This window comes from Gossypium hirsutum, chromosome A10 (assembly GCF_007990345.1).
Source record: "Gossypium hirsutum isolate 1008001.06 chromosome A10, Gossypium_hirsutum_v2.1, whole genome shotgun sequence".
Lineage (NCBI taxonomy): Eukaryota > Viridiplantae > Streptophyta > Magnoliopsida > Malvales > Malvaceae > Gossypium > Gossypium hirsutum.
The window spans coordinates 2,456,940-2,520,345 of NC_053433.1; the positions used below are offsets into that span (position 1 = coordinate 2,456,940).

Genomic DNA, 63,406 nt, shown 5'->3' on the forward strand with positions numbered 1-63,406 from the left:
TCTTTGCTTTATGTTAGCTCTTATTGCTGTTGGTGAAGCAGAAGCATTAGCACCATGGGAAGTGAAGCTAGAGCTTCATGTTTCGTGAGCACCATAGGTTCAAATGTTTGCACAAACTAGGTTCTAATCCTATTTGTCCTTGGGATGCTATTACAGTACCTACTTGTTATTCATAAGAAGATGACTAACTTGTCAATGATATATTCTTTTGAAATTTTAGGAAACTGGTTCACTGCACCCCATAGAAGGCTTAACTTAATGAACAATCATTGCCAGCCCTCAAGGATATGGTCTAGGTTCAAGATGTAGAACCTATTATAAAACAATGTTCAAAGGGCCCATTTTCCTTAAAAATTTCATTTTTAGTTATCCAAATTGTGGTTAAATACAAGCTCAAAGTGGCATGCATTTTTTATTCCCCACAGCCGCTTGTCAAATAAATACAAGCTAAATATACCATTTGCTTTCTCCTTCAATTTCCAACTGCGATTACAACTCAGCTTTTTGATGGAGATGGAAAACTTGGTAATCTAATCTCTCCCTTTTGTTTTCTTATATTATTTTTTCTTTTCTTTTCTCGACTCATTCTGTAATTACTGGTAGTAGTGTTATTTTTCCAAGAAACCAAACAGACTATGTAGCTGCTAAATTATTTTACTCCATTCTTGAACATGGCATCATGTCAAGGACTTATTATTGTCTTTTTGGACGTTAAGGTTTCCTTCTTTGGCATGAAAAACATGCTGGGTTTATGTTATATTTGTAAAAACCACAATTCTTTTTCTGAATCTTTAATAACTTGCTACTTTGATGCTTTCTTGGTAATATTCTTGATTGAGTCTAGTCACATTGATCTTGAACGGTAGTTTAACGGCCAAATCTTGAATATTTTCTTTTTTGTTTTCCTTCTATAGTTGATCTTCATGTCCACTCTAATCAAGCTTTAAACCATGGTCTAATGTTATTTCATTGCAGGCTACAAGATTGAGTTGCAGAACGGAACATGAACCATTCCATCCACCTATATCTCAAAAGATACATTTCCAACCTGACCTCTCATTCAGGCATTTTAGCTACACTACTACATTGATGGGAATTCTTCAAGGCAATTGTGCCTTAGGGAACTGGAGATCACAAAGCTCTATCCTTCCGGTATCCCATGGCAATACCTCATCTATTGTAAAACCTGTGCCTCCAGCTTTTATAGGAGCCCCAATGGAGAACAGTAAAGCTTTTATTATAAAAGATCTGGCTCTATTTGGTGTTTTGAAGACAGCACTTGCTCCATTCGAACGAGTGAAGCTCCTGATGCAGAACCAGAACCACTTAATCAAGTCAAGCCAGTTGCCCAAACCATATAATGGAATACTTGACTGCTTTGCTAGAACTATCAGAAATGAAGGCGTGCTCTCCCTTTGGAGAGGCTATACTGCAATGACCTTGGCAGATGTTTCTCTTAAGGTAACTCCCACCAAGTTTTCCAAAAGGTTGCTTGACATTGGTTAAACCTTAAAATCTTTATGTACTACAGGTAATGCGTTTCGCTATCTTCCGTTATGCCTTGAGCCGTGAAGACTTCCAGTGGACTTACCCTCGGTTGCTAGTGTTAGATTCTGTTGTCATAGTCACAAATCAATTGCTTTTTTATCCGTTTTTATATGCTGGAGCACGCATGGCAAACGATGTCAAGGCTATCGGTAGCATGGGCAATTGGCAGTTTAATGGTATAGTAGATGTCTTCAGGAAAACCCTGAAATCTGATGGCATTGCTGGACTGTACCGTGGATTTAATATCAGACTTGCTGAATTTGGTATGATGGGAGCAGTGTCTGCTGGTTTAAAACCATGGAAACAACATTATTCGAGCCTTTTGCAGGTCAGTTCATTACATGAGACCTCCTTAATAACCTGCAGTGAAGGTTTTTTTCTTTTATAGCTGAACTGATATGGTTTGGTTTTTCCCAGAACAATGTTTTTTGGAGGCATATGGTGGAATTTGGCTTTGGGATATGTGCCAACATGGCTATTTACCCGTTGGATACAGTGAACAAAAGAATGATGATGACCTCGGGGGCGGTTAAGTATAAGAGTACGCGGCAAGCAATTGCACAAATTATGAAAACTGAGGGTTTGAAGTCGTTTTATAGTGGTGCAGGGGCAGAGATCCTTTCATGTGCTGTGTACAAAGGTACTGTGTTGTTAATCATTTACGTAGCAGATGTTATTAGAGCTGCAAAGGAGAAAAACGACTATTGCAGCAGATCCACAATGGAAGGATCACTGAGGCAAATGACAAGGCACTGATGGCAGTAGTCACTTCATTTCATTCAATATTTCCCTTCTTTTTCAGAGCTGAGAAAAAATTTCCTTCATTTTTGTTTTCGGTTAAACGAAGCTGCAAAAGTTGTTGAATTGAAATAAACATTTGATTCCATTGCTCTCAATATGCTAAATTTTGCATTGCTGTAAACTTCCACGATGCTAAATTTCATTTAAGTAAAGAACCCCTTTCCATTCAACAAAAATCTCAAGTGCTGGAGAGTGATGAAATCTAAGGTAATCTTTAGAGACTGATATGAAATGAAAAAGAAGCTATACTGAAAATTCAATAGAGAGAAACTAATCTGAATTTTGAAAAAGAATAATTCTGTATTTGGACTTCTAATCTGCCTCTGTACATCATGACTACAGTATCTATAGAACATATGAGTAACTGTAATCTGTTAACAGCTTATCAACAACTTAACTGCAGCTAACTACTTGAATAACAAACTGCAACTAATAGAATAGGCTAACTCTTAACAGAGAGATACAAAGCTGCTAAATTTCATTTGAGTAAAGAATCCCTTTCCATTCAATAAAAATCACAAGTGCTGGAGAGATACAGAGCTTGCTTGACACTTACACTAGTGAACATATTAATAATGAAAGGAACATTTGGCAGTAGTCCTATTATGCTTAGATATTAATGTCACATCTTCATTGCAATCAGGATTTGCAGATCAATAAAGTTTATATTTAGGGGACTTTAACTTGCCATGAATGTGAGCCAGTTTCAACATAAATGGTAAGTTTCAAGACTGCCATTAGAGAACAAATGAAAATGGGCATTTATGTTTGGGCCAGCAGCTGCAATGTTATGTTTAAGGCAGAATCCTATAGAAACTCTAGGAACTGGTCTTATATGAATAATCTTTGCCGGCCACAAGATATGGTTTGGGTTCAAGAACTAGGCCCTGTCAACACTGTTGCAGGAAAAATAGGGCTCCTCCTTTTTTAATATTTTTTTCATTTACCATGACATAAAGATACTAGGATGGCCTTAATAACTGTTATATCTACTCATTTCAACATGCAATATACACCATTTCCTTTCTCCTTCTATTTCCAACCGTAACTGCAACAGAGCTTTTTGCTGGATATGAAAAACTGGGTAATCTCTCCTATTTTTTCTTTTTTCTTGTTCAACTTCTTCTTTAATTACTGCTAGTAGCTTTCTTTTCCCCCAAGAAACAAAACCCAGTATGTATTTGCTAAATTACTTTACTCCATTCTTCAACTTGGAATCATGTGAAAACTCATTCTTGTATTGGTTTCTTAATTTTCTTTGAATTTCATAGGGGGCACCCATTAGTTTTTTGCAGGTAAAAGTTTCCTTCTTTTGTAGGAGAAATATGCTGTGGCATGTAATCCATGATTGTTGACAAAAAATTATTGGCCTCTCTTCTTTTTCTATTGTTTCTGATGAATTTGTTTAAACATTGATTGCTTTCTATGTATGTAAAAAAGCCAGAATCCTTTTCTGGTCATTAATTTCTTGCTTTTTCAGATAGCTTAGTCTAAGATTCTGGCCAAGCATTACAACTTTTCTTGGAAATTCTTGTCTAGTTCTTGGTCAAATTCATCTTTTGTGTAAGATATTGAGCTTCATGTCCATTTTAGTCAAGCTTTAAACCGTGGCCTAATGCTATTGTTTTTTGTCATATTTGTTTGATTGTTCCATTGCAGGTTACAAGAGTGAGTTGCAGAATGGAGCATGAGCCATTGCATCCACCTATATCACAAAAGATGCATTGGCAGCCTGGCCTCTCATTCAGGCATTTTAACTACACTACGATAATGGAAAATATTCGTTGCAGTGGTGCCTCACTGACCCGGATCTCGCGAAGTCCTGTCCTCCCTGTGATCCAGGGAAGTGCCGTATCTGTTGTAAAACCTTCACCACCGGCTTTTGTTGGAGCCCCAATGGAGAACAGTAAAGCTTCTTCTTTTATAAAAGGATTGGCTTTTCTTGGTGTTATGAGGACAGCAGGTGCTCCATTTGAGCGAGTGAAGCTCTTGATGCAAAACCAGAACGAGATGATCATTTCAGGCCGGCTTCCCAAACGATATAACGGAATATTCGACTGCTTCGCCACAACAATCAGAAATGAAGGCATACTTTCCCTTTGGAGAGGCAACATTGCATTTGTCACTGCATCTTTTTCCTCTGAGGTAACTAGCACCAAATTGCCGTATAGGCTGCTCGACATTGGTTTAACCTTTGTGCCATTTTCGTGCAACAGGTCATAGCTAGGGCCATACACCACTATGTTAACGGTCGTGAAGATATCGAGTGGACTCACACTAGGCTGCAAGTGGCTATTTTCCTTTCTGCAGTTGTGAATCAGTTTCTTGTTTATCCATTAAATTACGCTGGAACACGCATGGCAAACGATGTCATAACAAGCAGTAACTCGAGGGAAAGGCAGTTTAATGGCATATTCGATGTCTACAGAAAAACGCTGAAATCAGATGGCATAGCCGGCGTGTACCGTGGATTTAATGTAATGATTCCTAAAATTGCCGTTTTGAGAGCAGTAACTGCTGTTTCAAAGCCTTGGCAAAAATTTTTGTTGCACCATTTTCAGGTCAGTGGATTAGTTGAGATTTAAGAACCAATCTACTGGTATCTAACAATCTGATAAATGATATGGCTCGGTTTTTCGCAGGGAATTGTTTTAGGCAGGGCTGTTGTAAATACTTTTTATGCTAGTTGTCGCAGCATGGCGATTTACCCGCTGGATACTGTGATCAGGAGGATGATGATGACCAGTGGAGCTGTGAAGTATAGGCATTCACTGCATGCAATTACATGCATTTTCTATAATGAGGGTGTAAAGTCCTTCTATAGTGGTGCAAAAGCACAAATCCTTGCACTTGCAGTCTACCAAGTTTATGGGTTGTGTTTGAGGTACGTAGTTGGTGTTCTTAGAAGGAAGAATACCGGAGATAAATGACCAGGAAAGTGACGGCAGCAGTCTTTTTTTTTTTTTCTGCCTGCAGAACTGGTGTAAATACATTGTTTGTAGGGTATCTAAACAAAGAAACCTATAAAATAGCAGCATCAATCAACTGTCATGCCATAACCCTCTTCAACCTCTTCCTTGATGGATTTGCACATGGAATCGTCTTTCCCTCTTTCTGTAACACACTACATTTTATCAGAGTAAGAAAAAAAAATGAGTCAACAAACAATAAACAATCACAAACAGATAATTCATCCTAATTGAGTCTAAACGGAAAGGAACTTTACTATATTATATGCGGATACGTGCGAAAGGCTGCCTACTTCCCTGGAAGCTGACAACCAATCACTCCAATATGGCTTAAATTAAGCTGTTAAAGAAATGCAGAAAAATGATAGCATTAGCAGCAGCTCTAGGAAAATGTTTTCTCTATATCATATATCTGTTTAGATTATTTTCATTGCAGGCTATAAGAGTGAGTTACAGAGTGCAACACGACCCATTGCATCCACCAATATCTCAAAAGATACATGTGTATTAGTCTACTTTTGATGCGTTTAGATTAACCATATTGAATTTTGGTGATAAAAAAAATAAAATTGAACAATCTGGTAATAAAAATGATAAAATTAAATAATTTGGCGATAAATAGTTTAGTAATTATTTTTTATTTTTTGAAATTTAGTTACTAAAATAAAATGTTATTGATAGTTTAGTGTCGTGTAAATTATTTTTTTTCTTTTTCCAAAATAATATATAAAATTCAACAAGTCCAATTGAACCAACAGAACTGGATCCTAGAATTAGTGAGATGCCAGGGAAAAGCAACATGTGTTGACTTGTTGAACCCACTAAGACCCTAAACAACCGCGCATGTCCAACACGTGGTATAAATATGCTACAATCTGTCGCTCTATTACACTGCCACCTTCCCCTGCTCTGCCTCCATATGGTTTGCATTTTCATGGCTAAGATATAGGAAAAAATACTGAAAATAAAAGCTATTGCTCAAGAAAAAGACACCGCTCAGCAAGAACTAAAAGATCCTCAACAATGGCTGCCTCGTTAATAGCTAAGACCGCCATGTTCCAGCTCTCAAAAGCGTTCCCTCGAACCGTGTCTCTTCGTTCCTCCACCAATGTCTCACGAGTCTGCTTCACCACCACCGCTTCCAAACGCTCTGAGGTAAATAAAACTACCGATTCTTTGCGTTTTCGTGAAGTTTTAAGTGATGGTTTAATGGCTTGATGATTATAAATTGCAGGGGAGAGACACCAAAGCTGGCTTTGCTTACAGGGAAAAAGATATCTCATCAGATGAAGACACCACCGCCGAAGAAGCTATGGAAAGAACAAAAGAATACGCGCATAACGCTAAGGAGAAAACGAAAGGAGCCTTTGATACGGCGGCTGATAGGGCAAAAGATGCAACGAACAGAGCGGCGGAGACCGCACAAAGCGCCAACGAGAAAACAAAACAGAAAGCTAGAGAGTACGCGCAAGGGACCAAGGAGACTGGCCAAAGTGCTAAAGATAAGACCAAAGAAGGGGCTGATAAGGCATCTCAAACTGCGTACGAGTTGAAAGAGAAATCTAAAGAGAGAGTACAAGGGGTGATGGAGAAGTCGGAGGAGATAGCCGGTTCAGTTGCCGATAAGGCGTCGGAGACCATCCAAAATGTTGGAGAGAAGGCAAAGCAAACGGCACAAGGAGCTTGGGATGCTGCAAAGGGAACAACGCAAAAGATAAAGGAAACTATGGTTGGGAAGAGTGAGGAAGAGAAGAGGATGGATGATGATGTTGTGGAATTGAGGAGGCGTGCTCGAAGAGAAAGCGATGAGAGCAAGTATTAAGGAGGAGTTTGATATGGGGGGGAGTTTACGTGTTGTATTTTACAAATAAGTTTGGTTTTTAGTGTAATGGTGGTTGATCTTTACGTTTATTTAAAGAAAATAAATGAAAAAAAAATGAGTTATGCATAATCCTCTTAACAATCCTAAAAGAAAGAAACATGGGTTTCGGCTCGTAATCCCATTTTCAAAGTCCATATGGACGAGTGTAATCAACTTTGAAATTTTGGATTCTCTCAATAAAAATTTTAAAATAATTTTTTTAAATTTAAATATTTTTAAATTTATATTTTTAAAAAATTTATAAACATTTTAAAATATATAAAGAAAAAAATTTAAAATAACAATTTTAAAGACTTAAATAATTTAATTATTTATTTAATTTTATCATATTAAAAAAATTTATACGAGACACGTCAAATAAAAATCCAATTATAAAATATAAAATAGAGAGGGTGAAATTCATTTTGATTAAATATTTTATAATTTAGTGACTGTACTTCGAACCAACAAGAATTTTCTCATTGATCTCTGTTTCTTCACAAAGATTGTGACCTTTCCCCTAAGTTCCAACACTCGGTACACAATTTCTCTTACTTTACCTTTCATGAAAGCAGCTCATGTCAACCCCCTCTTTCTCTACATTCATATATAAAATCTGCCTATCTAAATAAGTACAGAGAAATAAATATATGATGTACATATATAGCATGGGATTTGTCTCCCTTCTGTCTAAGATAAAAAATCTGGGTAGATTTTGTTGGGTTTTTTAAGTGGATATCTTCATAATTTCGCTTCTTTATTACCATTTAAAATACCATTGGGGATGAGCCATGGTTTTCTTATAAGAGATGAAAAAGGAAATATAAGCCTTGGTTTTTACTTTTTGTTTGTAGAGCGGAGATTCTCAAGAAGCAGAAGCAGACACGTAGAGTTTTAACATACAGATACAGCTAGCTCTATACAGAACCAGAAGGGACTGAACAACACATGAAGCAAAACCAACAGCAAGGTCGGAGATTGAAGCCACTAATGGCGGCCGAGCATCATCATCATCGTCATCAACAACAACAACAACAACAGCACACACCACAAAAGTGTCCTCGTTGTGAGTCTCTTAATACAAAGTTTTGTTACTACAATAATTACAGTCTCTCGCAGCCTCGTTATTTCTGCAAGGCATGTAGAAGGTACTGGACTCAAGGTGGAACCCTAAGGAACGTGCCTGTGGGCGGTGGTTGTAGGAAAGGAAAGCGCCCCAAGCTTTCTTCTTCTGGTGATGATGATAATCCAACAAGGCAATCTACTCAACGAAACTTGATATCACCACCAGTACAATTACAAGCCAAAGAGTCTGATAGTTTGGTTTCATCATCTGCTGCTATGGGATCTTATTATCCTGCTAGTGGGTTCTTGTCATCTTTGGCTGCAATTCAACCAATGAACCAACCCCAATGTTTAAAGCAACCTCTAAATCAGGCTCTACGTATTGGTGGTGGTGACTTGGGTAGTAGTACTTCAAATTTGGGTCTTCTGCAGGGATATGGTGTCCCATTTTTGGGGTCACAAAACCATCAGCAGACCCAGTTTCAATGGCCTGCTGCAGGTAACTCTTATTATCAGCAGAATTGGCATCAAAATTTCATCAATGAAGCGGTCACAAGCACCGCTAAAGTCACTAACACCAGTAACAGCAAAACTGCTTCTTCTTTGAGCCCAAATCAATGGCCTGATCTTCCAGCTTATGGTGCTCCATAGGTAAAAAGCTTAATGTTGACTTCTATAAACTGAAGAGCATTAAACCACACTTATATTGAATCATTTTGTTTGTCTGTTTAGCTGCTATTGTTGTGTCTGGTTTTAATCTGGTTTTAATCTGGTTTTAACTTAGGTAATGTTGGGTGTTGCTGTAAATGAAAGAAGAGCTTTGTTTTTAATGCTGTCTAGAATATAGATATAGATTTGAGCTGGATTTGGTTTTGGTATTGATTTTGAACTTTTTAATATTATAAAGGGGGATGTTTTATGTTAGAGCATTTGTTTTGATAGTTTTACTTGTGCTTTACTGCGTAAAAAGATCCTGACATTACTTTGTAGTTAAGTTAGGGTTTTGCGATATCAATATCTCTTAGAGTTAAATTGTAAGAAATTCAATGTCTTTTAAGTAAAATTTCGGGTTCAAATTTTGTGGAGGAAATAGTATTAGGAGAACTTTGTTTCGCTTTATATATTGATTTATATATAGTTTAAGTTAGAACTTGAAATCTTCGTTACTCATAACATGATTTTTTGATACAAATTTTATTATTATTTAAACTTTTAAACCGAAGTATAATACATATTTAAGTACGTTTTATAATTTTATACATATTATAACAATAATAATATTAATTGAACTAAATCTTGATCTAAATTATCTAAAAGGGATATTTGGTGCTCATAATCTAATAAGTCATATTCAATATGGTGGAGAGGTATAGCAGCAACATCTAAACACACTAATTGAAGCAATTAAAACATGTCCAAATTTAGAAGATGGGACACCATATGGGGTTGAATTGAAAAAAGAAAAAGTGGGTCGAATTGGGTATGAAATTTTTTTAGTTAAATTGATGAATCTAATTTTATCAACCAAGGGTAAGAGACATTGGGGCATGGACCCTAAGACTAACTTAGACAAGTTATTTGATAAGTTTGGCAAATTAAATTAATGCACCATATGAAATCAATGAGTAATTTGTTCGCACCACGAAGTTGCAAATATGAGCCAATTCTTTGGATAGGTCCCTCCTTATCTATTTCTATTCGTAGCAAAATGTTTTGATGAGAAAAAAAAAAAGGTTAGATTGAAATACAAAATGAAATTTCGTAAATCCTTTGCAAGATAGTTTTTTAGGGCTTGCTTGGAAATGAAGGGTTACCAACTTTTTTCTATGTGCTTTAAAAGATATATTTTTTTGGTTTTAAACCTTCTGGTATTAAGAAATTACATTAAGTTTCGATTAAAGTTTGAGTCGAATCAAGTTTTCTCAGTACGAGTTTCTCCACTCACAACTTGAATTAGCTGATGTTAATAATGATATATATATGTATGTGAAGAAATGGGAATTAATCCATGGTGAAGGTTGAGAGATAATATTTGATAAATTAAATTATTACTACTCGGTGAAATTTGGAACTTTTTGATTAAGACTGATTTTTGGGGGGTTATTTATTTCCTTTAATAATAATAAAATTTGTGAAGTCTCAATGTCAATGCCAAAATTAGCGTAATGGAGTGAGATCCTTTGTCTAATTGTCTTCTGCTAATTATGTCATAGATAGTGAAGGGTGTGATTGCAACACTCAAGGAAATTTAATTAATTTGTTGCAAACTATTGAGCCACGGAAAAGATGATTGAAGCAAAAGCTAGCTTTTCTTTTGTCCTTTTTCTTCAGCCAAATTGCTCAATGGTCAAAAAGATGAAGATCTTGTTGTTTAATGTGATATTGCAGAAATGTATGTATGTATGTATGTATGTATCAACATAATGGAGTTAGGATTGGCCTAAAAAACATGAAAGCAACTGATATTAGAGTAGAAGGTATATTCACGACTGGGCCTCAAGTACTTAGCTAGCACACAGATTTATGGGCCGGGCTGGGCCTAAGTATTATATTAATAAATTTTATGTTTGTCTAAGTCTGATCCGTCTCGAAATTTAGGCTTAAAATTTTATCTAAACCTGTTCATATTTATAAAATATTAATTCAAGCACATTTTAAGCTCACCCATATTAATTTTTTTTATTTTTTTAAAAAAATATTTATATTATTTTATTTTAATATTGAATAGTTTTATACATAATGAAAATTTTTATGGTCATTTTAACATTTTTTTTAATGTTTACATAATAGTAGTATTATATATTCAGTATATGTTTATTTTTTTAATGTATTCTAAATTACATAATATATAGTATTATAAATTTAAAATAGGTTGAGTTCGGGCATTGAATATTCAAGACTGAGCCCGACCCATATTTTAAATAGGCCTATTTTTTTTGCCAAAACTTATTTTTTGGGCCTAATATTTTTGACCAAATCCTCCTGAATTTCAGGCAGGCCTTCGAATCTGGGTGGGTAGCTCAACCCATAAACAAGTCTAGAAAAATACCAAACTTATACATGAATTTTGTATCATTATATATCAACTTTAATTCGGTGCATTTATATACATCAAACTTTAATTTTGATTCATTTTTCACATTTTATTAACCCTGTTCTGTATGTGACACAATTTTCCATTAAATTATTGTAAATTGTTGTCATGACATTTTATTAGGTTAAAAAATAAATAAATAAATTTAAATTATTTTCACCTAAATTTAAAAATAAATACATTGAAAAAACGCTTTCTTATTTCCCTCATAATTTTTCTTTTATTAATCTAGATGGAAATAATTTAAATTTATTCGTTGATTTTTTAACCTAAGAAAATATCGTGTCACTAATTTACACATGATTTAATGGAAAATTGTGCCATATAGAAAACGGGGTTCAATGAAATGTGAATGTTGAACTAAAATTAAAATTTGATCTATACGAATGCACGAAATTAAAGTTGGATATTTGTGAGTTTTTTTAGTGTAATGTAGTACTTGTATTTAACAAAAATTATATATTTTGATATCCAAAAGTAACAGCGTTAACTTTTTAATGTTTAATTCGAGTTTTAGAGTTGATTTGACTAAAACTAGCTAATTGCTAATATTATTAAATTTAAATTTTCATAATTTTTTAATAAAATAAACAAATAATTATTTCATACATGAGCCGTGGAAAGTTTTTATTCCACAAGGTTTAGATTTTGCCACATGTTCTTTTATTTTTTAAATACAACTTAATAACACATGACAAAATCTCAACCTCATTTATGGAGTTAAAATTTTCCGCCGCCAATAAACCAGATAATTATTTAAAATAAATTTAGTTTTAATTTTATGTTTAATTCATTAAATGCAATCAATGGTTATGATTTTTTTTATGTTTTAAGATTGATTTGATGAAAAATAACTGCAAATATTATTAGTTATTATAAAATTTCATCAAATCACGTCTTGAAATACAAATTCCAACGCTCCTAAAACTTATACTTGTCTTGTAAAAACTTCTTATTCCGACCAATTCCTTTCATCTATTCTTCTCCAAACTCGACTCCTAACTAGAGTTATTTAAACCAAGTCAAAAGGAAAAAGTTTAAATAAGTTAAGCAAACGAATACATACAATCAATTGAATCGAACTAAATTTTTTAATAATTTATTAATTAAATTATTCAAATTAATCATACCAACAAACCGATAACTTAACCAACCAACCATATATTAGCCGTACTGTATTTTCACCTCGTGTTTCTAAGTGATCAATTACAAGCCCATAAGAAACCAAAGAAAACACGAAATTAATGCAGACAAGAACTCAACTACAAACAATCAGCTGCCTTCTTTTAATGAATAATAAGGTCAGTTTTTCTCCTTTTTGGTTTGGTCATGTCAGTTTGATGTTTCTGAAAATGTAAGAAAATACAATTTAGAAAAAAAAAGTAAATAAATAATTATTTTTAGTAAACTATAAGAGAAAAATAAATCTTAACAGTAACGTGATTAGTGCAACACGAATTCAGATTATACTTGAGATGATAAACGATTTGATGATTAAATCAACACGAGTTCAAATAAATAAATAATTTTAAGCTGAATATAAGAGTAGCAGAAGATGGAATATGTAAAATTGGTCCCCCCGGAGACAATGGAGGGACACCCACTTAGAGTTCACGTATGCTACAAGTTATGAAATGAAAGCAATGGGACAAATAGTGGGGAAGCTCAGTCGACCAGCAATGGCAGCAAATAGCACCACCACCTATTTAGTGCTATATTTAGTAGATAAAAGAGTGATTAAATTTCTTAGGCTTAATTCAATGTTACACGACAGACCGTCCTATTTTGTACACTACAGCAATATGGATAGGCCTAACTTTAGGGGTTGTGGTTCCAAATTTTTTTTTCCTTCATTTATTTTTTGAGAATAAATTTTATTACATAAAAAGTAGGTATTTTAAACATAACATATAATAAATAATGAAACACATGATTTAAAATCAATTAATAGTAATGCATGCAATATGTATGAAATTAAAATGAACAAAATAAATTAAATTAAACAAAACAAAATTTAAACACGTAAATGCACCAAATTAATAATATTAAATGCATTACAATTATTTATCACGGTGTTGTTATCAATCTTAAGTTGATATCGAGTTAACTTGTGATACCAACTCAATTAATAACATTAGCGATATATATACACAATTCACGAAAGTTATAAAAGTGTGCATAATAAAATAAAAATGTATAAAACATTAAAGCTTTGGTTGAGCGGTAGAGTTAAAGTTTTATCAACTCGATGCAAATGTCATGAGTTTAAATCCAACTATATTCAAATTATTTATTGATTTCTTAAAAAACATGTTAAAGTACCCTAGAATATAACTTATTTTAAAGACAAAATAACATTTTCGTAATTTTTCTAACTAAGCTGGTGCTCGGTAGACCTAATCATCAGTTAGGTCAAGTCAAGCAAATTTTAGGCCCTTTTTTAAGCCTAGGCCCCACCCGGTAAAATGGGCCTAAAATTTTGCTTAAGCCTGACACATATTAAAAATTCTAAGCCCGACCAGGCCCGCATTATTTTTTTATATTAATTTTGTAACAAATTTTCAAAATATAATATATCAAATACACTAAAAACATCAAAATAAATGTTTCCCAACAAACTGGAAATACATTAAATAATTGCAACTTATCACGCAAATGCCAACAAAATAGTAACAATATAATAGCAAAATAATAACAAAATAACAGGAAAATGGCAGCAAAATATCAACAGAAGAAAAGTTTAAGCTGATTCAGGATGGGCTTGAGCCAAAAAATCCTACCCAAAGCTCGACTCATTTAAAAAATAAGTCTTATTTTTTGACTTATTTTTTGTTCAAGCCTATTTTTCGAGATTATATTTTTACCTAAACCCTCCTACTTTTTAGACAGGCTTTTGGGCTTAAACGAGCAGCTCAACCCACGATTAGGTCTGGTGCTCAATTGGTTGGTGAAAATAACTCAAGAGTTTAAATAATAGTATAAATTATTATTTTTGTTTAAATTTAAATTGGGGTAAAGTAATATTTAGTCCATAAACTTGACATCTTTTCTCAAGTTCGTCCATAATTTTTTTTTGTCCACATTAATCATAAAACTTGGTATAATTATAGAGTTTTTATGTCATCACAAAAATCAAATTTGAGAAAAGTTACTATGTCATAAAAAAAGTTTAATGGCTAAACTGAGAAAGATTACTAAGTTCAGGAACTAAATGTCGCCTTATCTCGTTTAAATTTGATTAAACGATTCGTTTTTTTCTTTGGATAAATGCATTAACCTGTTTTTCTATTAAAAAAATATAAATTTAAAAGTTTTATATTCAAATTTATATAATTTTATAATTAAATTTAAATAAAATAATATGTGATAATTTAGTCTAAATTCATTTTGTTGGATGAATAAGTTGACCCTTGAACAAATTTGTGGTATTTTCAAAGTTCATTTGAAAAAAAATACGCAATAAACTAAATCTTTATTGTTGAATCATGCATTAATCCAGGATTTCCTTTGAATTTAGTGATGATTTTATGCTTAAAATCAATTTTGCATTAGTGACTTGTGGACTAAATACTTCTTGATCTTGTGGGGTATAAATGTAACACATATACCATCAACCTATCTATAAATGCAATATATGTGAATTAGTGTGTATATATAAATATATATATATATTAAAAAAAGTCAAATTCCCCTATTCCAAAATGTTATGCCATAAACATATTATATTTATTAAATTAAATTTTGCTATTTTAGACTCTTACGCGACAAACATATCATCATATATGTAATGTTATGTTAACTTGTTATGTCTACATAATATTTACAAAGTAATCATATTATTTTAGTTAATAGATTTAACGACTATCATTTGAGTCAGGATTGAAATTTTACAATTCGAAAAGTATAGAGACTAAAAATGATCAAATTGGAAAATAAAGATTACATTACCAACTTACAAGACCAATAGCAGAATCTGATCTAAAATAAAATTTAATTGTTATCATTTAGGTCAAAACTAAAATTCGAAAAATACAAAAATTAAAATTGATCATTCGAAATATAAACTAATTCAAAGTAAAGAGACTAAACTCACCCTTTTACACATAGGACAGAGATTAATAGTAAAATTTGACCTTAAATATTTTTTATATAATTTAAAATGTTATTATAAATTCCTTTACACATGTGTATGTATATATATATGCGCTAATGTTAGGGTTTCTAAAGAGAAGTTTATATGCATAACTAAAGAATTAATTCGACAAATTAACTCACCCATGTATATATATATATGCAATAGCAAGGTTCGCTACGTATATTACATCTAGTTGGATTCTTAAGACATATATATATATATAGGTGTTCCCATATGCATTCTCATCTTTCCCTCTCATTTTAACACAAATTCACATACACAAAACACATGCAGTACTCAAAAACAAAACAAACACCGAGAAAGGAAGTGGTAATGAATTGGTGTTTTCATTACAAGCAGCCAAGCTGCTAAATTCCAAAGTGTGGACCTTTAAAAAAATTTCTCATCACAAAATCCCTGCCATAACTCAACTGTGTTGTTTCTCAATTTCTGGATCGTAAAACCGGCAGAGAATATCCAGCCAACTAAATTCCAAACCTTTAAACAACAAAAATAAACCTATACACATACACATTCATAGCTTTGCGTACATTCATTGTCTGTACCAACTTATTACATAAAAAGAACTTCAATTGATACATAATCTATATAGGCATTGCTCATGCAGCTTTAAGGTTTAAAGATGACACATAAAAGTTATTAACAGTCACACCAACTACAACAAAAAAAAAAGAAGAAGAAGAACAACAGACCAGCCACAGTAAATAAGTGCTTAAATTGCAGTTTGCAGGTACAAATCTCCCTCTGTTCTATACTATTAATTATACCCCAACTTCCCAAAACAACAAAAATGGAAAAAAAAAAGAAATTAAAAGAAGAAAAAAATGAGTTCCTCTTTTACTGAGGACTGCAACATATACCACCCTTTCTAAAAACCCAACCTAAGAACCTGTAATGCAATATATATTTATATATATATACATACAAAATAGAAGCCAAACTTACTGGATTTAAAAAACAAAAAGAAAAAAAAAGTTGCAGCAAAAGGGAGTTAAAGCCTGTCTCTTCAACATATTGCAGACGGTGATGAAGAGGATCCGAGGTTCCTCTCAGCGCAAATTAAGGGGTTTTTTTCAGCCTTTATTGAGAATAAAACTACAGGCTGAAATATTCTTGCAGCTGACACGATCGCTCCGATCCAATCTTCCCTTCCCATGCTTTGATCAGTACTCTCAAACTTTAATTCATTCCCACACCATACTTTTGACTATTAGAAACTAAGGACCTAAGGGGAAAAAAAAGACTCTAGTGAAAGAGGGAGATGATTTGAAAGATCAATAAGGTACTAGTGTTGTTGCTTGCTAAATCAGAGAGGTGACTGAGGACCCAATGTTAGTTGGATCATGCCAAACACCTATATTTGTGCTCCAATAAAGTGATGGATCAGGTAAAGTAATTTGCTCAAGGTGATTCTGGCATGGTACTTTGATATCTTTCATGGCTGTTGTTTGAAGATCTTGAAAAGGTGGTAAAGCTTCTGTGTTTTTAACACCACCATTGATGAATTTGTGTTGGTTAAGAGTAGAAGCCAAAAGAGAAGCAATGGTGGGTGTAGTCGTGGTAGTAGAAGAAGAAGATGAAGACCCAAAGATATTGGTATAGCTTGAAAGCAATGGTGGGTAATGATCAGTATTATCCCCAGAAGAAAACCCTAATCCAAGACCACTCATTTGAGGTTGGAGATCATAACCAGTGACAGTACTAGAACGAGAAAATGGAAGATTGATAACATCATGATAAGGGTCATTAGCAGTTAAACCATAAAACAAAGGGTTGATATGGTGACTTGAGGTTGTTGAATTAGGATTTACAACACCACCACCAGATGTTGGTGAAGCTCCACCGATAGACGGTGGTGTTGAAGCTGAAACAGTTTGCCTTTTAACACGCTTGTTCTTCCTACATCCACCACCGACGGGAACGTTCCTCAAAGTACCACCTCTAGTCCAATAACGCTTACAAGCTTTACAAAAATGTCTCGGCTGTGATAAACTGTAGTTGTTGTAGTAGCAAAACTTGGTGTTCGATGAATCACAACGAGGACACTTTAAAGCTTGTTGCTGCTGCACCTGTTGTTGTTCTTGGCTTGGTTTCTCCATAAGCTTCTGCAACCAAAGAAGGGTCCAAAATAAAAAGGGAAAGAAAGAAAGAAAGAACTGAAAGAGGTGTTATTAGGGTAAAAATAAACAACACAAGACATAGAGATATTCTCTTCCAAAAGCAAAGCAACAAAAATGGGGTCATCTTTTTTTTTTCCTCTCTAATAATTGATTGATTGAAAGAGAGAGAGAAAGTGAAAAAAAAAATAACCTGTGGCCATTCATTAGTAGCTGAAGAAGTGATGACGGCAACCATCTTCTCGCAGTTACGCAACATTTCTTCTTCTTCTTCTTCTTCTCCTCTCAAAGGAATCGTCTGAAACAAAAGAGTAAAGAGACAAAGAGCAGTTGGCAACGTGAGGCTTCGTTAATGGGTTTTTTTTTTTTTCGACCGACTCTATATGTGTGAAGATGTGATTTAGCATTACAAGGAACATTACATTTACCCCCTTTTTTAGTCTTTTGATTTGTTAATCATATTTCCACGTGATGGGGTCTGTGGTCTATAATTCAAATTATCTAGGTATTTAATTAAAGGTAAAATTTTTGTTTTAGTCCCTCCATCATGCTCAAATTTGAGGTTAAGTTTTATATTTTATTTAACATAATTTGATCGTATTTACTTAATCTAAATAGTTAATACTAGTAACACGAATTTTTGCCTAAAAATACATCGTATTTATTGTACCGGAAAAGATAATGTAAGAAAAAACTCACATTAGCATTTTAATTGGAATAGCATTTTAATTGACATATTACATTCTCATGGCACTAAAAAACACTTGATTGATTTTTATTTTTTTGTGAAATAAAATTACTAGTTATATGCTAGCTTCAAGAAAACCTTTATGTGTTTAAGTTTTAGATTTATTTATTCTAAATATTTAACAAGAATGAAAAAATATTTTAAAAAAAAGGTTTACTATTGAAATAGACGAAGAACAATTAAAAAAAAAGTGTACGGCCAAACTAAAATACAAACTAATTTGGTCTATTGAGTCTTAACTCGATTGGCATGAGGATTGTTACCAATATAGGAAGGTGTGTGTTCGAGTGCGCTGAAGCGCATTATCCTGTTATTTATGGGTTGAGGAGGGGCTATGGGTAATTTTAAGTATTGTGTTAAAAAAGAGCAGATCGGAACCTATAATGAGATTATTCAAAAAAAATACAAATCAATTTGAAAAATGGTCAAAAAAATAAAATTGGGATCAGCCACATACATTGATTTATCATGCATCAGTTTTTATTACTTTTATAAATTTTTTAATTTAAAAAAAAAAAATTGACCTCACAATCTAATTTTCTAGCTCTCCCACTGGATCCAGGGACTAAAATTTCGAACAATCTTATTATAAGTTTTGATCATATTTGTTTCTTTGGGCACAATGCCTAGAATTACCCATAACCCCTCCTAACTTATAAATAGGAGGATAATGCGCTTTAACATACTTAAACCCACATCCTCCTATATTGACAACAATATCTATATAAATCGAACTTAAACTCAATCGACTTAATTAAACAAATCTTAAAATGAAATATAAAATAATAGGAAAAGAATATTTGTAATGGAGGACAAATATTCAAAATCCAACAACAAGACAGAGTGGTAAAAGCAGCAGAAGAGATGATGAAACTTGAGAACTTCAAGAAATAATATATATATACACACATAATATGGTAACATATGAAACTATTCCATTCCACATCACAATGGGTGTAAAAAAACATTCCCCCCTTTGAATATAGTGAGAGGGAATCCCTAGTGAGTGTGGCCTCTCCCATTCCCCAATGCTGTAGCAAGTCCCACTCCCTTTACTTTATTATTATTATTTGTAACCCCAAATAATTAATTATATTTACATGCACCTAACCAAGAAATTTAATTGAAATGTGTTTGTAAAGTGTGGTCATTGATTAACATGAAATCTGCATCCCTTATACAATGCCGCTAATCAATGCATGTTTTTGCCATCATTACATCTTAATTAATGTATGATCAATCGACTAAGTAAGATGTGTTTAGGTGTAAAATAATATTTTTATGACTTAGCGATTATCAATAGCTGGTGGGGGGAGCTGTTAAAGAGAATTTGAAAATTCCAAGAGAAAGCGACAACACACATGTATATACGAGTATATAGGAAAGGGATAAATCACACGTTTAGTCTCTAAACTTGGCAATTTTTCTTAATTTAGTCCCTAAATTTCTTTTTTCCATGTTGATTTTTGTGTAATTTTTAGATATATTATTGAGGGTTCATTCTTTCCTTGTGTTTCCATGGCTTCCATGCTTATTTTTTATTGCTTTTTGAGAGAAATAAAGGAAGGGAACCGTTAATGGTGTCAGAATAAACAAAGTGATACAGGGCCATGTAGTGAGCAGCACAGCTTAATTATAAACATAAAAAGATGTATAATAATTTTATGTGTTTTAAGTAAAGTTTTGAGTTTAAACCTTGGAAATTAAATGTAATTATCAAATACGAAAAGATTTTCAAATAAAAAAAAAAGCCAAAAACAAAAAGCAAAGTACATCTTAGGGAGCAAATGGATTTTGTAGTATTTCAAGGGATCTTCTCATCTCCCTCACACCCCATTCCAATTATTATTGTGACACCCTTTTATGATTTTCTTTAAAAAATATAATAAATAAAAAGGTAAACTATAAAAATAGTTACTTTTATTTATCTCAATTTATATTTTAGTTATTTAAGTTATTGTTTTATTACGAAATGGTCACTCTGCCGTTAAAATCTGTTACCTCTCAAATGGTAGTTCGATTTGAAAGTTAAAATAGGTTTTAAATGTCAATGTGAATGTCCAACTGGAATGAGAAAATTTAAAATTTTTTTTATGAAAGTAGAATACTAAATTTTGCCCTAAAACCCAATCTTCTCTGATTTAAAAAGAAGCAATAACTGAGTTTTTTTTTTACCATCAGAGAAGAGAAGAGAATAGCAGAACAACGGAGAAGACGAATAAGAAATGGATGCACGAACCTCTATATCTACTTGCTATTGTGGTTATCCTTTTTGTTTGTCATATATATAGAAAAAACATGAAAAGACGGATCATTTTTTTGCAAAAAAATCATAATATTTGAACTCAAAACCCTGGTAATGAATAAAAAAAACTCATTACTTATTGTAATCCATGTCTGGACCCTCCATTGAATTGGTTCTATGTTCTTCCATTTTGAATAAAAAATTGAACCGATTGATGAAACACTCAATTTAATTTCTATTGTTTCGATTCAACAAAGATTACTATGAAAATAGATGGTTTTTTCAGTCAAAATAAAAATGAAAACTAAAAGAAAAAAGAGACAAAGGGTTCTTTCCAGTTCAAGGACTAATCTAATGCATTGATTTTGATTATTTCGGGAAACCAAATTAAAATTTTAATTTAATTAATTAAAAATTTTCAATTAATTTACTTGTTTATACATTCACGTTGGCATTTAAAATCCATTTTAACTACCATGTTGGACTATCATTTGGGAGGTACTAGATCTTAACGACAGAGTGATCATTTCGTAACAAAACGATAACGCAAGTGACTAACATTTTAAACATAAGTGACTAAAATGTAATTTGAGGCAAACAAAAGTGACTATTTTGGTAATTTACCCTAAATAATAAAAATGGGTTTGATGTATGGTAAATTTTTTTAATAATCCCTTTTTTTTAACACAATACCTAAAACTACCCATAACATTTTCCCGACCCATAAATAGGAGAATAATGTGCTTTAGCGAGCACTCGAATCCTTTTTTTTGCACTGATAACAATATTCATGTCAATCGAGTTAGGATTCAATCCACATTGATATATGGTAATTAAATAAGATATATACTGTCATTTAGCTATTAACAAAACTTTAGTTTGGGTTATTAATTAATTACATAAATTTACAACTAAGTAAGGGTGAAACTGTGTTATTTATTTGGCGTGTTTAGGTTTAGGGTAGATGATGATCATCTTAAATCTAAATTAATAATCTGGTTTAGGCCATGTTACTGCTCTAAATTATGCTTACTTTTTTTCCTTTTATATGTAATTATTATTTTTGTACTTTTTATGGGACCAAGTTGCATTATATGTATTAAGATGGATTAAATTTAATTATAAGAATCACTGAAGATAATTGGAAAATAATTTAATTAAATTTATAGATTCTTTAATTTAGTATATAATCATATTTGACATGTATACTTTTTATAGGGTGCATGGATAGAGGTAGATGGTTGACGGGGATCGAAAAAATGCATTTTGCCTCTTATACTTAAAAGATGGGCAAAAGTATATATTAAAAAACTGGTGTGACTGACGAAATAATCAAACAGTACCACGTGTATCTCATTCTGATATACAAATACCATATTTAATAGAAGAAATGTATGAAAATTTTAAACAGAATAATTTATTTGCTCTTTGATATTTACTCATTTTCTAAGTAAATGGGGCAAAATGCAATCCAGATTTTAATATAGGAACTTCCATAGTACTTTTTACCGGTAGAGAACTTAACTCCCTTGATTAAATAGTGCAATTGCACTTTTAATCTATCTTAAAAATTAATAGTTCAAAATGATCGGTTTTCGATTCCACTAAAAATTTAATTATTCAATTTAAATCATTTTAACAAAAAAAATTTCACCCTCAAAATTTTAAATTTTATTCCAATCCCAACATAAATTTCAAGTTGAAAATGTAATTAAAAAAAGGCATAATTGCAAAATTCACCTTTTTCACTTTAGCTCATAACATTTTTTTTTTCAATACCATCAACAGCGTTGCAAAAATGTTCAAATAAGGCCAAAATTCGTCAGTTAACTAACAATCAACAATTTTGTCCTATGTGGCATGATACCTCAGTTCATAACATGGCAGACGTGACACAACACGTCACTAATGACGTGGCATTTATGATTAAATTTATTAAAATAAAAAAATAGAATTTTTAAAAAGATATAAAATATAGAAAAATTTTATAAAAATTCAAACAGATGTAAAAAAAATTATAGAAAATAAAAATATATAGAAATATTAAAAAATTTAAATTCATATTTTTTATTTTTTTATAAATTTTCTATTTTTTTTCTTACTATTCATCGTCTTCATCATCCACCTTTTCCCTTCTTCATCATCATTTACATTTCCCTAACCCAAATCAAAGTCTTTTTTACAGGTAAAAGAACTGAAAATTTACAGCAAAAAACAAAAACTCTTCTCCTTTACCACCCTCGAGCTTCCATACTTATCATCTTCACCACACTCGAACAACCACCACCCTCCACCCAACTAAACCAACCACCATCCCAACTCTTTGAGAACCCAAACCCCAAGAATTTGATATCGCTTACCAAGCCTTACACCAAATTTCAACAAAATCAAACCCAACTAAAATAGTAGCCAAAATCTTGTTTTCCTCAGGCGGAGCAGAGATCAGAATAGGATCCAGCAATGGCGGAAGATCTGGTTCTCGACTCGATGATCAGAGATTGGTTGATGAGAGATGTTGTGATTAGGGTTTTGGCGGGGGAAGCAGTGGCGGCAGCTGGGGAAAACGAAGAGAAAGGATAGTGAGAATCCATTTGTGGAAGCTGCCAAGATGATGAGAATCCATCTGGTGAAAATAGAAGATGTGAAAGAGTAGAGATGAATATCCAAAGAGTAAAAAGAAAAATAAAAAAAGAGTAAAACTAAGAAATAAATGGGAAAAAAAAAAAGGAAACAGGAAAACAAAGTGAAAATCTGGAGGGGGGAAACGAAACGTAATATTTGGGATTTTTTTAAAAAAAATTATATATATTTGTAATTCTTTTATAATTTTTTTAAAATTATGTTTTTAATATTTTTAAAAAAGTCATAAATTTTTATCACCTTTTTGAATTTTTAAATATTTTCATTTTTTTAAATTTTAATAATTTTTTGCAAAGCTGTGGGTTAGATTAAAATAAAAAAAAAGTGTTAAGGGCTAAAGTAAAAAAAAAACTCAGAAACATTAAGGGTGAAGTTTGGAATTATACCTAAAAAAAACTAAAAACAAGATAAATGATAATATTTAACTCCTATTTGTAACCATGTATTAAATACAAACCCTAAAAAGGAAAACGTAATTAGCCAAACATGCACATTAATTTGACGTGATGATCAGCTCCACAATTATAATTAGTAAGGTGATGATTTGACATAATTAGTTAAGGTTTTCCCTTTTTCTTTTTGGATTTAACATTAAAAAAAATTTAACTTTTTCATATGGAAATAACTTATATTATAACGTTACTAAATTATATAATTTTTAGTTATCAATAAAATAATGCCACATCATCAATTTCGGAAGACATACAAATATTATTCTACACTTAATGAAATAAAAAATTCTAAGATGATTTAAAAAAATATAAAAGACAAAACATGTTTGTTTATTTATTAAAATTTTTAATTTTTTAAGTAAAGTTAAATTAAGTTAGAGAATATATTAAATACGGGCAAATATATAATAAGATTTTTATATTTTTTTTATTGAACAATCTCATTATAAATTCTAATAATATCTGTTTTTTTATCACAATGCCTAGAACTTTCCATAACTCCTCCCCAACCCATAAATAGGAGAATAATGCGTTTTAACGCACTTAAACCCACGTACTCCTGTATTAACAGCAATGTCTATGCCAATCGAGTTAAAACTCAATCAACAACTTTTACACTTAAGATATTATATTATTGGTGCCCAAAAACTATATATTTTAAGATCATCATTATATAATTTATTTCCTTTTAATTCGATAATCACCTTTTTATTTTTTATCTTAATTTAATTTAAATAAAAATAAGTTCTTTTAAATAAATAATTTTTTAATATTATATAGAATATATGTTAACAGTTCGTGGTTTTCTCTTAAAAATGTCATTTTTATGATTTACCTATCAATAACAAGTTATCACTAAATTAAAAAATTATTGACAAAATTAAGTATAATTTTAGTTAATTATTAATTTTTTTATTTTTTAATTCAAATAACAAAAATGAAATTCTATCTTATTAATATCGTCTTAAGTAGCGAAGCATAGTGAAGATCCAGAGGGCCATGATTCTCCCTAAAAATAATAAAATTTTAATTTAACCTTTTAAAAGTTATAAAAATATAAATTATTAAAATAATAAAATTATATTTTTACTATCATAAGAATATACAATTTAATTTTAATTTCAGGCTCTGCCACTTACTGATTTATACCCCCATTAAACAAATAGGGAAAATCACATGAAAATCAGAATGGACCATGATTTCATGAAAACTTTAATCAACACCACAAATTGTAATGATGGTTTTGCCCTATCCAAAATTACACAAATTCTCAATCATCTTTTTCTTTTTTGAAACTTTATCCTTATTAATTTGAATGGTTGGTACCAAATTAAAGTTGATATAAATCATGATATGTAAAATAAACACACATGGATCAATAATCATAATGCTTATATAACAATCCCATCTTATTTAATATCCATATGGTATTAAAAAAAACAATAACCCACTTACTCTTAAAGTAACAATTAACAGTCAAACCTTGGAATTGGGTCCCTAATTAAGATGGGAAATTTGCAGAAATGCCAGGTTAAGGGTATATAGAAAAACAATATTTATGGGTTTTCGTGGGGTCTTAGGAATGTTGAGGGATGGGACAGCTACATACATTTTTATTTTATTACAAATTTATGCCTTTTTTCTTTTTTTGGTTATAGATATGTCCAATTTGTTTGGTTAGAGGAGGGAGTGATGTTGAGATTCCCCCCTTTGTTAAATTGTTAATTAAAAGCACTTACTTCTAGTTTTATTACGAAGAGATTAGTTGTTAATTAAGGATTTTAATTGGGAAATAATGGGGAGTATATGAGATTTGAGAACAGATAAAATCATATCCATAAGCTGAATATCATTATCGATAAGTGTTACGTATAGTGATAATATATATTATATTCTCGAGAAGAGAATGTAAATTCAAACCTTGAAAATGCATGATAATTAAGATGAACAATCACAAACCCTTAATATGTAACGTAAAACGTGTACCAAAGAAAAAAAAACAAGGTCATGGTAGAACATGCCTTTGAGTTTTGGGGCTATTTAAATTTATTTTTAAAAAAAATTAGGATCTATTTAAAATTTTCAAAATTTTAAGGGTTTAATAAGAATCTTCAAAAATATTGAAGGGTCTAATTAAAAATTTTAAAACTTTTGAATGGCTTAATTAGACATTTTAAATTTTTTGAAGGGACTAATTCAGATTTTCAAAATTATGCATATATAATAAAAGCTTTTCAAAATTAGAGGGGGATGGAGAGGAACGCCCCTTTGGCTCCAATGGCACTCCGGATATTTTTTGATATCTCAAGTTTGAGTCTTACTCTATGTAAATCATGTGTGGGTTTTCTATTTAGATTTATTTTAGTTTAAATCCAGCCATGTATGGGTCTTGTGTAGATCTATTTTGGACTAAGTTCGGAGATATTAGTTATTAGCCCGTTGTGTTTTATAATCCAAATTATAGTTATAGTTATTTAAATGTATATTATTTGTAATTGTGACTTTACGAGTATAAGTACAAATATAATTACAATTGCAAGTTAAAAATATTTAAATAACTATCACTAGAATTAATCATTACAAAACATGATCAAACTAATAAATTGAAATATGTTCCGTCCCAGATCGTAATGAATTTAGACAGAACCCCCTCATAAGAACTTCAGAACTCAAAATTCTCAATACCTCGATATTACCCTTAAGTCAATGCCTCATTGATAATAGCTTCAATGCAAGAGTTGGATCTAAATATGAATTTCATTTTTTATCTTATAAAATTTGAGAAGTCAATCCTTCTGTTTTAATTTGTTGAAATTTAGTCATCATATTTTATAAAAATTGAGAAGTTAATTCATTTATTGGTAATTATAAAAATTTGAATTATTAATTTTTTTTATAATTTTTACATAAAAATTGTTGAACTACGGATTAATAAGTCTATAATTTAATGGGAATGTCTAAAAATGTTTTCATTTAGAGTAATTTTTTAATTTCCATAAAATATAATAATCAAATTCTAATAAATTAAATTAGATGAACTAATTTCTTAATTTTCGTAAAATGGATGAAATATAAAATTATACATGTAAATTATTTATATGTTATTATCACACGCACTATATATATATATTAAAAAAAAGAGCAGTACAGACTATTATATAGCTGTCGAAACCATTATCAAATTGAGTTTTAGAAAATGGGAATCGATTTTAAAAAATGAAAACGGGAGTCGCCACCAATCTTTTGGGTGTGATTGGATCACCTTTAAAACATTTTGTTTTAAAATCATTAGTTTTGGTCCACGAAATAAAAGAACGGGTTCGGAAGTCAGTTACGTACGAGGAAGGATTAGCACCCTCGTAACGCCCAAAAATTGGTACCTAATTGATTATCAAATGTCTTTAATGTTGAAAGAAAAAAAATTTTAAGATGTAGTCCTCTTTAAAATATTTTAACTTTGAAAATTGGGATTCACTAGCGTCAAAGTATTGACATTAAGTTATCCCTTTTTTGAAATTCCTATCTCGAAACAGCAAAACGCTATATCCAATAAGTTAGGACATATTGCTTTGAAATTCCAAGATAGTGGCTTGCATTTAGAAAACCTCTAGAAACTTAGAAGGGTACTTAATTATTCGAATTCAACGAGAAAAGTGGCAACCCAATAAGTTAGGGCATTGCTTTCTCGAAATTTCCAAACACCAAGCATTGCCTTATTTGCAAAAATCTTATTTCGAGGTAACAAATAAATGAATAAAACGAATAAAAAGATAATAACAAATAAGCTAGGAAATAATCGAGATTAAAAAAAACTAGTAATAAATAAACAATCATTATGTAAGACTAAAGAATGATAGTATAGTGAAGATAATAATATTAATAGTAATAACACAAATAAAAATTTTGGAATGATGTGTGAAATTATATATATGTATGTGAATATATAGATAAGTAAACAATATATATAGTAAGTGAAGAGTAAAAGGTAAAACAAGTGTATTTAAAGAGTAATGGGTAAAAATATAATAATAGTGTAATAGTAGTAATAACGTAATAGTATTAGAAATATACGATATATAATATTGAAGGTAAATACATAATATATACATATTAGAAATAATCATACTATTAGAAACAACTATTAATAATACTACATAAATAGATATATAGTAGTAGCATATACATGATATAGTTAAAAAATATATAAAGTAAGATAATATGGGAAATAAAGAAAATATATAAACGATATAATATTAGGGCATATGCAAAACAATAAAAATACAATATTAAAAGATATATATATAATGTATACATAATATAATATTAAAATATTTATATGGTATATACATAATAATGTAAAAAAATAAACTATTAGTAATATTATAAATATATACATATAGTAGTAATAATAATATAAAGGTATTTCATATAAACAGGTATGCAAGTGAAAAAAAAAAGAAAAGAAAAATAATAATTACAAAAGTATGAAATCAAAATAATATGTAGAAACATGTTTATTCTAAAAAGAATAACTGAAACTTAATTGAGAGAAGAAACAAAATCCAAGAGATAACTTACAAGTAAAACAAATTATTGAAACAGAATTTTGGGCTAAAATTAATTGCGTATAAATGTCCGAGATCTAAAATTAAAAATGCCCCAAATTTTAAAATACCGCGCAAAGGGGGCAAATTGAAATAGCACACAGACTGCAGGGCCAATTTAAAATAATATAAAACTTAAATATGGCCCGATTGAAGGCTAGCACAAAGGAAGGGACCAATTGCGCAAATTACCCAATTAAAGGTAACATGCATGGTCCCAAGCAAAAAAGTTGATTCCACTCCCCCATGCTACTTTGTTTTATTATTAATTAAAACTACTCCTCCATACTATTTTGTTTTATTATTAATTAAAACTATTCTCCCGTACTATTTTGTTTTTATTATTAATTAAAACTATTCTCTCATACTATTTTGTTTTTATTATTAATTAAAACCATACTTTATTTTCTCTTTTTTTTTATCAAAAAAACCTTTTTTTTAAGAAAAAAACAACAAAAAAAACCTTCCGAGGCCCTTTTTCGCTTCTCTTCTCGAGTAGAGCCTGGATTTGGGGTTAAAATGACCCAAAAACCTTCAAAAATTAATGAGAAGCACCCTAGAACTCAAGAATCTATTCGGTTTCCGGCCACCGATCCTCGGCGGTGGCTTCCTCGGTCGTCCACGATGTTGGAAACTTAACACCGGTAAGATCCTTCCCTCTTTCCCTTTTTTTATATTTTTTACAAGTTTTTTCTTTGTTAAAAATATTTGTAAAATAGATAAAACGAACGAATAGAAAGAAGATCAAAAAAATAAAAATAAGGACAAACACCTTTTGAACTTGTTTTCTCCTTTTGATTTCTCCCAAAAGTCTCTGTAATACAACCCCCTCTAATACAATCTCTTCTCTCCCCAAAATACAATCGATTCTTCCTCAAAATACCATCGATCCCCCCATTACAATCGGTTCTAGTATGGCCTTTATAGCCATTTACAAACTTTATTATATATATTTGTTATCTTTTCTTCTTCTTGTATGGCAGGCAAACGGTGGTGGAGGCATGTGCCACTTGGTAGTGGTTGGAAGTGGGTGGTTGAGGCTTGCGGCTAGAGTTTCTAATTTCCGAAAATAGGTTGTCGGCTAGGGTTTCTAAGCTTTTGGGCTTCTTTTAGGTTTTAATTTTTGGGTTGTAATTGGGTTGGTAGTTTTGTTTGTAAATGGACTTTTAATGGGCATTTTGAATTTTTTTTTCAAAATTTGGTTTATTTATTTTAAGGCCCGGGCAAAATATGGGTTCTACAATAGCAATTAGTCTAGTAGTAGAAAAACCATTAAGGTCTTCATGCAAGGCATTTAGAGCAAGATCAAAGGGTTGAGACCAACAATGAATGTCAATGCTCATTCTTTCTGCAACCTTTGCTAAGCTATCAACTAGCCTATCGCATTCTCGATGCACATGTTTTAAGTTGGTATCCTAATCACGTCTCAACAATTCTCGAATCACATTAACAACATGTGATTTCGGTTAATGTATCGTTAAGTTCCCCTTAATATGGGAACAGATAAATAATGTGCATTTCAAGTGAATTTAATATAGAAAAGTATTATTTATTTTGTTATATTGTTATAGTTATTTGGATAAACTACACTAAAATCACTAAATTATTAATAAGTTTATATTTTGATTATTAAATTTAAAAAAATTATCAAATAGTTACTAAACTATTTGAACATTTTTATTCAAGTCACTAAACTGTTAAGTCTTTCTTTTAAAGTCCAGCCTGTTAGTTTTGAGCGATGAGTCGACAATTGGTACGGTGGAACAGTGCCCATTGACGACAGAAGAACATATCTCAAATCCAAGCTAATCTAATTGTCGATGTTAGAGATCATAAAAAAATTATTCAGATTTTAGTTCGCAGATTTGTAACATTCAAAGTTATTTCATGAAAAAAAAAACTAAACCATATAAGAAGGGGAGGGAGTTTAAGCTTTCAATTAGTTTTGGAGGTGAGAACAGAAAAGGCCATATAACGACGATCTTAACAGCTCAATAACGTAAATGAAAAGTTTCAAATAATTTAATGATTAAATTGTAATTTTTTTAAATTAAGTGATAAAAAATAAATTTACTAATAATTGAACGAACTTAGATGTGACTTACCCTAATTATTTCTGGATATGGTGATGGGACATTGCTAGTTGTGATAGTGGAACCGTGGTCCCTCAGTTAAGCCTATGATTTTATATACAGACAACATAGCTTGATTAGGTTAGGGATTTTGGATATCAAATTTCAAAATTGACTATTCACTCTGCCCATATATTAATAGAGATTATCAATAAATTAATTCAACAAATTAATGGTGTATGGACTTGTACATTATCTGTGCGTCAAGTATAAATTTAAAAATAAAATAAATAAAATCATGCATTATATTCAATGGGCCATGGACCATAACAGACCCCCTAGTAGATTTTGACATCAATGACTGGTTTGACAAAAGAAGAAGCATGTTTTAGCCCATATCTTGTTGTTCATTAGGAATAGGGCAAAAATCTCAACTGTAGATACAAAATTCTACTCGAAAAGTGAGACGGCTTGATTAAAATTATATGTCTCAAAATAGGTTTTGATAAAAAAAATAACGCTTGTTTTCTAAAGGGCCGAGCTTCAGGTAGTATTTTTTTGCCTGGACTCAGCTCGAATTGGCCTAAACTTTTTTTTTACTGCTGTTGTCTTGTTATTATATTTCTATTATTTTGTTATTGTTTGGATACTGTAGAACTCTTGTTTTATTGAAATATATTTTTAATGTATTTTAAATTTGTTGGGAAATATTTATTATTATATTTCTTAAATTTGTTTTTGTATAAAAAGTTAATATAAAAAATTTAATACGGACAACTTTTATTTTGTCCAATTTGACCCCTGAATTTTATTTTGTTCACGTTAGTCTTTCATCTTGACAATTTTTCTCAATTTTGGCCTATGTTGTGAGGACATGGTGCTCTGAAATTATGTCATGTCATCATCTAAAATTTTTATTAAAAATATAATTTTTAAGTGACGATGTCATGAACCGGAATTGAAAAAAAAAATTTCGAGTTCCAAAATTAATATAAACAATTTTTTTAAAAAAAATTAAATTGAAAGAAATTGTGAAATTAGGGATTAAATATTAATGGACTTTGTAGTTTTGGGCTATGACTCAACAATAATAGCCTTCTCTTCCAAAGTGACCCACAAATAAACCTTTTTTCAAATCCGAACTTGTAGCAGTTTATTACATGTTCAAATCTGTTATTACCATGAATGAGATTGTATGAATACTACATTTGGTAATATGGATTAGATTATAAACATATTATATATTTAGAATATTAATTACGAGTTGTGAAAAATGGGTCATTGTCTTTCACTATAATGCTCAACTACATTTGTCCTAATCAATTGAGGGATGAAAATGAATTTTTTTTCATCAAATCGTTATCATAATTTGTTCCATTAGATTGGATCGTGCCAAATGTTAGGTAATAGGCAGTGATGGAAAATAAAAGAAAAAATAATATATGTAAATTAGCTTGAAATTGCGGATTAGATGTTTAACGAAGACTTACTTTGAATTTCGAGATTTCAAATTTAAGTTTTATCGTGCGTGTATTTACATTATAAAAAGAGATTACTTCTAATTCATTTAACGCAACTTTATAGGTTAAAGAAAGCTGTTGTGCTTGATGGAATCGATTTTACTAAGAGAGGGTGAACTGGTAATTGAAAACTCTTTTCTAAAATCTGAAAAAGAATGGTAATGACTGACACAATAATTTATAAAAGTTCGATTTCAATTGCCTACTTCTTTTACTTTAACTCCAGGTGTTAAGGATTTTTCTAATTCACTAACTTAAATTATTATCTTTGAAGGATTTTAGGTTTAGGTAGAAATTTGTTCCCTATCTTTTACAATGAATAAGATAGAACTGCTCTAGCTTTTATGATTAACTAGAGAACCTCCCAGTAGAACTGTTCATGGGTCAAGCTACCCGCTTAGGCCCAAAGGCTCGCTCGAAATTTGGTAGGGTTTGGAAAAAAATATTATGCTCGAAAAATGGGCTTAGGTAAAAAAATAGGCCCGTTTAAAATATGAGTCTGGCTTGGGCTTGAATATTCAATGCTCGAGCCCGACCAGACTCGTTTTTAAGTTTATAATACTTTATATTATGTAATTTATAATACATTAAAAGAAATAAATCTATACTAAATATATAATACTACTCTAATGTAAATATTAAAATAATGTTAAAATAACAATATAAAAAAATTTAATAAAAAAATTTAAAAAATATGGACAGGTCTAAAATGGGCATAGGTTAATCTTTTGCAAACATAAGTAGGTTTGTGCAAAATTTTAGGTCCATATTTTGGACCAAATTTAAGCAAGTGTAAAGTATGTTAATATCATACTTAGACTCGGCCCGACCCATGAGTACTTCTACCTCCGAGTTACAAATTGATGATTTGGTTTAAAAAAAAAAATTCTCTAATGTGAGTGTTACAATTAAGCTCTTTAAAATATATGTTTTGGGTTCTCTTGATTTGCTGTGTTGGTATGTCTTGTTTGCATATTTTCAAAAGCATGAAAGTATGTGGATTTAACCAATAAATTTCCATCTTGGGTGTGCAACCATTTGGGTTTTGGAGGACCCTCAAAAAAAGGACCTTGGATTGACCATTTATTTCCTATTTAAATTAGCTATAATGTCTCGGACTTGTACCTAATCAGGGGCCTCCATACTATGTTTTTAAGACTTGTAAATATTTTATAATATTCCTCATTTGAAATTTTCAAATTGATTAAGGAGTTAATTGTAAATTTAAATTTAAATATTTGTTATATAAAAAACTTAATAAATTGAACCTTGAAGAGAATATCTTGACGTGCGGAAGACTATTCCCATTTTTTAAAATCAAGTGCGGAAGACTCTTAATGTGGAATTATCCATCTAAATTTAGGTCTCAAATTCCATTAGATCAAAGCTCTCCCCAATCTAATTGCATCAGTACAAATGGGATAAAACTTGTTCTCTAAGATCAAGTCTCAATGACACTTAGACTGAACCTTATCAACCCAAGATTAAGTCTTGTTGATCTTAAAATCAATTCTCAAGCAAATAACTCTCCAAACTCATTTTCTAAATCAAATCTCAACAACCTTTAAAGTGAACTGCATCATCCAAAATCAAGTCTATACAACTCTTGAATCGAAATTCCCATTAAAGAGAAAAACTAAAGGATTTATCTTAAGATCGTAACTGAAATTTTATAAATAAAATTCTTTGATTTGTTTCCAGGTTTCATGTCTTATTTTCGGCTTGAAAGTTCATATATTTTTTAAAGATTAAGTTGATCAAAATTGCCATGACTCGCATGAATAACTTCGTCAACAGTTCAAATTTCTAAGTCTTCCTCAACTCAAAAGTTAGAAGAATAAATATATGCAAAGACACGTTGCCATAACTCATCATCAAAGTTGGACTTTGTGGTTATGATGACAGCTAGCGTTGCTTCCTTTGAGAAACAAGTGGCTTTTGTCGTGAAAGTTTTGAAATCCGCTGCTACATGCATGAAATGAATGGATGATCAAATTGCTTTCATGGTGTCTTCGACTGAAAATCTTAATGAAAACAACAAAACTCCTACCAACGAAACTCAACATCAAGTTTTTCAAGAAGTTGGTGAAATTTCTTTAGATCAACTCTAGGAGCTTATTAACGAATCTATTAACGATTAAGCTAAAAGTATTGTTCTGCATTCATACACATAAAAAAAAAAGCCATGCATTCAAAAAATTCGTCATTTGAAGATGCTTGAAATTTCTCAGCCCTCAAAGTTTCAATAATTTGACGGAAAAAGAAATCCACATCGACATCATCAACTCAAAATCAAGTCTCGAAAATCTTTAGATCAACTCTCAAGCAATATAAAGCAAGTAACTCTCTAAACTTGTATCCATTCAAGACCAAATCCATTCAATATTAAGTCCTGATGACTTTTAAAGTAGGACGCATCCATCCAAGACCAAATCTAAGTTACTTTTAAATCAAAATTCCACTAAAAAATAAAAAAATATTATAACTTAAATTTTATAAATAAAAAACCTAATTTATCTCAAATTTTAGTTCTTGTTTTTAACTTGAAATTTGGATCCTTTATTTTTAGAAAAAAATTACAAAATCTTGAAAAAGGAAATATTGGAATTCATAAAAAAAATAGTAGAAATTATTTTCTTCTTCTGTTTTTCCTGTTGGAAAATAGTTGTTAGCAAATTATTGATTCTTCACCTATTAAAGTTGTCCTCGTTTATTCTTCTTCTGGTACCTACAAGTCAATTTCGTAATCCAGGTTTCCATTCCATCGTTGTGGTTGCCTTAGCACTTTGAGCCGTCCATACCATTCAATTTAATAATTTTTAAATTATTTTTTTAATGTCGGTTTTACTATCTGTAAATATTATTTTTTTTGAAATTCATGATTATCCCTGCTAATATTTTCTTCTCCAAGATATAAATACGAATGTTCTCTCTATAAGTGCAATATGCGCACTTGACTATACATATATAAAATTTAATCTAACATCTTTTAATCAGGGCAGATATGGACTTTGATCTCTCAAAAATAAAAATTATACAATTTAGTCTCTTTATAGATAATGAAATTTTAAGTTAATATATGATACAATAGCACTTTTACCTATTTTGTCCTTTCAATGTTGATCTAATCTTAAATTAATAAATGATAAAATTATATTTTAATCTCTCAAAATTTATAATTCAATTCCGACTCCCACTAAAAATTTTTCTTAATTCGCTACTGCATATAATCATAATACATATTTTATTTTAATCTTGTTACAGTGTTCTCATCTAAACACAAATCTCTCATTTATATATATGTATATGCACGTATTTATCCATGTGTTGGAGACTATGATAGTGTAATAGGGCAACCATGTATAATGAATGCATGGGGGGTCCTACAGTACAGAAGCTGACAACAACGTGAACCCAACTGCGCATGGTTCCCTGGAATCGAATTGACTCAACTTGATGCAGCTGACCATGACCTCGTACAATTAGACTATGGGGACCAATCTACACGATAATGTACGTACGAGATGATGGCTGTGGTCCTGTTTTTTTCGACCATGGAACTAGTCGTAGTAACCGGGGCACGAGGCCTAGTTAAGCTAGCTAGGTTCCCACTTATCTGCAACCCCGTTGGCTATCACCAATTTGAGACAACAATGCAAAAAACAAAAAGCCATCGTGAGAAATTATAATAGGCTGCTATAAAGACTATATATATATAAAAGCTAACTTCATTGGACCATTTGGTTTTCTTTACAATGGGTTTTTAACCCTTTCATTTAATACAACTTTTAGATGTTTGCCAGCAAAAACTGTCCCCATTTTATGAAAAGGACTGTCCAAATTTAACCCATAATTTATATGCAGTATTGAACAAGTCAAGGACACCAACAACTGATATAGATAAATCTGTCTTTGCCAAAATTTGGGTTCTTTTTTTTTTCCATTAATGCTTTTTGGAAACGAGACGAGTTTCTTGCTTTGTGATTGGACAAACCAAGCTGCCTTAGAAAATATGAAGAAGAAAAGTTGAATTTTTTTTTTCACTCATTGGTTCAAATATTTGATTGAGGGTGATGTTTTTCACTATATTCTGACAATATTTTAATGTGATATAGTTACCTTCTGTATATATGTGTTTCTGCAATAAAAGTCAATAAAAGTCTACAGGTAGATGTCAATTATGAATATATATACTTACTCTATCAAAAAATATATATAAACTATTTGATGAGGGAAGTGATTTGATGAGGGAAGTGACAAAGATTTTGTATAAATAAAAAATTTAATTGTGATGTGCATATTAAGTGTATATTAACAAGTGTTAGGTGTAATGGTAAAGTAGGATTTTCAAAATAGGATTGGTGGTTGAACGAATCAGATCATTAGTTTATCGGATTAATTAATTTGACTGGTTCGATTAATAAATCATTAAAGAAATTTAAAAAATATAAAATATAAAAAATTTGATTCAACCTTTTTTCACGGCTCAACTAGTTAGTATCGGTTCCCAAGTCCACTATCTAATGGCTTACCTCGACCGGTCTAGTCCGGTTCTGACAATATTGGTGGTAAGATAGATTGCACTCTTAGGAAATGAACTCATATTCAAACCGTGAAGACAACATTACTAGGAGAGATAGCCATGAACCCTAAAAGAATTAGTCTTCTTAGACAGTAAAATATATATAAAAAATAGTTTAGTCATATATATAATAAACTATATGTCTTAATAACAATAAACTAATGGACTAATAGAGAAATGATTGTATGAAACTGTAGTTCCACGCCATCTTTATCTCTTTTCAATGGGAGAATGACAAATTAAATTTTTCCTCTTGATTTTTAACATTTTTAGTTGGATTTGAATTTTTTTCAGAGGAAAATTTTGATTTGTCATTCTCACATTAAAAAGTAATAAGTATGACGTGGAATTAGAGTTTCATACAATCCCTTTGGACTAATAATATTGTAAAAGTAAAGAATTAAGCTTAGAGATGAATAAGAATCAACCTCAAGTTGTGGACTAATTATCGGATGCTCAACTTCCCAGAGATAGTCTAAGTTGAAACAATTTACTGTGAGTGGACTTTGGTAAAAAATTATGGTTTGTACAGCTATGATTAAGCCCCTGTGAACTAAAATTTATTCCTTAGAGCTTTCAAACTTTTTAACTGTTGAACTAATGCTGACAGGGACATAAATGGAACTTTATGGTCCTCATACATGATTCTCCTCTTCTTCTTCTTCTTTTTCTCCCTTTTTTTAACCTTATTATCTCTCAAAGAGACTATTTTTTTTATTCTTCTTCTTCATAGAAAACCTCTTCATCTCATTCATCTCCTCTTTTCTTTTGTGATTTTTTAAGCAAAACCCAGAAATGGCAACAAGCAAAGCTGAAGGGAAAAGGAGACTGAAGGAAATGGGGGAGGAGGAAGAAGAAGAAGAAGAGGACGAGGATAATAGTACTACTGGTGACGATGACAAGAAGAAAAAAGGCAAAAGAGGGTCCAGTACGGTGGTCGGAGGCTCCTGTCTTCCAGCCTGTCAGGTCGAGAACTGCACTGCCGACATGACCGATGCCAAACGGTACCATCGGCGACATAAGGTGTGTGAGTTCCATGCCAAGGCTGCTGTGGTTCGAGTTGCTGGGATCCATCAACGCTTTTGTCAACAATGTAGCAGGTTTCAAACAAAACCCTAATTCTTTAACTGCTGTCATAGACTTTTAACGGTTTAACCTAACAATTTCATCACTTTAACTGTGATTATGTCTGCTTTTAATTTCTATTTCTAAGCAATCATTTTAGTTCTATTTTTATATCTTGATGTCTGAATCCATGATTTTTTGCAATTTTTCTTACCTTAATTACATGCCTCCTTCATTTTACTTATAAATCATTGATCTAATTTTGTGATTATTTATAGATATTCATGAATTCTTATTATCATTATTTGTAAGGGTACTACATAGTACACAGACTTCTTAAAAGCATAGGCAATAATACCTCACAATAAACCTATCAAATTCTCATTTATGCTTTTTTTTTTAAATTTAAACAAATTTTTTTCAAAATACAAGTTAGGAAAATCCTTTTAAAAATAAATAAATTTTGTATTATATATATGGTGAAAGATACAGTATCATTGACAAAGGTTGTACAAAAGAAGCCCACTTTTATTTTCATAATATATATATATAGAGAGAGAGAGAGAGACATTAACAGCAGTATACCATTAGACTAGATAGATTCAATAAGCATTGATATTATCATTGTTTTTTATATAAAAAAATTTATTTTCTAGGAAATTACATTTCATTTTCTTTTAAAGAGGTTCATTCTCATATATAGCATTAAAACTGGTGATGCTAATGCAGGTTCCATGAGTTATCAGAGTTTGATGAAACAAAAAGGAGCTGTCGACGACGTTTGGCCGGACACAACGAGCGCCGTCGGAAAAGTTCATCGGAATATCATGGAGAAGGCTCAAATTTTTAAAACTAGCTAAGAAGGCAAGCCTAAGATATATATATATATGCAAAAAAGAGTCAATTCAGTCTTGAATTTAATATGATCCTATGTATGGGAATGGACTTTCCCAGATGATCATGTAACTATATGGAATTTACTAATTAAGCATGCTCTCTCTCTTCTGTCAATCTTAATTTTACCCCTATAATAATGTCACCTTTTTCATGCTTGCTCTACTATTATATCTTTTATGTATGTAATGCCTTCATATATGCTTCTTAATTTGTGGGTTCTTTTGGTTGCTTTAATGTTTTTGTTGAATGCTTTTGTTTCCTTACATGCATTGTGTGATTCATATTCTTTTTCATGAAAAAAAAACAATAACATTAGGGTTAATTTTTTATCGCGATAATATATTATTTAGTATTTAAGCTTAGTTTTAATATTCAATTTGGTGTCTGAGATTTTATCTCAATTTGGTGTTTAAGTTTAGTTTCAATGCTGACTTTGGTGTCTACGTTTTTTTTTTTGTCTTAGATAAGAACATGAATGTGGCTTCAATGCTCAATTTGTATCTTAAATATCTATGTTGTTTATTTTACTAGAGCACACGTGTCAAATATTTTTTGAACTAGATGATGCCATTTGATCTGAGTATCAAATTAAACATAGAAACCAAATTCAAGAACCAAATTGGAATAAAAATAAATCCAAATATCAAATTTAGTATTGTTACCAAACTCAGATACTAAATAATATATTAACCCATTTTTATACAGATTCTCAACAAGTGAATAGAAAAAAAAGAGGCTAAAAATGCCTTAAAAGACTTTTTCTTTGTTTGAGATCTTCTAATAATTACATTGAGCTCCAATTAAACTTAAAGTCGAACTGAATCAAACTTAAACAAGAGATAAACTTTTTCATTATTAAATTTTTTCTTTCACGAAATTTGAATCCAAAACTTTCCTTAAAACATGGAATCATAATTCATTTAATTCATCCTTAAACAGGAAAAAAAACAACCAAATTAATTTCCGACAGGGAAGGGGCCGGTGTCTTTTTATGTGTCATAATCAAAAGTCGCATTAATTTTTTTTCACATGAACAACATCTACTCTAGCTTGCGCCGTTGGTGATAGGTAACTGCTGTTTTTTCATATGTCAAATAGAGAAACAGTCAAAAAAAAAAGAGTTGACAGTTGGAATTTTCTAACATGTTAGTGTCTTAAAAACCACCTAAACAAGCTTTTTTTTTTTTTTGAAATTATGGGTCTCTCTCATAAATCTTCAACTTTTATCTCGAATCTATCATGGAGAATAATGAGAACATAAAACAGTAGCATTACGTACCGACCATCGTTTTCCTTTTGCTTTGGCCATTGGAATATCGAAGGCTGTTTAATACTACAGAGAAAGCGTTTGTTGTTTTGTTCTTGTCGCTTTGCATCATATACCAAATTTGAACGGTTGGTCGACAGAATTGTGTTCAATATCGTCCTTTGGTTACAGTCCCTTTTTTATTCTGAGTCGAGTTATAAATTGGAAGAGGAGAAATTACGTTAACAGGATTTGAATTTCGGTAGTTGAAATTATTGTCTTAAATTTTAAAACGTTTTAATTAAGTTATCAAAATATCAATATTGTATTAATTAGGTTCTTTAATCAGTGGCTTAGATATTAAATGTTAGATGAAATTAGATTCAGCAGCTTCTGATGAAGGTTGGGAATTGACTTCTACAGCATGTGCCTAGAGATAACAATAATAACACAGATTGCATAGCTAAAATGACTTTTGATAGAGAAGATAGCTTGATTTATATAGAAAAACCTCTAATGTAATTAGCTTATTTTTATTCACCAAAAAATTAAACATATACATTCATTGCATGGACGGTTTAGGTTTCAACACAATAGATTTAAGTTTTCTATATGGTAGGTGTCATAGGTTGTGCATTCTAATCTTGGGACAGTAGGTATAAACACACTTAAGATTTGATCAATATGTTTTAATTATACTCATCATGTCTGAATTAGAGTTTAATGCCCAACCTGACAATTAAGCTAATAGAAAATTGAGTGATACAATATCACTCTCCTTCTAAGATTAGGTCGCGTCAAGTTTAATTTTTTCGATAAAATTATCATGACTCACATTATTAATAAATATTACAATCTTATCACATCAAATCACATAATTAATAATCTATTAATCAAAAAGACACGTAATAGCTTATGAGTGTCTCCCTTAAATACATCATCAAAAACTCCAAACATGAATGAGATCATCAACTCTCCCTTCGTCACTTATGACTCTCGATCCACCGAGTGAACTGCCTCGACACTTCAACTTCCAATTATATCTTTGTGTGAATTCAACACCCAGAGATTATTAGGATTTCTAGGGTTTAACCATTAGTTGTTTCCCTTGATATTATGATCAAAACATAATAAACATTAGAAGCATCCTGTGATTAGATGATCTGATTGATATAATTGCAGCTGCATTATAAGCATGAAAAGTTGTAGCCACGTGTCATGCGTTTAGAGAGTGGCCCGTGGTTCCCAATCCCACTCATGTCTCTCGGTTGATATTGCTGTGTTCCAAAATCTGATGAATTGACTAAAGTTTATTTTGATTTTCTTTTTTTGGAAAATAAAGTTGGAGCAAATAAGCCCAAGGTTCCTTTTCTTTCATAGATGAATCGAGTATGTCCACTATAAGGATTTGGATATCGAATATGAAGATTTAATTTTTTTTTTGTCGATTGAGTCTTAATTCGATTGACGTAAACATTGTTATCAATGTAAAAGAACATAGATTCAGATCTGTTAAAATGCATTATCTTTTTATTTATGGGTTAAGGAGGACCTATGAATAGTTTTAGGTATTGTGTAAAAAAAGAACAAATATAATCAGAACATGTAAATTTAGGGAGATCAATATGATATACGAAGAGTAAATATATATACTTAAAAAACAGGTATGATCAAAATCTATAATGAGTAATTTAAAAAATATCAATATAATATATGAAGAGTAAATATATATTTTGAAAGAAAAACTACAGCTCATAAACTCAGCAAAAACTTAAAAAGTGAAAGTAGAAGATTACAAGTTACAATTAAGGGATAAATAACAATGGAATTACATTTTCTTTTAATTTGTAATGCACAAAAAAAAAATACAAACAAAATATAAATATAAAAAATACAAATTTAGTTTTGGGGTTTAAATTTAATTGATTTGATATATAAATGCATGCAAATACATGTTGAACATAATAATAATTGTCTTGATTTGCATATAATGTTGATTAAAGCTTTATTATCATTTGATATAAGGTCAAATCTTATCATCTTAATATTGTATAAAAAATATATTTTTATATTTTCGGATAAAAATATATTGTATCATTTTAAAATTAATTTAAAATTACTTAAAATCTTAATAATAGCAAAAGAAAATCAACTTTTAATTTTATTTAAGAGATAAATCTCAGAACTATACACAAACGGGACATAGCTAGAGAGGTAAGTAGTGGCCTTGGTCCCCCTAAGTAAGGGGTATAATATCTCTTTTAGTCCCTTTTAGTTATAAAGTATTCAATTTAAGTCATTTTTTAGCAAAAAATTTAACTTTGACCCCCCAAAGTTCTAAAATTTTGTCCCCCAATAATGAATTGCTGGCTTTGCCCCAGTACATAAGCTTTGATTTTAATTCAAGTGTATATATTTAAAGAAATAACTATATCGCTTTATTTTTATATTAGATAAATAAAATTATTTATATATATGTTAATGATTTATAAAAATTAAATTAAATTAAAATTTTAAATATAAAATAATAATTCATGTATAACATTACATATTTAAGTTAAATGATATATGAATTTTATTCCTTTATTTAATAATCGATGCATATTTAGGACCAATTTAATCTCAATAAGATTTCAATTGCATCTTCCCATCCAAAATGATTGGGCCATTGAAGAGAAAGAAGCGTACAAGGCCTGCTGGATGAAATTTTTGTATGTTCCTTTGACCCAACCTTCAATATATATATAGGAAACACTTAAAAATTGCAATTCTTTATTACTGATGTGATGAATACATAATAACATTTTGCAAATGGTGAATTGATAAGGGGAGTGACATTTTCTCCCGATTTTGAGGAGAGTTCAAAGGGGTTCACAGAGTTTAGAAATTTTCTTCAGAGTCGAGAGATAAAAAATCAAAATTAAAACCGAACATAAACAATACGTCCATTGAAGGTTCGAAATTGACCCAGAGAGCGACCTTTCCTCATCATGAATAAACAAAAATTTGTCTCAGCCAGCCTGCAAGTTCATGCAAATGAGTGCAAAGAATTGTTTCCATGTCAAATACCATCAAAACAGAAGCATTTAGAATTCGTTATCATAAAAAGATAAATAAATAAAATGGACATATTTGTTTCATTATTTTACTTCCCCCTGTTTCATTGGTAAATCCACCAAACAAATAAACCAAAACAAAGACATTGGTCCCAAATATCCCAAAGGAACCTTATATAACCTTCGGGACTAAGAGCCCAAATCAACAACAAAATCAATGGGAACCCACAAGCAAAACATGATCTCCATGGATGTTGCAGCTGATAGTACTTCACTTGATTCACTCTCATTTGCTGGCCTCGTATGCATTCAAGATCAACAATCCAAGCCTCCTCCCCATAGAGCCTATCACAGCAATAAAGATGACCAAGAGTTCGAGTTCATTTCCGGTACGAATCCGCTCGGCAGTAGCAAAGTGTCGATTGAAAACCATGCCACCGATCACGAAAGAGTTTCTCCTGAACCGAATCAAGGTAAAAAGGAGCAGAGTGCGTCTAGGTCATGGTTTGGGCAGAAATTGCTTCTATCATTCGTTTCCCCATGCAGGGAATGTCATGCTGTGAGGCCGACTACGAAACCACATACAGGGCAACAAGAAAGTAGTATCAAGTTACATTAACTTCGAGTCTATTGTTTCTTTTCTGTTTGGTCCTTTCAGAATTGAATCAATTTAGAGTTAAGTGTAGTTGAATAAAAGTTACATAGAGAGACCTTATATACCATACTTCATCACTGTTGATTCACTGTTTGGGTTAAATTCAGCAATATAACGGCAGTTGGTTTTTAGAACCATTATATAATTTCACTGCTCATTTATATATGATTCATCATCAGCCATGAATGGTGATTAAACTTGTGCTAATGGTGTGAAGCTTGACCGATAGATATTAGATGGTAGATACTCTGAATTTTTCAACTTCAACAATAGTTAACCTCATGAATGACAACGGTTCAGTTCAAATCAGTTTTGAAATAATTCAGTGAGGCAATTTAGAGGTGGTTAAAGTTTTGTCCGTGAAAGAGCTTACGGATTCAACGAATTTTGAGTTCTCAAGGATAGTGGGAGATCAGATATGTACCCAGAGATTGCTGATAAAGATTAGCCTTACATGAAAGGCAAACTTATAGATTTTTGAATTGTCTCTTGAGACTGTTTCTATGACTTTTTAACAAGACAAAGCATTTAGCGTTTTTAGCATTTGATTTGATGCAATTTTGTTTTAATTTTCAACAAAGAAAAAAAACTCAAACTAATAGCAACTCAAATATAAAAGATATTGATGAAAAAATATTGGTCAATAATTAATAACGATTCACCTGAAAACTAAAATATGGGTCAATAATTAATAACGATTCACCTGAAGACTAAAATATAGAAATGATCTTTTAAGATATGAGAGAGAAGAGCTCTCATGATTTCTCTAATATCGAGAAAAAAAATGAAGTACCTTTTAAGTCATTACTCATAAGAAAAAAATTTATATAAATCACAAGTTTTATGTGACAAGCGTGAGATATATAAGGTTATGTATAGATGGCATATAGTCCACGTGTTTGTAGTCATTCAACACTTTGATAAGATCATATTTAAAGTTAATCAAATAAAATAACAACAAAATTAATGGAACAAAATTAAATTTCATTTATTCAAATAAGTTGGATTAAATAATTTTTATATAATTTTTTAATTTTTTTCAATAATTCAAATATAAAATTGACTATAAATTAAATAAAAACATAATTACCATGGGAATAAAAATTTTAACATAAATAAAATCAAAATCAAATTGATATTTTTCCCCTCAACCCTAGCCAGCCTTGCTCTGCAATCGCAATGGTCTTGGGCTAATTTCTTTTAATGAAAGCCAACTTTGTGAATGTTAAAATATGATCCTTATCTCTTGCCGTATAAAGAATCTAATTCATATAAAGAAGGTTAAAATATGGTTTTGGTTCCTGTATTTTTTATATATTTAGAATTTAGTCCACTATTTTTATTTTAGAATATTTAAATTTTATTAAAAATTTAAGTCCAATTATAAGTATTAATAAAATTCTTTTATTAAAATCAAGTTTATTACAACATTATCTTTTTTATTACACGACTATTGAATGAGTTATTTTCTAATTTTAAAATGTCATAATAACAAATTTAATCGAAGAATTTTAATTATATTAACAATTAAATCCTAAAATTCAAATTATTATAAAAAAATAGTTGATAATACCATTATTAATAAAAATAAAAAAAATACATATCATATTCAATTTTATCTAATTAGTCTAGTGCATATTTGTTAGACTCTTCTCTCTTTAATATTTAACACATGCACTTTATTATCATATGTTGGTCATTGACCGAGTTCATCATCTAAATTTGAATCTGCATCATTAAAATTATCAATATCTCATTTTTCCATGTACTTTTCGAAGTATGAATCATCTCAATTTCACCTATGGTTTAAGTTTTGAAATATGAAAACTATTTTTTATAAGTAAGTTATGATAAAAAATTATAACATTTTTTTACAAATAATTATATTATTTTTATAATGTATAATATGAACACATAAATAAATTATGTCCGTAAAATTTTATAAATAAATATATTATAACACTTTTATAATATGTAAATTAATTTTTTATAATAAATTTTTTGGTCATAACTTTAGAAATTTTTAGGATTTAAATAATACTAATTTTTTGTTATAATTTTATAAAAAATATTTTTTTAATAATATAATTTTTTAGGACTTATATATAAGAAATTAATTATTTGTCATAATCATCCCAAACATTCAATTCATATCCATGTTTATAATATAATTTTTATATCATGTATAAAAATAATTTTTTAAAATTGACTTTGAGTATACTTAGCCAAAAATTATTTTATAGACCCTTCCTACTATCTATGGTTCCTGCCAATAATTCAATGACATTTCAGCAATTTTTTAATGTCATTATCACATAATTTTGGTAATTTTTTACTCTGAACCCCGTATTAGAATCTTAAATCTAGAATCCAAAATATTTAACCCTAAATATTAAACTTGAGCATTAAGCCTTAAACCTCAAACTCGAACTTAGGATTCCAAGATCAGGGTTCAAGATAAAAAATTACCAAAATTATGTGTTAATAACGTAGAAAAATTATTGAAATGTCATTAAATAATTAGAAATGATAACTATAGATGATGTTGTGGAAAATATTATAAAATAATATCTTATTATTACTTATGTAATTACTTCGATTCTTACTCTCCCGAAAATGTCATTATAAATAAATAGACCAAAATTTAATTACCAATTTACTTTTGAAACACGATTTTAATGTTAAATCGTAATTTAATTACAACATGCAGATGCAACCCTGTCATGTTTAAATCGACACATGTGTTACAAATTTACAATACACCGCCCCAACACCAGGCCTATCTTCTCGAAATACATAAAATAATTTATTTTTAAAGTCAATTAAATAAAAAAATCCATTAAATTCCATTCCATAAAAAGAAATATCGGCAATAGATACGGATCATATATATATTTATTACAAATTATTTTATCTTAGTGATGTTTTGAGTCTCTTTTTTCTTTTGTTTCGGGAGAGAATGTTTACTTCTTTTGCTTATAATAATAGTATAATACCTTAGACTAAAAATATAAATATAATTTAATTAAAAAATATGGACCAATTTGATAAAAAAAATATAAATATTTATATTTATCTAAATTAGAGTTCATATTTATTTTGTGAGGGTGTGACTTCCATTTATAGGTAAGTTTGCATGCACTTAAGACAACAATCAATGAACAATCGAAGAAGGGTTAAAACAGGTAGGGCTTGTTGGGATGACGCGATGTAAATCCCAAGCAAATGCGGCATTGACGTCGTGATGAGGAGAGTTGACATGTCACGATGTGTTTTCCTCTTTGGCAACCATGTTTTAAACTTTAAGCAGGATTGCTTCTCCCAATTTGACTTTGATTATTCCAATGATATTTTAGCATGATTAGAACTCTAATATAAACCTACTTAAAAGGGTTATTGTATTCTTGTTTTGACATGTCAATCAACAAAGTCTTTTCTTTTAGGAGCAACTAAATGTAGTCGCAAATGAGTTTTTGGTGAGAGCTTCGTGGAAACTATTGAGAGAATTTTGTTCCCGAGTTAGGGTTTTATTTTCGGGGTTTGGATAATGTATGTTTAGTGCATTTAAGTTTATTTTCTCTATATTGTACTATCGTTTGTTTACTCAATTAGTAAAAAGCCGAAACATCTTTTGTCTGTGATTTTTAACCTCTTCGAAAGAATCTTTCATATAAATATGTGTGTTTGATCTTTTTTATTTTACTCTGTTTCTTATACGAGTCGGTCCTTAACCCATTTCAATCCAATAATTATTATAATATAGGTTAACATTAACAATTAAACATCATAAATGCTATGGTAGGTTAACTTTAACACACATTGAATTGCATTATTTCAACATTAACTAATTTCGTTGAAGAATCCTTTGGGTGAGTAATTTAAAAGCTTGTCCATTTTCCCAGACAACGAAATATCGATAATAATTGCTGTATATATATTTAATTAATCAAAATAACATATAAGGCTAGTCAAAATATTAAGTAGAGTTAGTAGTCAACGGCTACATAATTTTTAAGAATTTAATTTTGTTATTATAAAATTTTCATACATTGTTAATAAGTAACATCGTGCAATTATTTTAATTTTATCTTTAAAATTGAAAAAATAGGAGGGCCAAAGCTAAACATTTTGTGTTAAAATAACTTAAATTGATAAATTAATTTATTAAGGGGTCAAAAAATAAAATTTCCCAAACAATTATACCATTCAATTAAAGGGCCAAAGTTTTAACCACGACCTTGGTCTAGACGATAGCATTTGGTATAAGAATCAAATTAAACATGGAAAAAAATTAAATACTAAATTGAAAAAAACTTAAATACAAAATGAAACATTGAAATTAAACCAGATACAAAATAGTAAATTAACCAAAAGGAAAAAAAAATCATAACTTGACCCCATTTCTAAGTTGCTTTGTCGATAAAGGCATTACTGTGGCACATAACACTCCGCGGATTGCGCACCAAATCGTGCCCAAGTGAAAGTCAAAAGTCAACAAAGCAACTCCTCTCTCTGACCATCATACCATTACCCACAACCGTCCGATCAAAAAGTCAAACAAACATCATAAGGTCATTTAAGTAAATTCAACAAAATTTTCGTTTCCTCCCACCTTTTTCAGTTCTACTCGTCAGTAGTCACGTGCCTTTCATCGACGAGTTTGTTTCACAAATACATATATCACGTGGCATTATAGTAAATCAACCTAAAAACTTTCCCTTTCTTTTTTTTCACATCACCAGTCCACCACCAGGCCCCGCCACTAAATCTCCACCGCCCCACCATTTCGTTACCCACTTCCATCACCGTCTGATTAGACGGGTCCATTAACATTGATGAAACTCACCTGTCGCTGATTATCTCCAACTCTATTTAGTCAACTTAATGAAGAAATTTTTAAAATTCCCAACAGTTTTTGCTGCAATTACGTCCCCAGCATAAACACACACATACGCTCTTTCTCTCTAAAAAAGCAAGAAATAATAATAATAAAAGATAAAAAGAGAATGTGAGAAAATGATGAGACCATAGCCAAAAAAAAAAAAAAAGAGAGAGAGCAAAAGAAAGCACAGAGGAAGTGAATCGAAGGCTTAAACTTAAGCTTAAAAGATGCTGAGATTTACTCTTTTATGGCTTCTCGTTTTCTTTTTATCTCTTGTTTCATCTTCAGCTCGGCCCGGTTAGCTTCTGTTACTGCATTTTTTAAAATAACATGTTGTTTAATTTTGTTATCTGTGTTATTTTTAGTTCATTAGAGATTCGGTTGGATATGTTTGATGTGTGAATTACATTTGTTTTTATTAAGCTTCTTGTAAACGAGTCTTGTTTTGTTATAATTCAGTTTACGATTCGTTTTTTCGCTTTGGTGATTTGGTAGATTGGCTGGTTTTTGGAATGTGAATTTAGTGTTTTGTGTTGATTTTCAGTGAGTTGTGAGAATTACATTTATTTTGATTAAGCTTCTTATAAACGAGGCTTGTTTTTTTATAATTCAGTTTACGATTCGTTTTTTCGCTTTGGTGATTTGGTAGATTGGCTGGTTTTTGGAATGTTTAGTGTTTTGTGTTGATTTTCAGTGAGTTGTGAGAATTACATTTATTTTGATTAAGCTTCTTATAAATGAGTCTTGTATTTTATAATTCAGTTTACGATTCGTTTTTTCGCTTTGGTGATTTGGTCGATTGGCTGGTTTTTGAAATGTGAATTTAGTGTTTTGTATTGATGTTAGTGGGCTGTGAGAATTACATTTCATTTTGATTAAGCTTCTTATAAACGTTTCTTGTTTTTTTATAATTCAGTTTAGGATTCAATTTTTTGCTTTGGTTTGTTTGGTCGATTGGCTGTTTTTTTTAAACGTGAATTGAGTGTTTCGTGTTGTTGTTTAGTGAGTTGTGAGATTGAGTCAAAAGGAACGGTTCGGGGGATATGAATGTGTTTTTTGTGGAAACTTCAAGTTAACAGTGTCTGGATCGAAAATGTAGGAAAAAAAATCGAAAGCAAAATCATTAATGTACATTTAAAAAAAGGAAGAAAAAATTGCTGTGAAAAGAAAACAATTCTGCCATGGCCAGACAGAGGAACAAAATGAATATTTTATGGCTTTCTTGTGGATACAGTTGGCCGTACCATGCCACTGGAATTTCTTCACCGATACATATTACTATGTTGCTGAAATAGAATTGTATGTCAAATCTTTCTATGGACTTGTGAAATAAGAAATCAAAAGAAAATTATAAGCATTACCATTTCTTGCAACAGTGAGTTGTAGCATAGAGTTTGTAGATAAAAGTGTATTCACTTTTCATATTTTATCCAATACATTCTTCTTATATGGTTAGTTCTTGGCACTAAATGGTCATGTTTTCTTTCTACAGCACCTTTTGCTATGCGCATAAGCTGTGGGGCTCGTCAAAATGTCCGAACAGCACCAACATATGCACTTTGGTATAAAGATTTTGGGTATACAGGTGGAATTCCAGCTAATGCAACAACTCCAAGTTTCATTACTCCTCCTCTAAAAACACTCCGATATTTCCCTCTATCTGAAGGTCCGGAAAATTGCTATGGGATTAATAGAGTACCGAAGGGACACTATACTGTGAGGATTTTCTTTGGATTAATTAAACAGCCTGATTTTGACAATGAACCTCTATTTGAGATATCTGTTGAAGGCACCTTGATTCATTCACTGAAGTCAGGCTGGACCAGCCATGATGACCAGGTGTTTGCTGAATCCCTTGTGTTTCTTTTAGATGGCACAGTATCTATTTGTTTCCATAGCACTGGTCATGGAGAACCAGCAATTATTTCTATTGAAATTCTTCAAGTTGATGATAAAGCATACTATTCTGGTCCAGAGAGGGGCAAAGGTGTTATCCTGAAAACAACTTCAAGACTGACTTGTGGCACAGCAAAGCCAAGATTTGATGAGGACTATAGTGGGGATCATTGGGGTGGAGATAGATATTGGGAACCCATCAGAACTTTTGGCCAAAATGCTGACGAGCCGAGATCTACTGAAAATAGCATTAAACAAGCTTCAGATGCACCAAACTTCTATCCAGAAGCCCTTTATCAAAGTGCAGTTGTTAGTACTGATAGCCAGCCAGATCTAGCTTATACAATAGATGTGGATCCCAATAAGAACTACTCCATATGGTTACACTTTGCAGAGATTGATGCTTTAGTCACAGATGCTGGGCAAAGGGTGTTTGATGTTCTGCTTAATGGTGACACTATATTTAAAGAGATAGATATTGTGAAGATGAGTGGTGACCGGTATACTGCACTAGTGCTTAATAGAACTGTTGCTGTTAGTGGTAGGACAGTGACAATAACCCTTCATCCTAAAGAAGGCCACCATGCTATCATTAATGCCATTGAAATCTTTCAAGTAATAGCTGCTGAGTCCAAAACTTCATCAGCAGAAGGTAATGCTTTCTTCTATTATTTCTGCAGACTGTTTATGCTGATGTGTGTGATTGGTCATCGGAAATTGTTTTTTACTGCTCATGACCAAGGTTCTTCATGGAAGGTGGTAGATATTTACTAACTTGTTGATAATTCCTGATTCTAGTTAGGGCTTTACAGGCATTGAAGAGATCACTGGGGCTTCCAAATCATTTTGCGTGGAATGGAGACCCATGTGTTCCCAAGGAGCATCCATGGAGTGGAGCTGATTGTCAATTTGATAAATCTGGCAGGAAGTGGTTCATTGATGGCCTGTACACTCTTGAGCTTTTTCCTAATCATTGAGTTTTATTATTGATTTCTGCTGAGAATATCTCTTCTTTTCAGTATGCTTCTGTTGATGTCTATGCTATGGCCTATTCATTGTTCTTGATAGCTAAAGCTATTCTTAAACTGTTTTCACCATTTGAGTTTGTTTGTGTCATGTTAAAAAAATATGAGAACATGTGCATATGCGAGGAAATTATATTATCATATGAGGAGAGATTGTGAGTCACAGCTGCTTCCATTGATCTCTCTATTTTGTTTTACCTAACCCATTTGTCCCTAATATCTGCACTTCATTCATTCCTACATCATCTCTGCCCTCTGATGTTCTAAATGCAAAGAAAGCATCAATGATCATATACGCAAATTAGTTTTTGGAGGGGAAGCATCAATTACATATAGCAAGTGTTTCCTAGAATATAAATGTATCCATTTTATGAGCCTAAAATATGACTGTTTTAAACTTATATTTGCAACTTTATCATTTAAAGCTTAATATACGTTGCCTTCATCAGATATATTGGTTTACCATAAGTAATCGTCTTTTAATTTATGCATGACAGTGATCTTTCCAACCAAGGTCTTAAGGGGTTCTTGCCTGATGACATTTCCAAACTAATTCATCTACAGAGCTTGTAAGTACAGATAGTTTTTTTCTAAGTTTCACTGACAGAAAAATTATTTTCCCTTGCTTGCTTTCTCGAACTATCCAAATATTTTCACATATTCTTAATTTTACAATAAATGAACCTCCATTTCTCTTGTTTATGTTGAGCTTGGCCTTGATAGAAACTTGAGTGGAAACACAATTCACGGGGTCATTCCATCATCACTTGGAACTATAACCAGCTTAGAATTGCTGTAAGTGTATCGTGGTTTCTTTTCCTTATTGAATATTCCTTTGATTGTAATGATTTGTGTATTTTCTACATGAACATGCAATGTTGGGTTTGATATAACCATCATAACTAATGTTTTCTTGATCAGTAGCACATCCTTGGAGTTGTTTGTTGCGTTCTTTCAATAGCAATCACACTTGAAAGGACACTAAACTCTTGATGCTAGATATTGGCATTCTTTTCTTGAAGGAAACTTTGAGTTTAGAGTCTGATGTCTGGCTAAGAGAAGCACATGGCTATTTCACTTTAGAACACATTTTGCTAGGCTCTATCAATGTTATTCATATGATATCTGGATACAAATTGCAGGGACCTCTCCTACAATTTCCTCAATGGATCAATTCCTGAAAGCCTAGGGAACTTGACCGCATTGCGCAGATTGTAAGAATTCATTTGCTTGACCCGGAATCTGAACATACGACTGAAGAACCTGATTGAAATTCTGATTGTGCAGGAATCTTAATGGCAACTCTTTGTCTGGAAGAGTCCCAGGTGCACTTGGAGGAAGGCTTTTGAATGGAGCTAGCTTTAAGTATGTTCTCCCAGAATTTCATTAGTATTTGCCTGAAGTGTTCTTTATGAATATCAAAACTGCCACATAATGATCAATAAGTAAACAAATTCTTATACAAGACATAAACAAGCACATGCACTTGCACATGCTTACTCTAGTTGCTTGCAGTTTTACTGACAATGCTGGTCTCTGCGGCATACCCGGATTACCCACATGTGGACCCCACCTCTCTGCCGGAGCAAAGGTCTGCATTGCCTTCGGTGTATCTCTATCATTTTTACTTCTTGTTATCTGTTCAGTTTGTTATTGGAAAAGACGGCAGAACATTCTTCGAGCACAGCAGATAGCAGGTTAGTACCTTCATGATTTAACAACCTAAAAAATTTATTTGGTGCTTTTTTCTCTCTTTTCTCTGCATTGCATATTCATATTTCATTGGCTTGTGCAGCAAGAGGTGCTCCGTATGCAAAAGCAAGAACCCAATTCTCTCACGATATCCAAATGTCAAGGCACCATAATCATGGCCATACTCGGACTGCTGCTGAGAATGGACCAAGCTTGCTATCGTGATTAAAATCATAGTAATAATTCCAACTCTTTTTCTTGTTTGGTTTTGCTAGCACCACAATCATTTCTTTAGCTCATGATGCTTCTGCCTAAATCTCCTTTATTTTTTAAAACTCTCTCCTTAAAAGGCCCCTGTAGAATCACTTCGAAAAGGTCAGATACCCCAACAGTCACAAAAAAAGGCAGCAAAACTGAAGTACATTATCTTCTGTGATGTGTGAATTTTGAAAGGAAAATCATTGTCTACTCGCTCGGGTCGTGGCAAAGTGGGAACACAACGAACACCTAATTCTCATGTAAGCTTTGTTTTAGTCAGTTTAAATTCATTCTAATTGTTTCTTAGATATTTGTTTAGATTTTCACTTTAGCAAAATAGCATATGTTTATGTGCAAATAGTCTTGTTTATAGATCAATATACAAATAATAATAATTTACAATTATAATTTAAGGTCTTATTTATCCTTTATTTTTTATGAAATTTTTCTGCATTCGACAAAATTTTTCATTAAATTTGAATTCAAGTAATATTGAATTCTTAAACGCGAGACAAGTTTTTTAGTGCTGTTTTTTCGTTCATATGATTCGAATTCAAAATTTTTATCATTCATCTTGATAGTAAAGGGTTTATCTTTATAGTTGTCTATTATTAGGGGTAAAGAAAATTTGATTTTATGATTCCTGATTAAATTTTTTCATGGTTTGAATTATTCGCTCCAGCTTGAAAGCCTGTTCGATTGTCTTGTTTAAAATATTGGTCGAGTTTGGGCTTGAACATTTAAAGCTCAACCTCATCTTAACTTATTTTTATTGTTTGTAATATTTTTATATTATATTATTTTTATATATTATATAATTTATAATTTATGAAAATTAAATCTATAGTTATATTATGAATAAAATATTAATAATGAAAAATATATAAATTTATTAAATATTAAATTAATAATAATATAAATATATATATTTTAACTTTTTTTTTAAATATGAGCTAACTTAAATCAGGATTAGATTTGTCAATTACAAATCTGAATAGGTTTAGGTAAATTTTAGTTTCATATTTTAAGTCAAGTCAATGACAAGCATAATGTGTAAATATTATCCGACCTAATCCATGGAAATCTCGAGTTTTAACCCAGCCCGATTCATAGAGTCAACTTTTTTTTTAAAATCAAGGGTTTTAATTTTTCAATTAGTTGAATTGGGATCATGTATAGAAAAAATCTACTAAAAACAGTTTTAGTTGTAATGGTAAAAACATTTAAAATAATGGATATAAAAAAAATGATGTTAACATAAATATAGATAAAAATAACTAATTGTCTATGTTGACACCATTTTTCGGATAAAAACGGGGTCGACTTGGGTTTTGACGAAAACGAAAAAAAACAGGAGTCGCCACCAATCCTTTTTAATAGGTGTGATTGGATCACCTCGAAAATGGTTGTTTTTAATAAACAATTTGATTTTATTAAAACAACAAGTTTGGTCCACGAAATTCAGAAAAACGGGTTCGGGAGTCGGTTACGCACGAGGAAGGATTAGCACCCTCGATACGCCCAAAATTGGTACCTAGTTGATTACTTAATGTCTTAATGTTGAAAATTGAGAACTTTGAAGAATTTCAAAAAAATACGATCCTTGTATTAAAACATTGAAAATTTTTAGGAAAATGGCATATTTCACGTTATTCGAGAAAAAGAATCATATCCAGTAAGTTAGGACACAATGTCTCGAATTTTCGATACGCTAATGAATGCCAAAATTTTATTTATTTAAAAGATATTTTATTATCTCGGGTTTAGGAAAGGGATCATGCCCCGTAAGTTAGGACACGATCTTTTCTTAATTCCCGAGATCATTTAAAAACTTGAGTTTAAAAATATTCGTATATTTAGATTTATCGTGAAAATTGAAACCCAATAAGTTAGGGTATGATCTTCTCGAATCTAAACACGAAGTGCCATTTTTTAAAACAAATTTTGTTATATCGAGTAAAATGAAACACGGCGTTGTGATAAAAGAAATGCAAAAACGGATGACATTATTAATGTACATAGCAAACCTAATGAATACGGTGGTGTGAAGATAATGCGAGCAACAGTAACTATAATAAGATAAAATAAAATAAAATAAAAAAGACAAACCCATAATATACAAAACAAATAGATAAACAAATAATATTAAAACATTCTAAAAAAACAATAATAATAATAAAACATAAATAAATAAATGAATTAAGAAAAAGAGTAAAATTATAAAAATGAGAGGAAAAAGAAAAAAAGATATATATATGTAAGCATGTATGTACATATTAAATATAAAAACGTGTACATATATATATTATGAAAATGTATATATATATATAGATATATAAATAAAGCTAAAATAATATATTACTAATTAATGTATTAGTATAATAGTAATAAATAAAAGAAAATAAAACTAATAATAATTAATAATAGTAATAATAATAATAACCATAATAATAATAAGCTAATAATAAAATATAATAATATAATAATGAGCAAATAAATATAAAAAGAAAATATAAGTATGACAATAAATAGATTAATTAATGATAACAAAATAAACACAAATGGACTAATCAGGGATAAAATAAAAGTTAGAGGCTGAAACTGAAATAAAATAACTACGGGGGGACCGATTTGGAAATGTACGAAAGGGTGAAGGGCCGAATAAGAAAATATTCCAATTATTGGGACACGTGTCCCTTCATAGGACTCGGGACTAAATCAAAAACATTAAAAATAATTTGGGCGAAATTTATAAAATATAAAAAGTGCCAATAGGACCGGATTGAAACACCCCAAAATTGCGGAAGGACCAAATGGGAAAATAACCCAATTATCAAAACACGCGGATCCTCTCTAAGCGGGTCGGATCGATCCGGGTCTGATCCATGCCAAAACGGCGCCGTTTCAACCTTTTATAAAAATCAAAATTTTTTACAAAAAAAATCATTTTTCTTTCTTCCCTAAAAAAGACTAAAAATTTCTCTCTGAAATCTCTCTCCCTCTCTCTTCTCCGGTCAATAGCCCGGCCGAGAGCCACCGTGTCGATCACCGGTCGCCGGCGCCGGCACCGCCGTGCACGGCGGCGGGGAGACCAAAAGTCTCCCCTTTTTTCTTCGACGCAACCCTCTGATCCCGAGCACTCCAACGACGACGAAAAAATGGTAAAAACTTCCCTTTTTTATTCTTTTATTTTGAATATAAATAATAAAATAGCAAGAAAAAGAAAAAAAGAAAAAAAAGAAGGCCACCACCTTAAGACACGATTTCGGTTCTTTTACTTCTCAAAATGTTGTTTTTCTTTTGCTTTTGATTCACTAGTGTCCCCCCTACAATGGTTTGCAATCGGTTTCTTTATACCGAAACAAAAAAATGAAAAATCCCCCTTTTTTAAACTGCTCCTTTAGGCTTTATAGCCGATTACAATATTAAGTAAATGTGGCTACTGTTGCTTGCTGCTTTTTTGCTTGTTTGCAGGTGAGCAGTTGGGCGATGGGACGTGCGCGGCGCAAGTGGCAGAGCAGGTGGCCGGAAGCCCTAGGTGCGGCGCACCTAGGGTTGCTGCTGTTTCTCTTCTTTCTTTTTTGCAAATGGGCTAGGGTTAGGTAAATTGGTGTTGGGCCTGCTGGTTGTAATTGGGTTTGGGTTAATTGGGCCAGGTCTAGGCTTGTCTAGTTTGTAATTGGTTTTGAGTTTAGGTTTAGGTGGGTTTGGGCCCGGGCAAAATGGGCTGTAACAGCTGCCCCTCTTTGCTCGTTGTCGTGTAACGAGAACAGAGCAAAGACCAAGAAAGGCCAATTTTGCCCGGTCTTGCCGAATCTTGACTTCTTCTAGTGCTTCTTTTTCTTCAAATAGCCTCCTTCCAGTCCACTATGTCTTGTTGCTTCGATCCACTCCACTGCACCTCAGAGTGTTCTGACTTGCAGCTTCAATCTTCTTCGCAACAACTTTAAGAGGACGATATTTATGGTTTTAGTCTGCTCCACTGCTACGTCAGGGAGATAAGACTTGATGCGATCTGCTCTACTGCAACTTCAGAGGTATAGGTATTGGCGCTTCGACCCACTCCGCAATGTCGAGGAGATAGAATTACTGGCTTCAATGTACCCCACTGTAACCACAGGGAGGTAAATCCTGATGCGATCTACTCTACTATAATTTCAGAGAGATAAGATCCTTTGTTTTAATCCGCTCCACTGTAATCTCAGGGAGATAGGATTACTATCTTTGATCTGCTCTTCTGTAATATCAGGGAGATCAGATCTGTAATTCTTCAACCAGCTCCACTACAACCGAGAGAGGTAAGGTTTGTCTTCGACCTGCTTCACTGTCAACGCAGGAAGATAAAATCAGTTGTCTTCAACCAACTCTTCTACACTCGAGAGAGGCAAGGCTTTGTTTTCGATCTGCTTCGCTGTTAACGTAGGAAGGCAAGATTTGCTATCTTCAACCAGCTCCACTGCAACCGATGGAGGCAAGGCTTTGTTTTTCGATCTACTTCGCTGTTAATGCAGGAAGGCAAGATCTGCTATCTTCAACTAGCTCCACCACAACCGAGGGAGGCAAGGTTTGTGTCTTCGACCTGCTTCGTTGTCAATGCAGGAAGACAAGATCTTTTGTCTTCAACCAGCTCCATCACAACCGAGAGAGGCAAGGTTTGTGTCTTCGACCTGCTTCGCTGTCAATGCAGGAAGGCAAGATCTTTTGTCTTCAACCAGCTCCATCACAACCGAAAGAGGCAAGGTTTGTGTTTTCGATCTGCTTCGCTGTCAATGTAGGAAGGCAAGATCTTTTGTCTTCAACCAGCTCTATCACAACCGAAAGAGGCAAGGTTTGTGTTTTCGATCTGCTTCGCTGTCAATGTAGGAAGGCAAGATCTTTTGTCTTCAACCAGCTCTATCACAACCGAAAGAGGCAAGGTTTGTGTCTTCGATCTGCTTCGCTGTCAATGTAGGAAGGCAATATCTTTTGTCTTCATTGATCTGTCCCTTGGGGAACATGACCTGTATGTTCTATTTTATGAACCTAATTGTGCCTAGTGATTAGGATGACATAATCAGAATGAATCAAATGCTCCTAACTAGATATGTATGAATGACATTTGAATGAATGCAAAATGTCATGAAGATGATTCCTTAATGCTTAGGTTAACATCACGTAAAAACTTATTAAGGTTTTATCACTGACGTACTACAACGCCTTTTTGCTCGTCTGGTATATCCAAAGAAACACTTAATCTGGTTGCCCCCCACTGTAAACCTTAAAGTTTAATCCATTAGGGCACAAAATTTGTACCATCATTCTCCCTCTACAATCCAAGGGTAGAAATATGGTTTTTCCTCAATCCTCTTTTATCGCAATTCAATGATATTGAATGTGAAACTCTTTGGTCATTTACCTCATTCCCAAGGTGTCATACCAAATGCTCATGCACAATTGCAAAATTTTCTTCTCCCAGAAGACCTTTTCCTTTTGCCTGGTAAATATCGCTTGTTGGCTCATTGAAGCTTTGCCACCAACACGACATCTTGTCATTTTGCTCAATCAATATTTGGACAACAAAATCTGAAAAGATAGCCTTTAACTTAAACTATTCCCTCTTAGATATTTCACCCTTTAAACTTGGTGCGTTCTAAACGATAGTCCTGTTTCAGGTTCCTATATTATTTAGAAACTTTTCAGAATAATATGCAAAACTTCCTTTGTGAAAGTATTATTAGTCCATTAATCATTATTCTAATGCAACATGTTTGCAAAAAAAAAAAGAATATAATGATGGATGAAATAGAATTGATTTGAGAGCAAGCTCGAAATGAATAAATTATCAAGGGTAGCAAGAATAAAAGAGGAATTGATTGGAACACGTATCTTGAAAAAGAATGAGGTATACCAAGAACAACAACAGATTCAATACATAAATAGTATGAAGGTTAGGTGCCCCAGATATCGCAGCTTGAACTTCTCTGTACAAACTTTCTGAAGACTTTCCTGAGTTTGACATGTGTTTAGGAGATCTACGATGCTCTGTCGATGCCCCCAAGATGTCGCCTATCCTTTCCTGTTGATTCAGGCATGGCAAGATCAACACATGCCTCAACATGAACAAAACTTGAGCAGCTTATATCACCTCATGCCCCATTTTGATCAGTATTTGAGCCGCCCTTTTCGGGTTTTCAGCTCAGATCCCCTTTGGCCTAAGGCGCCCTTTGCGGGTTTTCCCCTTAGCTTCTCCATTTTTACTCTTTTCATTTTCCATTTTCATTCTTCATCTTTTTCATTCTTTTTTTTTGAACTTCATTGTCTTACAATACAGTGACAAACTGTGATGTCTGATTTTGAACCGATTACAGCCCTCAACTATCATGTTGTCATTCCAGTTCAATACATTTTCCCATACCATCATCTTTGGAATTCTATATTGGCATATGATGACATTGACGCATGCTGTAGCCTTTCTCCATTTGATGAAGTAATTAATGATCTCAATAGTGAAGCCATGCCCTATTTTGCTCAAAATTTGAGTCACCCTTTTTGGGTTTTCAACTCAAAACCACTTTTGGTCACAAAGCGCCCTTTTTGGTTTTTCGCCTTGGCCTCTTCTTTTCTTTTCTTTGCTTTTCATATTTTTATTTTGACTTTGATTAATTTCTCTTTTTCTTTTTATTTTTTATTTTGATTTTGATTTTGTTTTTTTCTTTTCCTTTTCCCTTGTTTTTTGAATCGGATCTAAACTCTTGGGATTAGGCAAGTCTTTGTTATCCCCTTCAAAGGATCTTCTCTGATATCGAATTTCCTTTATAGAGCCTTTTAGGGCAAAACTACAACTGGAAACTTTTGATCTTCTTCTTCCATCGGGATAAAATCCAGCAACATCTTGAAGGAATAGAAACTCGACTTCAAACGGGCAGAGCTATGCTGAATTGACGAGAACGGTATTGCCCCGGCAAAGAATTGCATCGTTCGCACTGTAAATTTCTGACATCGTGCTGTTGTGCAGGTTTTATTATAAGAATCGAGGCATACCCTGGTATGATCATACAAAGACATCTTTGAATTTTTCGTCTCTGTAGGCAGGTCAATTCTAGTCTTCATCGAGCTCACAATTTCTAATGATTCACTGAGAGGTAGGATCTGTTTATCCTTTTGTTCTACCATCCTCAACAAGTTTGGAGATAAGCTACGATCTGTGTCATCTTCAAAGTCGTGAGATCCCTCAAAACACATATCTCGCTCAAAAGGAGGTTCTAAGTCTGTAGCAGTGTCATTCATGTCGTTGATATCCAGGGACCTATTGTAGGTACAAAATAATATATAAAGAATGTATGAATTTAAGAATAAGTATCTGCACAGTATGATTATGAATGAACGAAAGAATGATTTGGATGGAAGAATAAAAGAATGATCAATGAAAAAAATATTAGTTCAAAAGATCGCAAAGATGCATTCCATTAAAATAATGACGTTCAGACATAAGCCTTTTTCACAAAAGACTTCTTGTTGCTCTAGGCTGAAAGCAACAAGTGTGTTTTGAATATTACTCTGAGTAAGCTCTAAATACTACAAAGGTTTCTTTAGAACACTCCCAGGTTTATAAGGGCGAACATCTAATAAGATCCCCTTTCAATTATGCCTTCATATATGGTATTGATGTGAAAACTTCCCAACACTTTCTCATATATTGCGTTCACCCCATTTGTTAATCATGATTGGTGGCGAATTTTCTGCATTAGATGAGTCACCAAACTTGACGACACCCATGTTGATGAGCTTTTCAACCAGTTTCTTGAAGGCTATGCAGTTCTCTATGGAATGCCCTGTATTTCCCGCATGATACTCGCATTGTGCATTCGCATCGTACCATTTGGGGTTCGGAGGCTGTGGAGGTTTCGTGTAGAGAGGGGCGACAATACGTGCGTTGAATAAGCTTTGATACAACTCCTTATATGACATCGGAATTGGCGTGAATTGAATGTTCTCAGTGCCTTGCTTCACATACGATTCTTGTCTAGATGAACCTTGCTGACTAGTAATCACCTTTCTTGGCTGTGTAATCGATTTGTTGTAGGTGTTCACATTGCTCACATCATTTTCCTTCTTCTTCAAGTCTGACCTTCTATTATTCTCCCCAGCATCAATCTTTCCACTTCTCACGGCACTTTCAATCATTTCACCGCTCATGACTATGTCTAAAAAACTCATCGAAGCGTTTCCCAACATGTGAGTGATGAACGGGGCCTTCAATGTGTGGATGAAGAGCATCGTCATTTCTTTCTCCAGGAGTGGCGGCTGAACTTGAATAGCGACCTCCCTCCACCTTTGTGCGTATTGCCTAAAACTTTCATTAGGCTTTTTCTCCATATTTTGAAGGGTAATTCTGTCAAGGACCATATCAGCTACATGACTGTATTGTTTCATAAAGGCTTGTGCTAAATCCCTCCAAGAACTAATCTGGATACGCGTCAATTGATTGTACCACTTAGACGCTGCCCCTGTGAGGCTATCTTGAAAGCAGTGTATGAGCAGTTGGTCGTTGTTGACGTATCCAGCCATACGCCTACAGAACATAGTAATATGAGCTTCTGGGTAGCTGGTCCCATTATATTTCTCGAATTCCGGCATCTTAAATTTGTAAGGAAGTACCAAATCCGGAACTAAACTCAGATCTTTCGCATCTATTCCACGATAGCCGTCGATACTTTCTATCGCCCTAAACTTCTCTTCAATCCATTTCCATTTCTCCTCAAACTGCTTTGGTAACTCCTCCTTCATCTTGTCTTTCTCCGCTACTTCATCGAAGTCCGGGATAACCAGATTATCGTCAGGACTAGAACCAGATCTGACCTGAAGGTTCTTCAGTATTGAAGCGTCACCTTGAAAGTGCTGAGGCCTAATCGGAACAGAAGATCTTCGTGGATGTGGTTCAATCTGTACTTGCGCATGCGGAGGCGTGAAACCTGGAGGATAAAGTGGCTCATCATTGTTTCCTTCTTCATCGCAAACCACAGGATTTTTCCCTTTATCCACTCCCTTGGTTATTAATTGCGTCAATTTAGTCATTAGTTCATCCTGAGACTCCTTCATCTTTTGTGCCATGTCTTTCTGGATCTTTTCCATATGTTCTTTCATTTGCACCTGTAACTGGTCTTGCATCTCTTTTTGCGTTTGCTCCAGTTTCTCTAATCTTTGATCCATTTCTTTGGCTTTGCGACGAGTACCGTAAGGATGTTTGGTTGATTGGTTTTCCAGATTAGCTGAAATAATTTTACATAATTAGGGTCACTTCGTGAAAATCTAATGCATATGATGCAATGAAATGCAGATGCATGAAATGAATGCCTAAAGAGACGTTGATTCTGATTCAATTACATTTAGGAAACTTTTCTAGAAAGCAAATTCCCTTACATAAAACGGATACATGTACGACCTCACCCTCATATTCCAAGAAACAACATCGATTTTTTTCTTCATCCGCATGTTTGAGGTGATCTCACCAATAGATGCCATTGCTAGCTCATTTTCTTGATCCTGGTTGCGATCCATCATTTGCCCATCTTCATAAGGCTCGTCAGCTTGTTGAAGGCTTTTGGACAATCGTCTCGAATCCCCAGGCCACCAAGCAAGGTCACGAACTCTTCCATCGCCATTCTTGTGTTTCTCAGAATATGTTTGAGAAGTCGTATTGTTTTCCACTTTATCAAGGAATTCGTATTCCATGACAAGCTTTCTAATTTAGTAATTGGATTTGAATCTATATCTCTTTCCTAAGATGCAAATGCAATGTAATGCAATCATAATCAAAACACAACGAGAAGGGTTAGTACAAAACATAAGCAAGCACAGAAAACAAAAAATACCTAATCGGGTAGATACTAGGGGTTTGGAGTGGCTCTACCTAGGTTAAGTTCCTAAGTCTACTATATGAGGGTTGGTTCTAAAGTAAGGGTACCCGAACCAGCAGATTCCTCGATCCTCACCCATTATAGGCTCGTACGGACTGAGTTCAGTTCAGGGGAATACATTTCCCTATGGCCATGCGGAGATGAAAATCTCACGAAGACATAGGTACAGATGTATCCCGAAAGCGATTCACTATCCCATGCGGAGGTGAAAACCTCACGAAGGCGTAGCTTCTCACTCCCACTTAAAAAGGGTGTGACCAACGGTCATGCAATGCAATGCAAAAATAAATCTGAACTTAAACACAGCAATTATGAATCACAATGACGAAGATCATAATAAAGATAAATAAAAATACAATGAAAG

At 32.0% G+C, this 63,406-nt stretch overlaps 7 protein-coding genes across 9 annotated transcripts; 6 read left to right on the forward strand and 1 right to left on the reverse strand.

Annotated features, from left to right (window-relative positions):
• Positions 1-375: 375 nt before the first annotated feature.
• On the forward strand, positions 376-2,470 carry LOC107925124 (ADP,ATP carrier protein). Its single transcript, XM_016855696.2, has 4 exons — positions 376-525; positions 976-1,461; positions 1,532-1,876; positions 1,966-2,470. The coding sequence occupies exons 1-4, from the start codon at positions 508-510 to the stop codon at positions 2,302-2,304; spliced, it is 1,188 nt and encodes a 395-aa protein (XP_016711185.2). The 5' UTR covers positions 376-507; the 3' UTR covers positions 2,305-2,470.
• Positions 2,471-3,277: 807 nt separating this feature from the next.
• On the forward strand, positions 3,278-5,394 carry LOC107925114 (ADP,ATP carrier protein). 3 transcript variants are annotated; one of them, XM_041079520.1, is made up of 5 exons: positions 3,414-3,433; positions 3,830-3,912; positions 4,009-4,494; positions 4,566-4,910; positions 4,992-5,394. In XM_041079520.1, the coding sequence occupies exons 3-5, from the start codon at positions 4,030-4,032 to the stop codon at positions 5,277-5,279; spliced, it is 1,098 nt and encodes a 365-aa protein (XP_040935454.1). In that variant the 5' UTR covers positions 3,414-3,433; positions 3,830-3,912; positions 4,009-4,029; the 3' UTR covers positions 5,280-5,394. The 3 variants fall into 3 exon arrangements, with proteins under 3 accessions (XP_040935452.1, XP_040935454.1, XP_040935453.1); XM_041079518.1 differs by lacking the exon at positions 3,830-3,912 and having other exon boundaries at positions 3,278-3,433; XM_041079519.1 differs by lacking the exons at positions 3,414-3,433; positions 3,830-3,912 and adding an exon at positions 3,479-3,644.
• A 658-nt stretch (positions 5,395-6,052) lies between these two features.
• LOC107924971 (uncharacterized protein ECU03_1610) lies at positions 6,053-7,266 on the forward strand. Its single transcript, XM_016855550.2, has 2 exons — positions 6,053-6,473; positions 6,553-7,266. The coding sequence occupies exons 1-2, from the start codon at positions 6,342-6,344 to the stop codon at positions 7,138-7,140; spliced, it is 720 nt and encodes a 239-aa protein (XP_016711039.2). The 5' UTR covers positions 6,053-6,341; the 3' UTR covers positions 7,141-7,266.
• Positions 7,267-7,589: 323 nt separating this feature from the next.
• LOC121208556 (dof zinc finger protein DOF4.4) lies at positions 7,590-9,168 on the forward strand. The gene has a single exon (XM_041079521.1). The coding sequence runs from the start codon at positions 8,128-8,130 to the stop codon at positions 8,893-8,895; it is 768 nt and encodes a 255-aa protein (XP_040935455.1). The 5' UTR covers positions 7,590-8,127; the 3' UTR covers positions 8,896-9,168.
• Positions 9,169-16,173: 7,005 nt separating this feature from the next.
• On the reverse strand, positions 16,174-18,069 carry LOC107924914 (dof zinc finger protein DOF3.1). The gene is made up of 2 exons (XM_016855491.2): positions 17,805-18,069; positions 16,174-17,599 (listed from the first exon to the last, which is right to left on the reverse strand). The coding sequence occupies exons 1-2, from the start codon at positions 17,868-17,870 to the stop codon at positions 16,796-16,798; spliced, it is 870 nt and encodes a 289-aa protein (XP_016710980.1). The 5' UTR covers positions 17,871-18,069; the 3' UTR covers positions 16,174-16,795.
• An 18,997-nt stretch (positions 18,070-37,066) lies between these two features.
• On the forward strand, positions 37,067-38,587 carry LOC107924980 (squamosa promoter-binding-like protein 3). Its single transcript, XM_016855558.2, has 2 exons — positions 37,067-37,574; positions 38,269-38,587. Exons 1-2 carry the CDS (start codon positions 37,270-37,272, stop codon positions 38,387-38,389), a joined length of 426 nt encoding a protein of 141 aa, XP_016711047.1. The 5' UTR covers positions 37,067-37,269; the 3' UTR covers positions 38,390-38,587.
• Positions 38,588-48,294: 9,707 nt separating this feature from the next.
• On the forward strand, positions 48,295-53,559 carry LOC107925298 (receptor-like protein 4). Its single transcript, XM_016855949.2, has 10 exons — positions 48,295-48,572; positions 49,768-50,823; positions 50,970-51,117; positions 51,694-51,765; positions 51,920-51,991; positions 52,339-52,410; positions 52,484-52,561; positions 52,712-52,893; positions 52,992-53,124; positions 53,239-53,559. Exons 1-9 carry the CDS (start codon positions 48,503-48,505, stop codon positions 53,111-53,113), a joined length of 1,872 nt encoding a protein of 623 aa, XP_016711438.1. The 5' UTR covers positions 48,295-48,502; the 3' UTR covers positions 53,114-53,124; positions 53,239-53,559.
• The last annotated feature ends 9,847 nt before the right edge of the window (positions 53,560-63,406 follow it).

What these genes read in the sequence shown, in the direction of transcription:
- LOC107925124 (XM_016855696.2), top strand. An exon ending in TGGCAGATGTTTCTCTTAAG is followed by an intron (nt 1,462 to 1,531) that starts GTAACTCCCACC and finishes TATGTACTACAG; the next exon opens with GTAATGCGTTTCGCTATCTT. An exon ending in ATTATTCGAGCCTTTTGCAG is followed by an intron (nt 1,877 to 1,965) that starts GTCAGTTCATTA and finishes GGTTTTTCCCAG; the next exon opens with AACAATGTTTTTTGGAGGCA.
- LOC107925114 (XM_041079518.1), top strand. An exon ending in CTGCATCTTTTTCCTCTGAG is followed by an intron (nt 4,495 to 4,565) that starts GTAACTAGCACC and finishes TTCGTGCAACAG; the next exon opens with GTCATAGCTAGGGCCATACA. An exon ending in TTTTGTTGCACCATTTTCAG is followed by an intron (nt 4,911 to 4,991) that starts GTCAGTGGATTA and finishes GGTTTTTCGCAG; the next exon opens with GGAATTGTTTTAGGCAGGGC.
- LOC107924971 (XM_016855550.2), top strand. Translation starts at nt 6,342, where the DNA reads ATGGCTGCCTCGTTAATAGCTAAGACCGCCATGTTCCAGCTCTCAAAA. An exon ending in CCGCTTCCAAACGCTCTGAG is followed by an intron (nt 6,474 to 6,552) that starts GTAAATAAAACT and finishes TATAAATTGCAG; the next exon opens with GGGAGAGACACCAAAGCTGG.
- LOC121208556 (XM_041079521.1), top strand. Translation starts at nt 8,128, where the DNA reads ATGAAGCAAAACCAACAGCAAGGTCGGAGATTGAAGCCACTAATGGCG.
- LOC107924914 (XM_016855491.2), bottom strand. Translation starts at nt 17,870, where the DNA reads ATGTTGCGTAACTGCGAGAAGATGGTTGCCGTCATCACTTCTTCAGCT. An exon ending in CTACTAATGAATGGCCACAG is followed by an intron (nt 17,600 to 17,804) that starts GTTATTTTTTTT and finishes CTTTGGTTGCAG; the next exon opens with AAGCTTATGGAGAAACCAAG.
- LOC107924980 (XM_016855558.2), top strand. Translation starts at nt 37,270, where the DNA reads ATGGCAACAAGCAAAGCTGAAGGGAAAAGGAGACTGAAGGAAATGGGG. An exon ending in TTTTGTCAACAATGTAGCAG is followed by an intron (nt 37,575 to 38,268) that starts GTTTCAAACAAA and finishes ATGCTAATGCAG; the next exon opens with GTTCCATGAGTTATCAGAGT.
- LOC107925298 (XM_016855949.2), top strand. Translation starts at nt 48,503, where the DNA reads ATGCTGAGATTTACTCTTTTATGGCTTCTCGTTTTCTTTTTATCTCTT. An exon ending in CAAAACTTCATCAGCAGAAG is followed by an intron (nt 50,824 to 50,969) that starts GTAATGCTTTCT and finishes TCCTGATTCTAG; the next exon opens with TTAGGGCTTTACAGGCATTG. An exon ending in TTGACCGCATTGCGCAGATT is followed by an intron (nt 52,411 to 52,483) that starts GTAAGAATTCAT and finishes CTGATTGTGCAG; the next exon opens with GAATCTTAATGGCAACTCTT.